The sequence below is a fragment of the Rhinatrema bivittatum genome, chromosome 10 (genome assembly GCF_901001135.1).
Source record: "Rhinatrema bivittatum chromosome 10, aRhiBiv1.1, whole genome shotgun sequence".
In the NCBI taxonomy this organism is placed as follows: Eukaryota; Metazoa; Chordata; class Amphibia; order Gymnophiona; family Rhinatrematidae; genus Rhinatrema; species Rhinatrema bivittatum.
Genome location: NC_042624.1, coordinates 10,531,410 through 10,603,498, shown reverse-complemented (window position 1 = coordinate 10,603,498; position 72,089 = coordinate 10,531,410).

The following is a 72,089-nucleotide window of genomic DNA, read 5'->3' as shown; positions in this document are numbered from 1 at the left end:
CATTCTGGTTAAGAGCGATCTTAGGATCAAATCAGTTATGTTCGGTTTAAATGCATATAGCTACGTATGTTTTGGCGCCAAATATCTTTGAGCATCGCTACTTGGACTAAAATTGACAGCTCTTTGCAGTTGCTAACAATAAGTGTGACTATGTTGAATGTTGCAGATAAGAATGGGTGACAAGTGTGATACGGGAATATTTTACAATTTTAGAAGAGTTTAGCTATTTTTATTACTTGTATACAAAGAAGTGCTAGTGTGCAGCTAGTTTAATTAAAACCCATAATGTTTGTGTGTGTTAGCACTGCATATGACTGTGTTAGACTGAGTGAGTGATAAGTGCGATGTATAATAGATTTTACAAATTGTAAGTATCTGATGCTACAAAGATGTGGTTTATTCAGGTTTATTTAGTTTTAATATGATCTTGACCATGAAACTGCATGTTATAGAAAATGGTACGTAATGTTTCTTTTTTAAAAAAATAACACTTTGGTTAAGAGCCGTCTAATGATTTGATATATATTAATAAAAATACAGCTATGGTTCGTTCTTATGCTTCACACCATTGGTATAACGTCATTAAATTATAAATATGCGCGAGTGTTGTACCATTTTTATGCATATAGTTATGTATATTTTGGCGCAAAATTTCTTTGAGCATCGCTACTTATATTGTAAGTGTGATTGTGTTGGATGTTGCAGATATGAATGGGTGATAAGTGCGATATGTGAATGTGTTATAATAGTACAGGTGTTCATCGTTAAGAAGCTATTTTAATTGCTTGTATATAAGGAAGTGCTAGTGTGCAGCTAGTTATATGAATACCCATGGCGTTTGTGTTTGTTAGCACTGCATATGATAGTGTTGTATTGAGTGGGTGATAAGTGCGATGTGTGATTGGTTTGAAAAATTGGAAGCATTTGACGCTGCATAGTTTTAGTTCATTTAGTATTTATTATTATGATGTATCAGTTTGTTTTTTAATTATTTTTTATGAACTGTGAAGACTATCCAAAATACATGCAGTTATTTAGTTAATTGTATGATTAGGCAATTAAGAGATTGGGATGTATTTAGTGATATTTCCAAATAGTTGTAATTTTTTTTCCTATGACATGATATAATTATTTTTTATTTCTATCTAGGAATTAATATAATACTGTACGTGATTCAGTGACAGTGTATATGTGACAGCAGCCCAGCAGGCATTGTTTAAATCCTGCCAATTGAAGTAAGAACAATTTAATGACATAATATATGCAGACTCCAATTTATTTTTTTATCATGAACTCCAATGTGAATCAGTCAGCCTCTCCAGTTCCAATTTCTTTGTATTTTCTGTCTACACAATTTTTGTTATTTTTGTCTACACTATTTGAATGTTGCAATACATTTAATGTTTTTGTATCATCCATGAGTTTGTACAATCATATATGTTTGTAAGTTTTTATTTTTAAATACATTGTTTGTTGATTACTTTTTTACATTTTTACATGTAGTGTATATTATGATTTGATGAGTGTATTTATACATGTTTAATATTATTTTATACATCTATACATATATTTATTTATGATTTGAGTTTGTACATCTATACATGTTTTAATGTTTTTAATTTTTTATTTACTAATTATGATATTTATTGGTATATTGTTTTGTTGTAGTTGCCCCTGAGGCAGCTCTACGAGCGAAACTCGGCCAGAGTCGGGCACATAATAAAGGGCTTCATGTGATCATCCGATTCCTATTGTTTTCACTCATTAGCACCATCCATACTTCTACTACTATTAATATTTGTGTAACTGATATCTCATTACCTTATTATCATAAGCAATCTTAATGCAATCATATTACAATTTTTTGGGATTTAAAGAGCACTAGGTGACTGCACAATGTGGTGCTATCTAACCCAAGCATTAATTCTTATATTTACTTATTTATTTCAAGTATTCTAGATTTCATTTATTCAAAATAAAAATCATTTATTCCAGATGGATCACGAGGAGTTGCATTCAGCATCAAAATGGACAAGACAATAGTACACACAGAGATTTGCAATAATATCCTTTCATTAGATAGACTGCAATATTACACTGTCAAAACTGTCATCACTGCTAACTCCCTCCGCCTGCATCTGGAAATCCATGCTAGGATATGCCTTCACAAGGCTGTACACAACTTTTCCTTGGGAAAACAGGTGACATGTCTCACTCAAGGAACTTCTTATAACATGCACCACAACGTCTGAGACCAGTGGCTCCAAAAATCATTCTGCTTTAACAGTGCAGCAGTATCAGCCAGATTTATGATAATGAAAAGTAAATGAAAATCTTCTGGTAGCACTGTGCAGCAATAAGAAGAAATCATAGCCTGGGTTTACCAAAAGGTTCTGGTGTATTATGAGACTCTATGTTTAATTTCCTTTCTTTTATACGCTGTACGATCATGTGCACAATAGGTGTCAGTGGCAGTCAGCACTGAGCAGGTTTTCATTCTCATTACCACCTGCATGTCTGACTCTGCCTATGACGTTTGAATTGGGGCCAATACATTATAGATGATCACAATAATTACCATTTTCTTTTCATAGCTGTAAGACAGTAACTCTAATTATTACTCTCTGGCCTTTGCAGGTACATCAAAGTGAGAATCCTTTAAGTACAATAATTATGCTTTTATGTCTATATTTCTGGAAAGGTTAACATAAAAAATATATGTTCTCATTTATAGCAGTTCTGTACAAAAGCGCTTTACAGACTGAGAAGCTAAGATATGAAGCTGCAAAATGTTTTTTGAAAAAGGAGTTTTTGCATGTGAAATAACACAAAATGCACAAACATGTAGGCATGGTACATGATTTTTTTTTGTGTGAAAATCCCTTTTGCAAAACTATTTCACAAAGCTGCACTTCACAGTAGTAACGTTTTATGCAAAGTCTCCTACCAGTGAAAGTTTGTTTTGATTGCCCAGTGATGAGCTGCTGTGAAGCAAAATCATGCAAAAGAGATCATTACTGGATAATTTTGTAAAAATGGGCATGCAAAAAAGGCTTTATAGGCCCATTAAAAAAAAAAAAAAATCCTACACTTCAATGAGGTATAGTTGTTTTTCAGGCTGGCCTGGGCAAACACCAAGCCATATGAACTGCCATGTAGAATTAAAGGACCCATGATTCCTGTCTCCTCCAATTAGTTCTCAATAACGGGTGGTCCTAGTAGAGTCCACACTGTGATCTTTGAGGCACTCATGAGGCATAAATGTCACAACTAAGGGGCTCAGTAAGCCCTGCTTCTCCAAGGCACACGTCCTCCAAAATGTAAAGAAATTAGCATTGGGGTCCCAGCACCATCAACCCCCACCATATACAATGAAGAAACCAAAATGTTTATCCATAAGGAATCCCCTACATTCCCCAAAAAGCATCAAAATTCTACTTTTGAGGCACCCACAAAGCGTACTTCATAGCAGTGGGAGTCTTCTGGATGCAGGACTGATCCCCAGTCCCTCCTGTTCCTCCTGTTTCAAAATGGCACCGACTGACCCCGCGAGCAGATTTGCCAAATGAAAAGGAGATCATGAGGGCAGGCAGGACCACTTGGAAAGTGACACCAGCAGGGTAGGAAGAAGCAGTAATGGCATCCAGAAGATTCCTGCGCCATTATAGGGAGAGCGAGGAGGGGGCGCCTCAAAGTGGAATGTTATTGCATTTTTAGGACATAGGGGCAGGGTTTTAGGGGTGGGAGTTCTTTATGGACAACACTTTTTGGATATAGTTTTAGGTGTTGAAGGGCTCAGGGATCTGGGGATGGGGGACTCCACTGGTACCACTAGGGATTCTTGCTACCACATAGACAGGAGCTGACTTTATAAAATCTGCACAGCCCCTTTAACTGTCTGATCCCTGAGGATCATGGGCTTTCTTCGTAGCTCTCTCCCTGAATGACCTTATGCATGCACCACTCCGGTTCACGTTTAAAAGAGGGACCAACCTACGGGACCGGCTGGTGCACACGGCGAGTCATCTGAGTGAAGTGCAACCATTTGTGAGAGGTGAGCATTCACCCTGTGGTCATTGCACTATGTGCCAGCACACGGCATTGTCCACAGAATTTATACATCCAAAAACTGGACGAGTGTTCAAATTGTTTTCTAAAACTGACTGCACCTCTAGAGGAGTAGTATATGTGGTTAAGTGCCCCTGCCCCCTGCTGTACGTGGGCAAAACTTCACGGATGATCAAGACAAGGATCATTGAGCACTGCTGCAACATTAGATCCTCCAGAATCGATGAGCCTTTGGTATCACACTGGCTCCAGGCTGGTCACTCCGTTGCTTCTCTCTCCTTCCTTGTCCTGGAGGCAGTCTCACTCCCTTGCCGGGGTGGAGACTTTGCCGGGATACTGGGTAGGAGAGAACAACGCTGGATTTTTACCTTGGACACGGTTTCACCCCATGGCCTAAACAGGGAAATAGAATGGTACTTGTTTTATTAATATGTTATTATTCTACACGTGTGGTACTGTGTTCTTATCGCTTTCAGCATCTCGCGAGAGAGACTCCTTCTCTTTCGCGCCTTTTTGCCCTTTAAATGGCTGTCACTGATACAGGGCGTTGCGCTCCTGATGTCAACCACAAAGGTATGAACTCTCTTTTGTATATTTCTTTACCCGCAGCCTTAATTGTTCCGTCCTTGATGTATATTATTTTATCGTAGATTATAAACCCGATGTGGTCCCTCCTGATGCAGCTTACCCGAAACACGGACCGTGTCGGGGGACTTTAAAAATTTCTGTTTGTTTACTCGAAATGGAGTTGCCGCACTTAACTGAACTTTGAATGCCTGAAGATATAATAAAAGTATATTTGAAATTTCGATGGAACTGTATATTCTTTCCTGCACCATGTTTACGTGAGTGCTTTCTTCGTATGTTCCCATAGCTAGGAACACAGAAAGTTCCTGGCCATGGCAATGCAGAAAAACATTTTCATGCAGTTTTGGTACAGAAGTTATTGAGCTTTGAGTTAAGAACATAAGAACATGCCATGCTGGGTCAGACCAAGGGTCCATCAAGTTCAGCATCCTGTTTCCAACAGTGGCCAATCCAGGCCATAAGAAACTGGCAAGCACCCCAAAACTAAGACTATTCCATGTTACCGTTGCTAGTAATAGCAGTGGCTAATTTCTAAGTCAACTTAATTAATAGCAGGTAATGGACTTCTCCTGCAAGAACTTATCCAATCCTTTTTTAAACACAGCAATACTAACTGCACTAACCACATCCTCTGGCAACAAATTCCAGAGTTTAAATGTGCGTTGAGTGAAAAAGAACTTTCTCCGATTAGTTTTAAATGTGCCGCATGCTAACTTCATGGAGTGCCCCCTAGTCTTTCTATTATCTGAAAGAGTAAATAACCGATTCACATCTACCTGTTCTAGATCTCTCATGATTTTAAAGACCTCTATCATATCCCCCCTCAGCCGTCTCTTCTCCATGTTGAAAAGTCCTAACCTTTTTAGTCTTTCCTCATAGAGGAGCTGTTCCATTCCCCTTATCATTTTGGTCACCCTTCTCTGTACCTTCTCCATCACAATTATATCTTTTTTGAGATGCAGCAAGCAGAATCATACAAGGTGCAGTCTGACCATGGAGCGATACAGAAGCATTATGACAGTTTTGGAGAAATAGCCTAGTGGTTAGAGCAGTGGACTATGAACCAGGAGACAACGGTTCAAGTCCTGCTGTTGCTCCTTGTGACCTTGGGCAAGTCACTTTACCCTCCATTGCCTCAGGTATAGCCTTCTGGGGATAGAGAAATACCTACAGTACCTGAATGTAAACCGGTGTGATATCTCAATTGAGATCGAATGTTGGTATATAAAAATAATAAATAAATTTTCCGTTTTATTCACATTCCCTTTCTATTAATTCCCAACATTCTGTTTGCTTTTTTGACTGCTGCAGCACACTGCACCGACGATTTCAATGTGTTATCCACTATGACGCTTAGATCTCTTTCTTGATTAGTAGCACCTAATATGGAACCTAACATTGTATAACTATAGCATGGGTTATTTTTCCCTATATGCATCACCTTGCACTTATCCACATTAAATTTCATCTGCCATTTTGATGCCCAATTTTCCAGTCTCACAAGGTCTTCCTGCAATTTATCACAATCTGTTTGTGATTTAACTACTCTGAACAATTTTGTAATCTGCAAATTTGATTACCTCACTCGTATTTCTTTCCAGATCATTTATAAATATATTGAAAAGTAAGTGTCCCAATACAGATCCCTGAGGTACTCCACTGCCCACTCCTTTCCACTGAGAAAATTGTCCATTTAATCCTACTCTCTGTTTCCTGTCTTTTAGCCAGTTTGTAATCTACGAAAGGGCATCGCCACCTATCCCATGACTTTTTACTTTTCCTAGAATCCTCTCATGAGGAACGTTGTCAAACGCCTTCTGAAAATTCAAGTACACTACATCTACCAGTTCACCTTTATCCACATGTTTATTAACTCCTTCAAAAAAGTGAAGCAGATTTGTGAGGCAAGACTTGCCTTGGGTAAAGCCATGCTGACTTTGTTCATTAAACCATGTCTTTCTACATGTTCTCTGAATTTGATGTTTAGAACACTTTCCACTATTTTTCCTGGCACTGAAGTCAGGCTAACCAGTCTATAGTTTCCCGGATCACCCCTGGAGCCCTTTTTAAATATTGGGGTTACATTAGCTATCCTCCAGTCTTCAGGTACAATGGATGATTTTAATGATAGGTTACAAATTTTTACTAATGAAACTAAAAAATAAAATTTCAGACCTTTCAGAACTCTGAGGTGTATACCATCTGGTCCAAGTGATTTACTACTCTTCAGTTTGTCAATTAGGTCTACCACATCTTCTAGGTTCACCGTGATTTGGTTCAGTCCATCTGAATCTTTACCCATGAAAATCTTCTCCAGTACGGGTACCTCTCCAACATCCTCTCCAGTAAACACCAAAGCAAAGAAATAATTTAATCTTTCCGCGATGGCCTTATCTTCTCTATCTTCTCTATCTTCTTTAGTATCTGTAGCAAAACTGGGCGCAAATGGACTTTTAGCCTGTGGAAAATACTATTGATAAGTGTATCAACTTATGAGGGATTCTTTTTATTATCTAGGATTTTCTTTCTGGTCTTTGGGGCTTCAAGCTCAGTTGGAGTCAGTGTTTGAATCTAGTGCCATGGGCCTACATTTTCAACTACATGGGGATTTTTCTTCTATTTAATATCCCTTCCCAAATTACCTTAGTGCAGTCATTGCAGAGATGGTTCACAGGCAGTAGATATCACTGTTGCATGAACATTATGACCCCTCTTCCCAAGAGCTGTGATAGCTTTTCTCTTAGAATCCCTAGCTATGGCTGACTTGGGGAACAGAATATGGAATCAAGCCCAGATACCTCAGCTTGAGCCACAGATCCCTTGGAGCAAAACAGTCCATTTATGAAACACCTGGAACAATTTTAAGTGGCTATCTCCATGAACTTTGAGGAACCAGACAGAATACGATGTATTAAAACTGGAGCCATGAACATGTAACAAGAATCGCGAACTGTGCAGAGGGTACCTCAGCATTCTGACAATATGCAGCAGTATGGATATGTTTGGGAAAACATTTAATGGGGTCATTTAATTCTCTTTTTTTGTGTCTCTTTTTGGTTTTATTCTTTTTCATTACTTATGTACATATATGAAATGCAAGTATTTTCTAACTTCATAAGACATTTACATGGGTAACAAACAATAAATTGCACTCCTGGAGCACTCACAAAACGTGTTTATGATGTTCTTGAGCCTTTCTTCTTAAGTTTGGGAAAACCCAGATTCCCCAAGAAATAAAATATTATGATTGAAGAAGGTGCATTATACAGTCCTTATTATCTTGGACCAAGACAAAGGTCACTAATAAGGTGACCCTATTGACTTTCACTCCAATAAACTTGTCAAGTTCAAACTGTCCAGAAATAAATTACCATCACCCTGTGCCTCCCACCATTCTTCCAAGTGGTAGGTAATACATTTTATTCAGTAGAGAGATAGCGTTCTCCGTAACCTCCCAAATTTCAATCAAATATTTCTTAAAATGTTCTACTGGTGTCACTATAACCATCTTTGGGAAAATTAATCAGTCACAAATTAAGATGTTTCACAAAGCATTTCAGGTTTTCCAACTTTATGAACTAAAATCTTATCCTGAATTCAAGTACTTTGAAGAGCTCTTACTTGTTCAGTTTGGCCTGAAATTTCCTTGATTCTCTGGGCCTGGCCAATTGTAGTGGAGTTTTGTGCCTGACACTATAGGCCAGAGGATATGGTGAAAGCTACTTGAATAACTGGGTTTAAAAAAAGGTTTGGGCAAGTTCCTGGAGGAAATGTCCATTAACCATTATTAAGGTAGAGTTGCAGAAATCCACTGCTTATTCTTGGGATATGCAGCTTTAGAATCTATCTACCCCTTGGGATCCTGACAGGTGACTTGGCTAGGCCACTGTTAGAAACAGGATACTGGGCTTGATGGACCCTTGGTCTGACCTAGTATGGCAAGTCTTATGATATATTAAGTAAAGTTGTACTTGTGAGCATAAAATCAATGCCCTGAATATAAAAAATGTACATACATAATGTAATTCAATTTAAATCCATATGCAGCAGACCTCTTGAGGAACGAGCTGGTATTTCATTCCCACCTCAGAGGGTTCTTGCTGGTGCCGCGATCGGGCCTGCTCACCTCGTGCTTCCCTCCATGAGCATGTCCAGGTGGGTGCCCACCTCAGCACCAGTGACTCAAGTTTTGCAGTTCAAAAACACTGACTTTGATGAAATGGGAAGTACCTGGAGGAAGAACTAGAAGGCTGGGAGAATGAGAAAGATGTGGAACAACAGTGGACCAAACTAAAAGTAGCAATTACCAAGGCAACTAATCTGTGTTAGAAAAGTAAATAAAAGCAAGAGAAAAATGAGATCTATCTAGTTCTCAAAGGAGGTGGCTGACAAATTAAAAGCTAAAAGAACAGTGTTCAAGATATATAAAGGACCCCAAAGGGAGTAGCATAAGGAAGAATAACTGGTGGAACTGAGGGAGACGAAGAAAGTAATCAAGACCGCAAAAAGTCAAGCGGAAGAAAGGATTGCCAAAGAGGTAAAGCAAGGTGACAAAACATTTTTCAGATACATCAGTGAAAGAAGAAAAGTTCAAAGTGGTAGAGTGAAATTGAAAGGTGAAAAGGATCAATGGGTGGAGACAGATGAAGAAATGGCAGAATTATTAAATGAATACTTCAGTTCTGTATTCACTAAAGAAGACCCCGGAGAAGGACCGACACTAGTTAACAAGAAACTGGAGGGGAGTGGAGTAGATGTAACTCTGTTTACAGAAGAGAATGTATGGGAAGAGCTAGGAAAACTGAAGGTGGACAAAGTGATGGGGCCTGATGAGGTTCATCCCAGGATACTGAGGGAGCTCAGAGATGTGCTGGCGGGTCTGCTGAGTGACCTGTTCAATAGATCCCTCGAAATGGGAGTGTTGCCGAGTGATTGGAGAAGAGCGACGGTGGTCCTGCTTCACAAGAGCTGGAGCAGACAAGAGGCTGGAAACTACAGACTGGTTAGCCTCACCTCGGTGGTGGGAAAGATATTGGAGTAACTGCTGAAGGAAAGAATTGTGAACTATCTACAAGCAGCAGAACTGATGGACCAGAGGCAGCATGGTTTCACCAAGGGAAGGTCCTGTCAGACAAATCTGATCGACTTTTTTGATTGGGTGACTAAGGAATTAGATCAAGGAAGAGCGCTCGATGTGATCATCTTGGATTTTAGCAAAACTTTTGATACGGTCCCGTACAGGAGGCTGGTGAATAAAATGAGAAGCATGGGAGTGAGTGCCAAGGTGGTGGCCTGGATTGCAAACTGGTTGACGGACAGAAAACAATGTGTGATGGTAAATGGAACTTACTCTGAAGAGAGAGCAGTTTTAAGTGGTGTACCGCAAGGATCGCTGTTGGGACCGGTCCTGTTCAATATCTTTGTGAGCGACATTGCAGACAGGATAGAAGGTAAGGTTTGTCTTTTTGTGGATGATACTAAGATCTGCAACAGAGTGGACACACCGGAAGGAGTGGAGAGAATGAGACGGGATTTAAGGAAGCTGGAAGAGTGGTCGAAGATATGGCAGCTGAGATTCAATGCCAAGAAGTGCAGAGTCATGCATATGGGGAGTGGAAATCCGAATGAACTGTATTCGATGGGGGGTGAAGGGCTGATGTGCACGGAGCAGGAGAGAGACCTTGGGGTGATAGTGTCTAACGATCTGAAGTCGGCAAAGCAATGTTACAAGGCGATAGCTAAAGCCAGAAGGATGCTGGGCTGCATAGAGAAAGGAATATCAAGCAAGAAAAGGGAAGGGATTATCCCCTTGTACAGGTCCTTGGTGAGGCCTCACCTGGAGTACTGTGCTCAGTTCTGGAGACTGTACCACTGAAGGGACAGAAACAGGATGGAAGCGGTCCAGAGAAGGGCGACCAAAAAGGTGGAGGGTCTTCATCAAATGACTTATGAGGAGAGATTGAAGAATCTAAATATGTACACCCTGGAGAAAAGGAGGAGCAGAGGTGATATGATTCAGACTTTCAGATACTTGAAAGGTTTTAATGATCTAAAGACAATGACAAATCTTTTCCATTGGAAAGAAAATCAGCAGAACCAGGGGTCACGATTTGAAACTCCAGGGAGGAAGACTCAGAACCAATGTCAGGAAGTATTTCTTTATGGAGAGGGTGGTGGATGCCTGGAATGCCCTTCCAGAGGAAGTGCTGAAGACCAAAACTGTGAAGGACTTCAAAGGGGCGTGGGATAAATACTGTGGATCCATAAAGTCTAAAGGATGTGAATGAAGAGAAGAGGCATGGGGGTAGTTTGCGGGAATTATGGCTACTACCTGGAGATTAATACCCTTATTCAATAAACATACTCACTTTCAATGCAACTCCAGCATTGCTCTATGCTTCAATGGCAAGAGGAAATGTGGAAAAAAAGGATTTGCAGTCACAAAAAAACCAGGGAGTTGCTTGCTTGTTGCAGCGGTTACTACCCCAAACCAAATAAGTCTGATATTTCACTTCATTGCATATCCAGCATAGCTCTCTGCTTCAACGGTGGAGGGAAAGACTGATACTTCACGCATATCCAGCATAGTTCTCTGCTTCAATGGCAGGGGGGAAAGAGGAAAAGAGAATTTATATTCAGGCAACAACCAACAAGGAATGAATTACATAGTCTGGGCAAACAAATAATTATGGGAATAGCTTGCTTGTTATGGCGGTTACTACCTTGAATCAATTAAGCCTGATACTTCACTGGGAATACATATCCAGCACAACACACTGCTTCAACAGCAGGGGGAATAAAGAAAAGAGGAATTATATTCAGTCAACAACTAACAAGGACTGAATGGCACAGGCTGGATAAACAAATAAGCGTGGGAGCAACTTGCTTATTGCAGCAGTTGCTACCCCTGACCAATTGAGCTGGATGCTCCTCTTGGATACAGCTCCAGCGCTGCTCTCTACATCGATGGTGGGGGTGGAGGGAAACTGAAACCAGGGGGTTGCTGATGGGGGCCAAGAGTAACAGATAAGTATGAGAAAAAAAAGTGTGAAAGCTTGCTGGGCAGACTGGATGGGCCGTTTGTTCTTCTTCTGCCGTCATTTCTATGTTTCTATAAGAATGGAAAACAGAAATCACCATTCCTCACTAACAATAAAAACATAAAATATAAAACATCATAATAGTAAAACTATACTAATAAGAATAAATATTTCAAAACAGGTGTCAAATACAATAACATCCAATAATTAACTCATACAAATTTTAAATTTACCAACTATCAATAAAAGATTTCAAAACAGCAGATACATCAAATAAATGCCAATAATTAAAACAAGGGTAAAAATTATCCTACGCTCTCCATACCTGGGAACCTTTTGGTTTTCATTCACCCTGAGATTGTCGTGGATTAGTTGGGGAGAGAGGGTGCATACTTTATCCACTCCTTCTCTCTCTATACACATACTCCCTAACACACGTGTTCCATGTAAACCGCCCCCCCCCGGCGATAGTTATCTCTGTTAAATGTGAACCGGAGTGATATGTATTGTATACAGGAACTTCCGGTATATAAAAACCAAAAATAAATAAATAAATTTGTTCTCTCTTACATGTTTACTCTCATGCAAACTCCCTCACATACATACATACATGCAAATGCGCTCTCACACAGGCTCTCCCTCCCTCCCTCTCAAACACAGGCTCTCTCACATTTACTAGCTCTCTCCCTCAGTTTTACACACACAGGCTCTCTCATCCTGTCTCTCTCACACACAAGTTCCAACTTACTCACTGTCAGTCATCCTCAATCACTGGTGCTCTCTCCCTCACTGTCACATATACACAAAAGCTGTACGCACTTGTGTTTTCTCTCTCTCTCTCACACACACACTCAAGCTCTCTCTCTCTCTCTCACCATACACACAATGTGTCTCACAACTCACTCTCACATACACACAAACAATAACAAGCTATCTCTCACTTATCTGCACTCTCTTCCTTTCTAACACCCACACAAGCACTTATCTATCTCTGTCATTCTCTCTCTCTCTCACACACACACACACACACACACGTATACAAGATCTTTCTCACTCACTGGTGCTCTCGCCCTCTCTCTCTCTCACTTATTGGTACTCTCATGCTGGAGACTCTGCTTCAGCTGTCATCCCATTGGTCTTTTCCTTATGCACCGTGGATAGCAGGAGAAGGCGTCAACAGTTCCACTGGACCTTTCTTTGTACACCGCGAGCAAGAGAGGAGGCATCGTCGGCCTTGCAGAGCCTTTCTTTGTTGTATGGTGGGTGGGAGGGGAGATATCAATAGCCCCAATGGGCCTTTTTTCATATGCCACAGGTGGAAGGAGAGGTATCAGTGGCTTTGTGCGGCCTTTAAGTGCTCAACTCAGGAGGGAGGAGAGGTGCCATTGGCCTTGCTCGGCCTTTGTGTGCTGTGGGTGGGAGGAGAGGAGCTAGTGATCTTGCCTGGCCTTTAATTGCATGCTGCAGAAGGGAGGAAAGCTGCTGGCAACCTTGGCAGCCTTGCTCGGCCTTTAATTGTGTGCCTCGGGCAGAGGGCAGAAGAAGGAGACTTGGGGCAAGGGCTGTTGCTGCAGGAGGGAAAGGTAATTTCTCATAGTGTAGTGCCACAGTAGGATGTGAAGTGAAACAATTCAGGCTTGTTAGCAGATGTGCTGCTGCGCTAGACTGGAGGGGTAAATTCCAGATAATTTCCAGATATTTTAACCCTCCATCTGGCTTCTGGACACTCCCTTGAAATTCTGTACTGTCTGGAGAAAATCCGGAGAGTTGGCAATCCTAGACAGGCTACCTTTGGTGGCCCCCAACACCCAATAGTTCAAATAAGTCTGTCTGTGTTCTCTTGCTTCTTCCTATTGGTCTTTAGCCCCTAGGAATGCCTGGGAGAGTTTACTTCCTGCAGAGAGTTCAGTTGGAAAAAGGGTCTTTGCAAACTAACAGCTTTCCTATATCTTTTATAGGGTCTTAGAAGCATTGCTCTTTTCACTTCTCTCTTTTTATCTGTTTCCCATCCACTGTAAGATCTTGCTGTATATTAGCAGTTATAGCTTCTTTGCAGCTCCAGTTGGGTGCCTATGACTGAGCTTTCGGAGAGTCCCATCACAACTGTACCAGGTTTGCTATCTGTGTGGCTACACGTGATACCATGCAATTCACAGTGGGGTAAATTCTTAATAGCTTGGTGTCCACCAAAGCCAAGAGATATGCCAAGCGTTTTTTCTTTTTTCATAATGGAAATAGAGGAGTGGGGTCTGGGCAGAGGGCAGACATTCCAGGATTTTACCATTAAAACAGTGCGTAACTATTTATGCACACAAGCGTGCACCGGGGTCCCTATCTGCATATCTTTACTTCTGCTATGGATGGTGCGTAACTAGTATAATAAAAAAAAAGAGGCTAATTAGTGACAATTGAAGGGTTTGGGCTAAAAGAGTAAAAGGAAGGAAGGTTAATTGGGGGGGGGGGGGGAGGGGGGTAGGACGTTCTAGCCTTTACCTGGGTAAACTGGGAACAGACTGGTGAAATTGGTAATTGTGTCAGCATGTGTATTAATAAAATTCCCTCTCTTACCCGGTAGAGCCAGCATTTGCATGCACCCATATAAAATTGTGCATACATGTACATGCACATTGCCAGTTTTCTAATATACTTGCATTTATGTGCATATGTTATAAAACAGACACGTCTCTGGATGCGAGCCAGCGTATGCACGTATATATGCACCCATGCGGCTGAATTTGTTTTTTTGTGCTTACCAATATTTTACCGCACTGCTCTTTAATATATGGATTCTGTTTTCTGAACTACTCATTAACTCCTCAGTGTAATTTATAAGACCATTTTTAATGAAATAAATTCAGTTTCTGCTGTATAAGCATTTAAAAAAAATTGCAAGTGGTTATTTAAATTGCACTTTCATTGAGTCATGTTAGACTGATTACAAACAGTGTAATACAATTTTAAAATTTGTAATTCTAATTAGAATTGGCTTTTTGTCAAATGCTGCAATTAGAAAACTTGTCACTATCAGTTCTATTATTCAACTTGATAACAAAATTATTTAAATGCAATGCAAACAAATGTTCTATTTTTAGCACAAATTACTGTGCATTAATATTGATGATAAAATGTTCAGCACGCTAATGAAATGGAATATACTTTTGTCAATGAATACAATTTTGGTAAAGTCTGACAAGCAGAGGTTCTGGGTGTGTTAAATGTTTCAAATCATCTCTGTACGAATGTCATTTAGGAAGAAAAAGATTTTCTCAATGGTCAGACCCATTTGACCTTGCTTAATTACTCTTAAGTATTCATCTAGGATTTGTATATTGCTTGCCAAACTGCAGGGATCTGGCCTGAAATGGAGGGCCATTTGCTATATTAAGCTTATGTGGACACTTTTTGGAGTGTAGTGAGTGACAAACCAGCTTAGAGACCAGCACTGCTCTACCCCTCTATTTTATAGATAATGCCTCACAAGGTAAAGGACATTCATGTGGGAAAACGTGTGTGTTTCTAACCGCTGCTTACAGTTTCTTGATCTAGTAACTTGAATATCTCCTTTACTAGCTTATGAAAAAGTTGCACATAAATGCAAAAGCAATGGTTAATTTAAGGTAAAATAACTTTTGCGCTGAAGAGCAGTTTAACGTCAGATTTTAGCATGCTTGATCTTTAATTTGTTTTAATAGAGAATAGTAAGCTTTTAATTTATGGAACAAATGTCTTCCTTTATAAGGAACCAGACAACGGGTCTAGCAAAACTAGCTAATAGCAGCCTCTTGATTTGGTCATATTGGGACATAAGAAAAAAAAGGTGCAGATTATATTTTCCTCAGGAAAGTGCTGCATATTCCCCAACTTTGCTGGCATACTCTAGTTTTGCAGCAACCGAAAGAAATGACAAGTTGAACGGCTTCAATAGTCATCAAGACAAATAGATTGGGTCAAGCCAAGGTCAGTGTGATCAGACAGTCATCAACAGATTTGTGTTTGCATTAATGAACAGACACAGACACAAAGGCACAGACTAAGCAGAATGCCCTCATTCTCACTGAGCTAGAAAGGAAAGGAGAAAGAGATGCCCAGTGAGTGAGCAGATTTGTCTTACAAGCATCAACAATTGGACACAAAGAAGAAAACTATCAACTTGGTTGCATTTCTGAAACCCAATAAACAGCTTTCAACAGTGGGGCTTGTCAGAATAATCAAATCAAAACTGCAATTTATTTATTTATTTATTTATTTATTTATTTATTTAAGGATTTATATACCGGAAGTTCCTGTATAATATACATATCACCCCGGTTTACAGGGAACAGTAACTATCGCTTCAATTAGCGGTTTACAATGAACATAATTAATCCAAGTAACAGAATAGTATATAATATTGCTAAACAGTTAATAAATAACATGCGAGTTAATAAGTAAATAACATGGTTATATGTTTGTCAACATGATTATATGTTTAAGTACAGTTCAATATTGATCTCTTCAGGAAGATAGGTGCTGGGGGAAGAACGGATAATATGAGAATGTCTTTCTTCCTGCTCTTAGCTCTAAGGGAATGCTTGTTTGAACAACCAAGTCTTAAGTTTCTTTTTAAATGTCGCGTGGCATGGTTCAAGGCGAAGGTCTGGAGGAAGCGAGTTCCAGAGTGAAGGGCCCGCTGTGGATAGAGCGCGTTTCCTCAGAGAGGATTTCGCCGGTTGTGTGATTAGTCTGTTCTGATATGCGCTTCTAGTCGGTTTCATGGATGTGTGTAGCTGAATTTGAAACATTAACTTGAGCGGAGCGATGTTATATAAGGCCTTATGTATCATCATTAAGGACTTGAATTGGATCCTGTATTTAATCGGAAGCCAGTGGAGATGATGAAGGATTGGGGTGATATGGTCTCTTTTTTTGGCATATTTTTTGGCATATTTTTGGCAAATTGCCTCCCCTGTCCTATCCTCAACCCAATCAATAATCAAAAAGGCCATTTACAGGGCTAAAACAGCCCTCATAATGACGTTTTCTTTACATAGTGCCATCCAGGTATTAAACTGTTTTAAGAGTCATAATTAAATTTGGCAAAATCACTGCAAAAAATATGCAAGTTTGCTGACATAAGACACATTTCCTGCATCTTCCAGAAGGGAAAAATTCCGTATCAAAAACGGAGCATGTAAAAAACATCTGTCAAAAAGCACTGCTAGACTTTTGCTTGATCCTTACCGGGTCATTCATCAAAATGTGTTATAGTGTTAATGCCCACTATAACGCAACAACACCATAACGTATGCGATAATAATGCTATCACATGGCACAAATGCAAATATTTGGAAGGGGGTGGGATCAGGGGAGAGTTTGGGTGGGAATTAGGAAAATGAGGGGCAATATCACATGGCTTTTTCCTGGTGTTAGGCTGTGAGATATGCCCAAAATGGCCGTAACACAATTTGTGATACATTTTTAGAATTGCATTTTGGCCATTTATGTGCACATATATAAGAGAGTGAGAGAGAGAGAGCACCTCCAGGGAGGCCCTCACAGTGTACAACTATTTATATCTCTAAAGGAAGGCCATCTAATAGGTTGAGGTGAGGTATTGGTGATGTTTTGGGTTTACGGGCCAGCTTCTCATGTAGAGTGAGACGTAGAAACAGCACAGTACACCTCGGTGAAGATTTGACATCATTTGGAGTGAGGAAAGTCTCACAAAGATGACATTTCTACTATGTTCTCTCACCCTAGCTGGATAGACTCTATAACAGGGTACCATCAAGCTCTCTCTCTCTCTCTCTCAGTGCAAGGTGCCAAAATAAGAATTATCATGGGGCACAATAAGTTTACTGCATCATGTGATAATATTGATGCAAAGTGATATGTTATCAATTCTAAAATTTCCCTAAACATATCCCTTTTTCTTATCGTGGGTATTATCCATGTGTTAATAACACATTTTGTTGAATCTAGGGGTTAAATTGAGTCTTCAGAGGCAAATTTCATATCTGCCCTCATATTTACAAAGTTTGTGGCTGCTTTTACTTACAGCAATGGACGGCTGGCATCATCTTGTGCTCCTACCATGTGACAGGAGCCAACCAATGGCAGCGGTAGCCCCTGTGACATAGTAAGGGCAAAGGCTATCAACGCCATTTTGAATACCGGCAGCCGACGGCCTGAATGCAGGAGATTGCTCCAGGACCACCAGGGACTTTTGGTGGTAGGAGCACAAGATGGTGCTAGCCATCCATTGCTCCTACCATGTGACAGGGGCCGACCAATGGCACCGGTAGCGCCTGTAACATAGTAAGGGCAAAGGCTATCGGCGCCATTTTGAATACCGGCAGCCGATGGCCCGAGTGCAGGAGATCGCTCCAGGACGCCCGCTGGACCACTTTTGGCAAGTCTTGGGGGAGGGGGAGTTAGGAGGGTGGGGGTTTATTCGTTAGTGATACGTTGCATTCATGGGGGTTCGCCATACGTTTCTTGACCCTCACGAATACAACGAATATGGCATATACTTTGTGGATTGCCAATACATTGCAAACGAATGCACACCCCTAATGCCAGACCCAGGTTCTAAGATTAAACTGTGTAGAGTCAGAGCTGTTGTAATAATAGGCCCTTTTCCCAAATAAATGTCCCAGCTCTTCAGTGTTCACACCAATCCAAACAGTTCTAAAAAAAAATCCCTCAGGTTACAAAATCCTTAATTCAATAAACCCATTTTATATCCAGTTCAAACACATTTAATAAAAATTCCAACAGCTAGTAGACCCAGAAAGGGAAACTTTACTCATTGCAGGCAACTCCTTATCTCATTGTTTCCTGAAACTTAATACAGATACACTGGGGGAAGGTGGTTGTATATCTACCGTATAACACATAGATTTGCATCAGGTCTCTGACTGAAAACTTATCTGCCAATGTCAGGAGCATCCCGGGATGTTACAGAGCAGAGTGGCATTAATTATCTGACTAAAGGCCTAATAATTTAAGACTTTTCATTCATTTTGCATTTATAGGAAAAGGCTTAGTAGAGGAGGCCCTAAATTAGACAGATAACACTGATTTTTAGACTTATATGGCTAACAAAGCCAGATAACTTTAAAACCTCTATATGATTTACAACAATGCGTGGGTAATTCCTATACGAGACAACTCTCTTTCTAGAATATTGGGGAATTTGTTTGCGCTGTTTTAGTGACAGTTTTAAGGAATATGTTATTTGAGGTTTGTCATCGCAAATATACTGAGTTTTATATTATGTTATTACACAACTTAAGCATAGGAAATGTGTGAAAAAAATATAGTTATTATTCCATTTGAAATCCTTCCCAGAAAAAACTACCCTCTGAGATTTGCAACTGCAGACACTTTTTCCTCAAAATAAAATGCATAGCTTTGAAAATGTAAAATTACAGGTGCTAGTGTCTTCTCTAACCTAACTTAACCCCCTCGTCCCCAGAATGCCTCCTCATAGGGTTGGTAACTTATAAACTGATGCACGGGCACACATTGGTGCGTGTTCACGGCCTACACTCAGGAACCCAGCCATTTATAAAATATGCATGAATGTCAGCACGTTATAAAATAGCCTGGCCGCATGCACATGTGCACCGAATTTTAAGTGGCCCATGCCTGTGCATGCAAATCCCATTTCTACCACATATAATGGGGTTTTTTAAAAGGGGTATACGATGATGTCATTGACAGTTTTCCCAGTTCATTCCCAGTTTTCCCAGTTGAGAGAGGGCTTCACTCCTCCCAGTTAGCCCCAACCCTTAAAACCCTGCAGATCTTCCTAGCTTTCTTACATTTTTAACTAACACATCATCCATAGCAGAAGTAAAGTTATGCAGCAGGGCACCGCAGCACATGATGGGGCGCGTAAGTATTTACGCACACGCCTCTGGTTCATGCCTCAAAATGCCCATTCCCCTTCTCTTTTTGGAATCTTTGGAGACACGCATGCTGCGGGAGAAACACGTATCTTGGGACAGCTTTTAAGATCCACTCGGCGCATGCTCCATCTGGACAGATTTGTGCATCTCTTAATTAATTTAAAATTCACCTGAAGGCATTGTGCAATAGAAGAGCTAAAGCTGGTGCCGTGCCATTTACAAAATCTGCCTTCTACCAAAATGGCATTGGCTTCTGTATTATTATGTTTCATTTCATTCTGTTGTAAGACAGTTTTTCAGAATAGCACCAGGCTGGGATCTGCTAATGTCATCATCTAGGACTGTACCAGTAGGGCAGGAGTGGCAGCAGATTGCTCTTCTCTTGTGAAGATGGTAGACAATGGGTTAAAAGGCTGATTGCTTGGAGGAAGAGGAAATATATATATATATTTTGTGATGCAGTACAACCTAGCCTGGGGCAGAAGCAGCCTAGATATAGAAAAACAGAGGCAGGCAGTACTAAAAATAGACACCAGAGGGTGATCAGGAAGGCGGGAAGAACTACAGTTCCCAGGTTCCCAGAGCTGTCACCTGACCCCTGGGTTAAGGGAGAGCAGGAACAGGTGGGGGAAGTAGGGACTGATGATTTTGACTCAGCAGAGTCTATGGAACTGGGGGAAGAGGGAGTGCCGGCTTGGTGACCTTGGCCACAAAAGCCTAGCTCCTCAGAATCAGAGGAAATGGAGGTAGGATCGGAAGGGGAAAGATCCACCAGCTCTGCTATGGAGATGGTAAAAGGATGATATTTTAAAAGGAATGTTTTGGAGGAAATGTGTGAAAGCAATGTTTGGTTTAAAAGCTTTCCAAAACCTGTTTAGCTAAAGTGTTGTGAAAGGAATATCTTATTATAAGGGCAGCACTCCTCAGTCACAAGCAGCTTGGCAGAGGAAGGCCCTAGCTGCGCACAACGAGGGAAGACAGGGGCGAGTTGTGTGCTTCCCTAACTGGGAGCGGTAGTGGCTGGCTAAGTATAGCCTAAGTGCTTGAGACTTGTGCTCTCGAGAACAGCCAGGTACTACTGCCTGGACTACAATGGGCAAGGATGTGGGAACTGCTTTAAGCCTTGCTCTGATTAAAAACTGTATGTTATATTGTTTGGGAGTGCAGGGGCTAGGCCTGGCACTCTGACTAAAGGAGCTGGTGAGTCCAGAGAAGCGGTGCAAAGGGCCAGACGGGTGGACAGAAAGGGGTGCCCGGCCAAAGAGGTACCCTAGAACCAGGATGAGCGGCTGAGGAGAGCTGTGAGGAGGGTGTAATTGTGACTATATATATTTATTTACTTTTTAGGTTGGTTTTTTTTTTTTTTTTTGGGGGGGGGCGATAGGATGCAGGCCCAACATTTTAAAAAAGTGTTGTTGTTTTTTTTTTTGTTTCTTTGCTTTTAAAAAAAAAATTGTTTAGGTTTATTTTTTTATATCAAATAAAATGAGCAACGGACAATGAAGCAAACCAGAACATTAAAAAAAGACACCAGAACAAATTCTGTGCATGCTCCTAGTAAATGGCTTTTGCTTTTTTTTTTTTTTTTTTTAGTTTGGAGGGATGAGTGAATTGATATTTCACCATTCAGAAGATGCATAAATGTAAATCTTTGGGCAAAAAGAAAGCTATTTCAAAAGTGAGCAAGCAAATTGACTTACAGGCTTTCTACACATTTCCCTCCATTTCAATCAAGTCCTTAAATATACTTATGTGTCTGTCAATGGACAACATGTTCCCCGGCCAATCTAACTTTTCGTTCAGTTTAGAGCCACTTCATTTTCTGTCCAAACAGAGACTCATATCGGAAAAATCAAGGGAAGAGAAGCAGTAAATGCTGACTGCTGCTCTGTGGGATCTTCCTGAGAGAAAAGCAAAGGAATGTGAGACCTTCTGATTTATGGGGGGAGGTGTAAAAACGTCAAATACAATTAAAATCTACATGTGCATCCTTTTAAAATTGGAAATTCAAATGTAAGGAAATAAGAACTTGTGCATACTTATCTGGCTAATGTCCATCTTACTCGGCTAAGTAGAGCCTTTACTACAGCTTAAACAGACAGATTTGAATTTATTAGGATAAGTAGTGACACTTATTGAGATATATTCTGATTTATCCTGCTAAGTAACAGCAAGCCTACATAGCTGGATAAGTGAGGAACAGGGTAGAAGAATGAGATCAGAACTCATGAGTGGTACAACAAAACAGCAAAGCACTGAAGCAGGAGAGAGGCAGGTGTTAAGGTTTGTGGGTATGTGGACCCTTGGCCTGAGGAATGAGTTGTTACCAGCTGTGAGGAGGATCCCCACAGCCCAAACCATCGGGAGGCGAGGTCAGGCACTGCAGGGAGCTCTGGATGAGACTGTGGAGAGGTCCAGAGGAGACAGGAGGAATTCCCCAGTAGACACGCAGACTGAGGATAATACCTGGACTGAGATCCCTGAGAGAGAAGACACCCAGCAGGCCGCAGAGTGGGAAGGCTTGAGACTGGCGTGCAGGAGGTATACCAGAGAGATACCCCCGAGAGGTGGAGATGTGGAGCGGGGAAGGTGCGACTGTAAGGACTTAAGCCAACCCACGGAATAGGGAAGCCTGAGTCAGGTCTCCAATGATGACGTAGGTAGAAAACATGAGGAGCGGGGATCACAGACAGTCTCTGTATGGTAGAGAAGCACAGCCCCAAAAAGCGTGGAAATGCTGGTAGTCTAGTAGCACGTAAGCACAACCCCAAGGAGCAGGGAGGCACGGACAGTTGCAGTGAAGCACAAGGACACTGCCCTGAGGAGCGGGACGGTGCTGAGAGTCTCTTGTATAGCACGAGGACGCAGCCCCGAGGAGTAGGGAAGCGCTCACAGTCCAATGCAACACGTAGGCACAACCCTGAGGAGCAGGGAAGCACTAAAGTAGAACTCCCGAGTGGTAAAAGTGTTCCAGGAGGCAGCCCCTGGAGGAGCAGTGAGCCTTGCAGAGGAGGACTTCAGGAAGCACAGGGCCAGCCCGAGGAACAGGGAGGCCAGAAGGCAAGGTCCCCATAGAGAGCGCCCACTGGCCCCTGAGGAGCGGGTACCAGTCAGAGTCCAAAGTCCAACAGACTCCAATAGCGTAGCCACAGGAACACGGAGCAGGAGTTAGTAGAGACGTACGGAACTTGTTGCCAAGTCGGCTAGCTGGGGATGAAGGTGGAGCTTAAGTACCTTGATCCGATGATATCAAACAGGGAGGCCCCTGAGATTCCCGCCGAAGAGTCTTCAAAGGAGGGCACGCGTGCGCACCTAGGAAAGCCTGAAGAAAACGTAGATGGCGGTGGCGTCTCTGCTGATATGAGGAGCCATGGGGAACGCGGCGGCAGAGATTGTCCTGTGCTGCAAGCAGACCTGGGGAGGACTGGAGAATGGTGCAGGATGTAAGTGTTGTCACAGCCATCTGTGACCAATGGGCATAACAGTAGTCCCCCCTCTTAAGGCCCGTCCCCGGGGGTTTGGGTTTGCAAGGATGTTTAGCGTGAAACTGCCAAAGGAGTTCCTTGTCCAGGATATTGGCCATGGGTTCCCAGCCGTTCTCCTCAGTCCCAAAGCCCTCCCATGAGAGGACATATTCCCATTTTCTTCCATGTTTTCTAATGTCTAGGACATCTTGGACCCGATAGGTGACATCTGCTTCTGAAGATAGCGGTAAGGGGTCTGGTGCTTTCTTAGAGAATCAGAGGCATGAATAGAGAATGTGAAAGGCATTGTGAATCTTGAGTGAGGAAGGCAGCTATAGTCGGTGGGTAATGGGACCCAGATGGTGGAGCACAGGAAACGGGCCAATGTACCTGGGAGCAAAGTGGGTAGAAGGCAGCTTAAGCCGAATAAATTTGGTACTGAGCCATACCTTATCCCCAGGCTGGAACTGAGGCACTGCGCAGTGATGGGCATCAAAGGCCTTCGTCGATCTCTGGGCAGCTTGCTTAAGTAGCCATTGGGTATTTTGCCACAGTTGATGCAATTCTTAGGCAGTAGCTTGCGCTGTTGGGGAAGCCACTGAGAGCAGGAGCAGGAGTGGAGGCAAAGGCTGGCGCCCATAGACCACCTGGAAGGGCGACAAACCAGTGGAAGTGGACAAGTGGGAATTTAATGCAAACTCCGCCCAAGGAAGGAGGCCAGCCCAGTCGTCCTGCCTCAAACTCACGTAGCCTCGCAAGAATTGCTTTAGAGTTCTATTGGTCCTCTCTGTTTGGCCATTGGCTTGAGGGTGGTAAGCTGGGGTGAAGTTTAAGGAAATATTAAACTTCTTGCAAAGAGATTTCCATAAGCGTGCAGTGAATTGAACCCCACTGTCTGAGAGGATATGCTTGGGAAGACCGTGGAGCTGGAACACATGCCGAAAGAACAATTTGGCCAGCTGGGGCACCATAGGAAGGCTGGGTAGAGCCACAAAGTGTGCCATCTTAGAGAAGCAATAGTGACCCATATAGTGTTATTCCCTTTTGGAGACGGGTAAATCCACAAAGTCTGTAGTGATATGGGTCCAGGAATCGCTTGGAATGGGAAGTGGCAGTAAGAGTCCCCATGGTCATCTTCCTGCTGGAGACTTATGATGGGCACATTTAGGGTAGGATTAAATGTAAGCTTGGGTATCTTTCTGAATTGTAGGCCACCAGTAGTACCGCTGCAGTGTGAAGAGAGTCCTGGTCTGCCCTGAATGTCCGGAGGTCAAAGAGCCATGAGCACATTGCAAAACCTTTCATCTTAGCGTGCGAGGGACGACAGTCTTCCCGGGTGGTACTGGGAAGGTGGCAGACAAAATGACATTAGCAGGGTCAGGAACATCCTCAGAGACGAACGACCTGGAGAGGGCATTGGCACGACCATTCTTATTGGTTGGGCGATAACGTAGTATGAAATTGAATCGAGTAAAGAAGAGGGACCAGCTGGCCTGGTGATGGTTTAAACGCTGAGCATGATGTAGATCCACGAGATTTTTATAACCCATGTATACAGTAATCTGGTGTTGAGCACCTTTGAGCCAGGGTCGCCATTCCTCAAAGGCATGCTTGATGGCCAAAAATTCTTTATCCCAGATGACGTAATTACGTTCCACCGGTGAGAAGCGTTGGGGGGGGGAAAAAAAAGAACAGGGGTGCAGAGTGTGAGTAGTGGAGTATTGACTCAGTACGGCTCCTACTCCAATGTCGGAGGCATCAACCTCAATCACAAATGGGTGGTAGGATCCGGATGGTGGAGACAAGTTTCTTTCAGGAAGGCGGACTTGAGGTCCTGAAAGGCGGTCATAGCTTCGGGTGACCACTGGGAGGGGTTCGCCTCTTTGCGAGTCATGTCCGTGAGGTCAGTGTGGAATAATGGTGGATAAAAGAGCGATAGTAATTGGCAAAGCCAAGGAATCTCTGGAAAACCTTGAGGCCTGTGGGTTGAGGCCAGTCACAGATGCTCTTTAATTTTAAGGATCCATTTGAAACCCCTGACTAGACACCATGTAGCCCAGGAAAGAAACAGTCTCTTGTTCGAAGGAGTACTTTTCAAGCTTGGCGAAAAGCTGATTATCTCACAGCTGCTGGAGGACACGAAAGAAGTTCTGGCGATGGCTAGGCAGGTCTTGAGAGAAGATGAGAATATCGTAGAGGTATACAACTACACACTGGTAAAGCATATCTCAGAAAACCTCATTCATCAGGTTTTGAAATACCACGGGCACATTGCAAAGCCCAAATGGCATTACAAGGTGTTCAAAGTGACCGTCACATGTGTTAAAGCTGATTTCATTAAATGTGTTTTTCCCAAAAAATGCAATCAGCACAAAATCGACCACGAGTTTTTTCACATACACTAGTTAGGAATTTGATAACAGTTACAGACTCAAAGAACCCAAATACTATTATTGACCCAGAAAAGATCAGACAATTTTTTATTGATAAAGTTCAATTGCATGTCTCCTTACTTCCGGTACAGCCTTTTGATATTAAAGATGGAGCTTGGGATCACATTTTGTGGGAATCTTTTGAAGAGACATATCCCAATGAAGCATGCACTGTTATTGGCAATTTAAAAAACATTTTTCGCCCATTAACCGAATGCTTTAATGCATCATTAAAATGTTTCAGGACAGATACAGCTTCTTACATTTGTCAATTGGTGGCTCTATCCTTGAATGAAGGATTTGAGCCTGAAGCCTTAAAACTGATTTCATTAAACTGGTCTTTAAAAAAAAAAAAAAAGCATGAATTAGCTGTTCACGATTTAAAAAGCTATTGTCTAATCTCCAATCTACCATTTATCTAAAAAAATTTAGAATAGTTTTAAAGCAACTTCAGGATTTTTTGGGAAAACATGGTCTTCTTGATCCCCAGCAATATGGGTTTAGATCTGGTTACAATACTTAAACTTTACTTTTATCTCTTTTTGATATTTTTAGGTGAGGGTTAATTCGGGCTCTGAATTTTTATTGTTTCTTTTAGATGTCTTGGCAGCTTTTGATACTATAGACCAAGGAATTTTGCTGTGACGTCTGAGAGAAGTAGGAATTAACAGCACTGTCCGCTTTAAAGTTGTACAAGGGGGTTATGTACATGACCAGGCCTTGTGCGTGCTGTGCACATTTTAGAAGGGGTACAGCCATGCACGTAACTCCTGTTACGCGCAGAAGTGGCGAGCCAAAGAAAAGGGGCAGTCCAGGGGGAAGGTAATAAGGGCATGTGAAAGTTGCCACTGCACCGTTGGAGCAGTAGAACAAAATAAGACAAAGAAAAGGTAAGGAAAAGGGTTTAGGGGGTGGAGAGGGGAAAGGTAAGGGAGGTTAGGGTAGGGGGTAAGGAAGTTCCCTCCCAGTCTGTTCCTTAATTGGACCAGACTGGGAGGGAACTGGGGAAGGCCGGAATGTGTTGCCATGTGGAATTTGCAAAAGTGTTCCCCCCCCCCCTTGTGCGCGCCACACGCAAATGTATGTGCGGATTATAAAATCTGGCACGCAAGGCCCCCAAATTTTATAACATGTGCGCGCCACCATGCACATGTTGTAAAATCGGTGTCCGTGTGTGAGCGCCAGAAAGTGTGGGCACATGGATGCGTGGTTGCAGCTTTTAAAATCTACCACTTATTTATTTATTTGACGTGTTTTGTATACCGTCATTCGGTTTTGCCATCAGAACGGTTTACAGAATCATGCAACAGGATGTAAAAGCATCATCACAGTGTCTTATCATGTAAGTTGGTTACATGTAGCAGTTATCACTTGCAAGGCTAATTGTGAATAAGCTGTTTTAGTGGACCCTTGGGCCGGCCTGCGGGAGACTGGAAAGAGATGGACTATAGTCTCTGCTTGAGGGCAGGCCTAGAGGCAGATACCAGGCAGGCGATGGATGGTGAGCTTCACCTAGGAAGCCGGTACTCCCCCGGGAGGAGCCCGTAGGAGCCCGGCTGCTTGGGACTTAGGAGATCACGGAGGCTGGAGCTGAAGCAGACGGGCAGGGGTCCGGAATCAGGCAGGAACTGAAGCAGGACAGGTTACTGGAACCAAGCTGGATCTGAAGCAGGACAGGTTACTGGAACCAGGCAGGAGCAAAGACAAGTCTTGGACACAGAAGCGTAGCAAGTCTTAGGCAGGAACGGAGCCGCTAATGCAATAGCACGCTCCGGGGCTCGGAGCAGCTGGGAACCGCAAGATGCCCCGTTGCAAGGCAAAGTTCTGGGCTCCGCGGCGGTCTTACATAGGCCACAGCGTCTGACGTAAGGGGTAAAGCGGAGCCTTCAGTGGCAGGAAAAGGCCTTCATAAGCGTGGCTCCTGCACGCGCCTAAAGAGAGGGCATCCAGGAAGGGTTTCTCGGCGGTGTCCCCCCCCCACCCCGTCCCCCCCGTGGGGACACCGCGAAACAGGCTGCAGGCTCTCTTAGACAGAACGGGACCAAGGAGGTGAGGGCCGGGTTGTGACTGGGACAGTAACATTAATTACATGTAATACTTATTACTTGTAAGGCTAATTACATACATATAATAAAGGTATTACATACTTGCTGTTGTATATTGGAATGGGTTAATAGGATGGGGAGAGGAGTGTGTATAGGTTGGTTGGGTGAGATTATATATTTGAAGCTGTAACAACGGGGGTTTAAAAATACAAAGTGTCTTTAGATGAAGTGATGTATATTATATGAGGTCGGTTGGGTAATCCATTGTTAAGAATTCTTTGCTAGATCCGGGGCTGTAGCATTTTTCTTTTTGTTGGGTTGCGTGTGTACTTGGTGGGCTGGTTGGTTGAGTGAATTTGAGTAGGCTCTGGTGAACAGCCAGGTTTTCAGCTCTCTTATTTTATTCAATCAATTTTACTCAAATTGTTTCCCAGAGTTCTTCACAATCAGCCTCTTTGTTTAATATTTTTCTTGTTTCAATTGACATATCTTTGTAGGGTTGGATGTTGAATATCGAATATTTGCAGATGTCATCCAATTTTTTTATTCCCATTAGAGGGTCTCATACTGATGCACTTAATAAAGTTAGCACACATCTATGGCTGACTAATAATAGATTAATCCTAAATATGTCAAAAACTGAGATCCTATATCTAGCAAGGGATCCATCAGATAGTATGCCCAAAATGTTGAATATTGATGGAGCAAATACTGCCATTTCTGAAGAGGTCAGAAATCAAGAGATCATTATGGCTACCAGGATTTCTCTCCACCCATAGATTAAGCAAGTGGTTCATAATGCCTATGTTAAATTCCAGATGCTAAGGAGATTACACCCATTTTTAAATGATATTGATCTAAAAATCATAATTCTATCCCTGGTCATGTCATCCATTGACTACTGCAATGATTTGTATTTAGGCTTACCACAACATACAATATGTGCTTTGCAGTATGTTCAAAATTCTGCAGTTAGAATTATTGATGGAGTACCACTTCATCGATTTATATCAACAACATACCCGTGTGATATCTTACAAATTGTATTTATTACAAATTCTAAAAACATAGATATTACTTATAGATACAGTACATCATGTTACATATCTCAACCATTCATTCTCACATTTATTGTGTGTTCCCAATGTTGTTAATTCAACATGCTCCCACTTTATTTATTTATTTTTAAAATTTTTCTATACCATCACAACGGTTTACAGAAGGGCACGATAAAGAGAAATATGGATGGTATAGATTACAAATTACTCGTGTGCCATCATAGTACGGTATTGTATGCTCCCGATGTTGTTAGTTCAACGTACTCCCCTGTTTGCATATAAAGCACGTTTATACGCTCATCTCACAATCTTTCACTTGTATCCCTGGTCTAAAAATCTATTAGTTAGATCTTGTGCTTTAATCTTATAATCACCTACTGTTGTACATAAGCGGTGTTTGAACCCATTTCAAAATATATAGATTACCTGTTATAACCGAGTGTACAACAGATTACCTCTTATGTGAAGGATTCAGTGGACTTTATTAAGCAGTTAGATCAGCTGAGTGATATTAAAGAAGTGTGGTAGTTGGTTACTGTCGATATATCTTCCTTATATATAAATATACCACAGGATTCAGCTATACAGATAGTACAGGATGTAATAGATGGAATGGAGGTATTGGAGAGAGAGAAGAATTTATTGGTTCAATTAGCAACTATAGTGTTGAGAAAGAGAGTTTTTTTTTTTCAATTTGATGGGGAAGTATTTTCATCAAATAAAGGGTATTCTGATGGGGTCTTCAATGGCCCCATCAGCTGCATGTTTGTATGTTGCTAATTTTGAAAAAAAAAGTATATATATCCATCTCAGTACTGGGACGAGATGGTCATATGGAGATGCTTTATAGATGACATTTTCTGTATATTTACTGGTACAAGGGAAAGGTTACATTAATTTGTGGAATGGATTAATCTAATGGATGACAATTTGAAATTTGAATTCCAGATGGATCAGCAAAAAATCTTTTTTGGATATGTTAGTATATAAAAGTTCTGATAAATTATATACTTCAATCTACAGGAAGGATATTGATAGGAATACCACTCTGGAGTTTTCCAGTTTCCATCCTAGCCGTTTAAAGGAAAATATCCCCATTGGTCAGTTCTTGCAGCTTCGCTGCTTATGTACCACAGTAGGTGATTATAAGATTAAAGCACAAGATCTAACTAATAGAATTTTAGACCGGGGATACAAGCGAAAGATTGTGAGACGAGCATATTAACGTGCTTTATATACAAACAGGAGAGTTCGTTGACCTAACAACATTGGGAACACACAATAAAGTAAAGGAATGTTCTTTCAATTAATCATTTTCAGCATTAGGGATTTTCTGGAATGAATACAAGGGAAGTCTAATAATTAATTAAATCATGTAAGAATAAAGAGAACATATTGAGTGATGTTTTAGTAATTTAAGTGCAATATTGATATAACAAATCTGTTGTATTTTAATTGATGTGCAATATTTGTTTATATGTATTGACATTGTTGGTATGAATGTGAGAATGAATGGTTGAGATGTAACATGATGTACTGTATGTATAAATAATATCTATGTTTTTAGAATTTGTAATAAATAAAATTTGTAAGATATCACATGGGTATGCTGTTGATATAATCTATGTAATGATAATACCTGTTTAATTTACCCTCACATGTATGTGAATCTTTGACCATTGTGGGTACCAATTCATCACCATTGTAAGTCATATCTGATCAAATATCATTGGTTGCCAACACTGTGGCAAGTGAAGGTTAAATTGATCATGTTCTTCTTTAAAGGGATCTAGGAAATTGCCCCACAGTTTTAATCCTGCCTTGAAATTAAACTGTCCAGCAAGATCTTTAAGATTGACCTCATCATTATTATTGGATATTCCTTCCTTTAAAATAGTCCACCTGGATGAATCCTTAGAGCACCTGTTTTATATACAGGGCCCAACATTATTTAATACATTGCCACAGCAGTTGAAAGGAGAAAATGTCTTTATGAAGTTTAGAAAGATGCTGAAAGTTTTCCTGTTTCAGCAAGCTTTGAAGCAGATATGGAAGTCTTCCCTGTACCAGAAAGCTTAATTTATAATTTTGTCATACAAAGAGCAGTAGTTATAGGTGTCTTAATCTACAGATGTTTTTAAAGCCTGTTTTATCTGTTGTTTTTATGTTATTATGGTTTAGTTTGATTTTAGTTTTATTGTAGTTTTTGCCTATCTTATTTTCTGCTTATATGTTCTCAATACTTTATTTTATTAACACTATTTGTAATGAATTGTCAATTTTCTTTTGTAAACCGCCTAGTGATGTTGGTAGGTGGTTTATATAAATACATGTGATAAAGGAGTCCATGTTCAGCATGCTTTGTTTGAGCCAAAACGATCCAAAAATTTAGTTTTGTTCATTATTGCATCCATTATAATCTTAGGTGTAAGCAAAAATGCATTTTTTTTCTTTTCAAGACAGACCAGTGTCAGGATGGGAAGGAACAAGAAAGGAATATGATCAATCAAGGTAAAGCATATTTTCAACTAGCCTATCCCAACATGACATCCTAATTTTTTAACTTGAAACTGAAAGAAAAACTTAATTTTGACCAGTCACTATGAAAGAAAGAGAAAGGGAGAGAGATTGGGAGCCTGCTTGTGTGTGTGCCTGAGAGAGAAAAGATTGGGAGACGCTTGTGTGAGAGAGAGATAAGGAGCCTGCTTGTGAGTGTGCCTGTATGTGAGAGAGAGAGAGAGAGAGAGATCGGGAGCCTGCTTATGTGAGAAGCTGTGTGTATGAGGCTGTGAGAGACAGAGATTAGAAGCCTGCTTGTTTGTGTGCCTGTGTGAGAGAGATTGGGAGCCTGCTTGAGTGAATGATGTGTGAGAGAAAGAGAGAGATTGGGAGCCTGCTTGTATATGTGCCTGTGAGAGAGCCTGTGTTTGTGTGTCTGTGTGAGCATGTGTGCCTATGAAAGCCTATGTGTCACAAACAGACTCTCACAGGCACACACACACACACACATAATGTGTCTATGAAGGAAGAGCCTGGGTATATGAGAGAGGAAATGTGTACAAGAGCATAAGCATGTATATGAGAGAGGGCGTATGTGAGAGAATGAATGTGCTTTTTTATGTCTGTGTATGTTTGTGTGTGTGAGAGAGAGAGAAGATAAAGTTTGTGTGACCCTCCCTCCCCCAATCCACGAAAATTCTCAGAATGACTGGAAATCAAAAGATACCAAGTATAGAGAGCAGGAGTTTTTAAAATCCTTTTTATTTTAATTATTGGGTGGTATTTGATGTTTCTGCTGTTTTGAAATATTTTATTGGTGTTTTGGGAAATTTATGACAAGTTTTTTGTTTTTTTTTAATTATTGGATGTTTATCAGCTGTTTTAACATTTATTCTTTTTATTCATATGATTTAAATGTTATAAATGTTTATTGCTTGATGTTTTGTGAGGAATGATAATGTTTGTTTTTTTCATTATTGCACTGCATAATACAGTTTGGCTTATGGTTTACAGTTCAGTTTTTGTTGGTGTAGTTCAATTTATACTTTATGGCCTTTCTATTTGTTTTGGTAAGGGTCTGCCTTGAGTTACCTTAATTCTTGCTGTGAAAATGATGATACTTATCCCTGGCTCTTACAGAATTTTGGTCATCCCATCTCCATTTCTATTTTAACAAAAGTTGGCTCTTTATTAATTTTACCTCCATGCAGAAAGTGGTTTTGAATGTTATTGCTGAAAATATTTTTTCATACACATTTTATTTTCCCTACTTTTAGTAGATATTAGGTGATTATTTTAAGCAAAGGATGTTCCCTTTTAGGATTGGGTTGCTGTGAGCATAAAATTGATAGGCTTTTGCCATCAGTGAAAGTAGTGCTCACAGGGTAATATAACCAACAACTTTTGCTCCCCCCAAAAAATGTTTGTACAGAGCAAGCCAATCTTTAAAGGGAACACTGGATGTTGGGGAAAAGGAGATTGGGATTGGACCTTGAGGAGGGTTGAGTATAAAGAGAAAAAGAGTGCTGTTTTAGTTGACTCTTGGGGAAGGAAGATAGTGTTGTTCAAGGAAGGCATTTGGCGTAAGGCCCCCAACACCACAACATTATCCAATTATAAACGTACCCTCCATCTCTACAAGAACTCCATTTTACAGACAAAAAGACTTCTATGCCAGCAGAATTCATGATATCCATTATGATGCCAGAGCTCTATTCTCATATGTATCCCAACTCACAAAACCCTCTACCCCCACCATCCCAGATGACCAGGTTCAAGCAAATGAGCTAGCACTCTTCTTTCAGGATAAAATTGCAAACACCATAGCACTTCTCCCTACCAACTCCATCCCCCCCCCCGCCCCAAACTCCAACACTTCATCTTACCCTGGAGCCACCCTTGACTCCTTCGAGCCCACAACCCCCCTGGAGATAGAGTCCACTCTCAAGAAGTTGAAACCTTCCAGCCACTAAATGGACCACATCCCAATAAACTTCTGCTTCTCATCCCGAACACGATCTCCAGATCACTGGCAAATATCATAAACTGCTCCCTAGCTCAAGGAATCTATCCGAATGAGCTAAAAATGGCGTCCCTCAAACCCCTTTTGAAGAAACCCAACCTGGACACAAAAGAACTCGCCAATTTCCGACCCATATCCAACCTCCCTTTTATCGCGAAACTCACAGAGAAAGTGGTCAACACACAACTCTCAGACTACCTGGAGGAACACAAAATCCTGTACCCCTCCCAGTACGGCTTCCGCAAATCATCCAGCACAGAAACCCTCCTCATCTCCCTATCAGACCACATTCTCTTGGGCCTAGACAAAGGACTCTCTTTCCTTCTAGTCCTCAGACATCTCTGTGGCATTCGACACCGTTAATCATGCCATCCTTCTAAATCGTCTCTCAGACATCGGATTATCAGGACACACCCTCAGATGGTTCAACTCCTTCCTCAACAACAGAAGCTTCAAGGTCAGAATCAATGACAAAGAATCCCCAAACTTCAAATCAACTCTAGGCGCCCCCCAAGGCTCTTCTGTATCACCTTCACTCTTCAATATCTACCTACTACCCCTCTGTCAGCTGCTCACGAACCTAAACTTAATTCACTACCTCTATGCAGATGACGTACAGATCCTGATCCTCATAAAAAAATCCCTCCCAAAAACTCTTACATACTGGGAAAATTGCTTCAAGTCCACACCTTTTCTCCAGCCTGAACCTGGTTCTCAATGCAGCCAAGACTGAAATCCTTCTAATCTCTCCCGACCACTCGGCCCGGACAGATCAGACTCCCCCCAACTCCTGGATCACATAAGTAAGAGATCTAGGAGTAATCCTAGATTTCTTTAGATTCGATAACCATCTGAATCTAAAGAAATCCATCAACACCACCACTAAGGACTGTTTCTATAAGCTTCAAGTTCTGAAAAGACTCAAACCCCTTCTTCATTTCCAGGACTTCAGAACAGTCCTACAGTCAACGCTGTTCTCCAAAACTGACTATAGCAATGCTCTCCTCCTGGGGCTACCCATCTCCGCCACCAAACCACTACAGATGCTCCAGAACGCAGCAGCCAGAGTCTTAACCAACACCAACCGGGGAGCCCACATCACTCCCATACTACGAAACTTACACTGGCCGCCAATAAAACTCAGAATCTTGCACAAGGCTCTCACCATAATCCACAAAACCATCCACAATCAACCACCATTAGACCTTCAGATCCCATTCAAATTCTACGCATCCGCAAGACCCATCAGAGATGCATACAAAGGAACTCTACAAGTCCCTCCAACTAAATATACGTGCCTAACATCCAAAGATCGTGCTTTCTCCACAGTGGGCCCACTCATTTGGAACAAGCTACCAAATGACCTAAGACTGGAACCCTGCCTTCTAACCTTCCGAAAAAAACTTAAGACCTGGCTTTTCCTCCAAGCCTTCCCCTAATCTCTAAAATGCCAACATACCTCCCAACCAGGATCCACCCCACTAACTAGTCACTCGGACCATTCTTAGTATACATATATATTTACCCTCTAGTTTTTTGCTGTACTTCTACTTCCTGGCTACTCTAGCCCCCAAGTTCGATACCCTTGTTATATGTAACTGTTATTGCCTTCTTGTTATATGGTTATTTAGTCCCTACATTCCATTTAAACCAATTTTGATATGAATCTTTTCATGAAGGTCGGTATATAAAAATGTTAAATTTAGTTAAAAGTACATTTCCTGGCATTTTCAAAGTAACATGACCAGTGACCAGCAAGTATGAATATAAGTGACACTGTAAAATGTGGTTCAGTGTGCCACAAGGATCAATCAAATTTGAAAGTGTTCCCTGATATAAAAAGGGTTGAGAAGTTCTGCCTAGTGTATTTGTACTATTGTTGTTGGTGCTCCTTTGCTCCTCGCACATTATCTTGTGGTGTGCCTGTCACTGTTAGCATCAATTTTGTCCCCTAGCGGTGCTTTAGGCTGTTTGTACTACTCTTTTGGGTGCCACTGGCCTCATTTTAGTACCTTGTGGTGGTCATATGATTGTTAGTGCTGCTCTTTCCCTCTCACAGTGCCTTGGAGGTTCAGGCAGTAGAGGGGAGCCTCGAGCTCTTCACACTACTGTTGATGCTGCTGTTCCCCTCTCATGGCGTCTTGGGATCTTTGTGCTGTTGTTGGAATTGCTTTGCCTCTCTCGTGGTGCCTTGGGATATTCGTGCCACTCTTGCACTCTTTGCCCCTCTTTAATGCTCTAGGGTGTTCTTGCCATTGTTAGTACCACTTTGCCCTCCCTTTGGTACCTTGGAGCATTGCCTCTGCTCCTCTCACAGCTCCTTGGGTTGCTCATACCAATCTTGGGCTGTTCCTTTTGCTGCAGATGCCTGCCTGAGAATTTCATTAAAGTTGGATAGAAAACCCCAATATCAGAGCCGAAAATAGGATGCACTACTTCCCCATTTGACTGCAAGGTAAAACAAGTGAACAAATGAGCATTATAGACAAATGTAACTTTTAAACCTGAACTGAGCAAAGCACTGAGCCAAACAAATCGAATGATTGAACGAAACCTAAATATTTTTCCATGCACATTCCTAGTTTAACCCTAAGCATAGTGGACCATACCAGCTACACATTCAACACCGCTTCACATTTTAGTCTGTGTGACATGGTCTCAGGTAGAGCTGGGTGAGCACAAAAAATACATTCTCAATATTAGACTGTTTCATGTTTATTTTGCAGAAATTCAGTCCAGGGAATGAGTGTGTTGAAGTCATACAAATTCATTTAGAAGCATATTTGCAGGCATCCCCTGACTCCCTTAGAAGGCAACAGGCATAACCTGGTACCTGTGCAGTCACCCTCCCCATTTACTTCAGATTCCTCTCAGTCTGATGTTTATGAAAAAAAAAACTATATATGAAATGCAGTTATATAGAAACAGAGAATATGACAGCAGATCCATCTGTCTACCCCACTTCCCTCCTGTAGCAATATATCATAGGCCTCAGCTGATCTCTGACTTTTTTCCTTTACTTCTTCAGAACTTGTTTACTTTCATAAAACTTATTTTACAGTTTTTTTAAGTTAAGGGAGTGCTTTACATTTGCCACTGAAATGTACTTTATAGATCTCATCCCATACAAACTGGCATTACCTGGAACATACCTGCATGCCATTATGGTACTATTTCCTGCTATTAATAGGGGCACTCTTTGTCTATCTGTGTAGAGTATGCATTAGTTCAAATCAATAAGGATATGAGTCAGGTGACATTTAGGTGACATTATGATACAGTTATAGATTAATGGGAAAAAGTCAATGCACAGATCTTTCAAAGTGTAATGTACTTGCAGAGAAGCATTCTTTATAATAGGACTTCCTATTACTAATTCTGTGCACATCAGCGGTAGGTGACCTATTCTTTGGTGACCATGGACTCCCCATTCTTCCATGCCTACTGCAATGGCTCCAAGCTGTATACAGCTTCTTGAAAAATGGTATATGACTGCAGAAAGAGCACAGAGAATGACAGAATGTAACCTTTTTTTAAGATTTGCACAATGCATTAATAGTATGTACATACTGTTCTGGCAAGCATCGCATTTCCCTATATTGCACAAACCGATTTATCTATGTCTGATTCTATCAGCTTGAAGTCAGGGACTCTTATCCCAGTCCTCAACAATATGCATGAGGTTTTGATGCAGAATAGGCAATGCATGCCAAAATTTGCAGCTCGGATATATTTACTGTTCATATCCCCAAAAGCAGATCAGTTGGTGACTTCTGAGGACTGATGTTAGTCACCCCTGATATTGGCCTTTAGGCAGACTTAAATGCTGGTTTGGAGCTGGCAGAACAATTCTGGTCCTTCTTCCCTCTTTGAGTTTATTGTAGTTTAATGAAAAGCCTCTGACTACTTAATTTTGCAAGTTTCCCACATTAGCATTCCATTTACATTTTGTGCAATATTCTGCTTCATTATTTTACAGATATTAGTGATAATTTATCATGTGCTTGATAATTATATATCATGAAGTTTCTTTTGCAGTGATAGAAAGGGTTTTTAAATTATGCTTATTTGCAATAACTCTACTGACTACAATAACAAACTCCTTATCTGAGTTTATGAACTGGCAGAAGTACATCCATATCTGACAATTATTTTCTTTGTACAGATTTGCAAAGAATTGTTCACGCCAGCCATTTGGGATTTGTGAAAAGCTGATGATTTTTAAAAGTAACTTTCTATTAAAAGCCATGGCATACTCATCATTGTTGCACTTCATTTAGCAAAAAAGGTTTGGGGACCCCATGAATTTTATTCCAAAGGGGTGTGCTAAAGAGTCCAGAGCGAGCAGTTTTGGAGGAGAATGAATCAGGGCAAGAGATGTGGCAGAAAAAAAAAAGCTGGCTTTCTTAGTGGTTTCATTTTTGCTTGCAACACTGTTAACCTGATATCAGCAGAAAACAGAGGTCCTTTTCCAGCAGAAAAAAACTTCCTCTGAGAGAGAATTAAAAGAGATTGCAACGGGGAATCTAATAGACACTAACGAGTGAATTTTAAATGGGCCACGTACGTAAAAAATAGGGGATACGCACGTGGCCGGGCCTTGTGCACGCCACACGCATTTTCAAAGCGGCCCAGTCACACGCGGGAAACCCTCTTTACTGCCGGGCCCAGGGGTGGTCCTGGGGGCGGGGAGGAGCAGGGCTGGAAGCGGCAGGTACAGCGGCCATTAGCTGCTGAGCCAGGGAAGCGCGCGCTGGCAGGCTGCTGGCACGTGCAAGTCACTACTGCTCCGGAAAAGGAGCAAAAGGTAGAATAACAAATCGGGGGTTATATAGGATAGGGCTAGGGAGTGGGAAAGAGAGGGGGAAGGGAAGGGGGGGGTAGGTAAGTGGGTTGGCCCCCCTTTTTAAAAAATAGGCCCCCCTGCATGTGTCACCCACACATGCACGTGGCCCACCAATTTTATAACATGCACACGCCTGCGCGCACATGTTATAAAATCGGTGCGCCCATGTGTGTGCACCGAGAAGCGCAGGCAACTTTTAAAATCTACCCCTAAGGGATTATAAATCACCTTAGGCAATCTAACCAAATAGACAAGAATAATGCATAAATCAAGCAAATGTATTATGTTCAGCCTTGCTTAAGGGTCATTCCATATCAAGTGGACAGGGGTCCATGCTTGACCTCCTCCAAATTGAACAAACTTTTCCACTGATGTTCTCTAGGGTCTCAAACAAAACCGTATTAAACTTTTCACCTGGATCTCCATTGTTTGGAGAGCTAGAGGCAGTTGAATGGAAGTCACCTCTGAATACCATGCTCCGCACAACCTAAAATGGCCATTTTTGTCCAGGTGCTGCAGCTCGACAGCACCTCTCAGAGGCCTGAAATGTTGTGGATTAGTACAATCCCTGGTAGTAAGTCCCAGTGCAAAGTTTGGAACATAACGTGAGCTTGCCTCCCTTATTATGGGCTAGCAAAGTATGTGAAAAATGTTACAAAAGAAATATAAGGCCTATTTTGACTCCTCATTGCTCCTGACCTATATGATTCAGGCCCTGACTGGGCCAGGTGTCATGGCCTATGGCATATACGTATAAGATTTGTACTAAGAGGCTTTACAGGCAACTGGAAGCAAAGATATACTTAAAGACACAATGTCACTTTTTTATGCAAAGTTTTGCCAATTTTCAGGTGCAAATCTCTGTGTAGCTTTTAAATCTTTTGTTGTTTATGTCATTCGAAAGAGCGTCTATTTTTCTACAAAAATTCACTCTGTTTCATTTTGGACCCGATCTTGTTTTGGTCAGAATTAAGGCCTCAACAATATGCACCATTTGTATGCAAGGGCGTGCTATTTTAAAAAGAGGCATTTTTGCACCCTGCTGTATAACACGCAAGCGAGCTAGAGATGTGAAATTTTACGGTGCAGCAAAGCTTGCTGTGCTTACTACGCTTGTAGATTATGACACATCTTGCTTTGACATACTTTTAGAGATGACCTCTCAAAATGGCCATTTTATTGTGCTGTGTTATTTACTGCATGTAAGCCTGAATATACAAAAGTATCACCTTCACAATGAAATATGGTAATGGCATGTCAGCACTGTGTTGTGGCAGAGATTTTGACAACATGCCTTGGCCTGTGTCACCATTGGGGTATCAAATGTTTCTATGTCCCAAAGGAGGATATTGAAGCAATCAGAACTGTTCAAGATGAGAGGTTTAGCAAAGATCATACAGTTGCTGGCACAAGGGAAAATCATCAGTTCAAGCCCATTGATGCAACTAAAATTTGCATTAGCAAAACTTTGAATGACGTCACCTCATTCATGAATATTTTCCTGCCCTTCAAGTGTCCAGCTTCCAGCCTGGTCAGTATTTAGCTTGCATCTATGATAATTCCTGGTGGATTGGCCATATATGCGAAGTCTCAGTTGAGAAACGTGATGTCTTGCTCAATTTCTTACACCCCCATGGTCCTGCCAGGTCATTTTACTGCCCACCCCAGAAAGTTGTTGGATTCCAGAAGAGCACATAATTGCTACCCTTGATGTTGCGGTCCCGGTCGCTAAGTTAGCGACCGGGTCCTTACCTTGTCTCCGGGCTCCCCGTTCGCACCGCGAACCGCGCGCTGAAAGGCCTTCCTGGCCGCATGGCAGCGGCGTCTCCCTCGTGGAGACGCCGTCAGGGCCTGAACGCGGCTCCTCCCCCCGCCGGGGAACGCGCGCGCGCGAAGGGCCGGCACTTGTAGGTCCAGCACCCGGAAGTGCTGAACCGCCCCTTCTCTGACGTCAGACGCCGGCAGACTATTTAAGTCGGCGTCTGTGTCCTCAGCCTTGCCTTGCAACGAGGTCACTCTCTGAGTGTTAGTTGCGTTCCTGGTGATCCTGCTCCAGTTCCTGCTGATCCTGCTCCAGTTCCTGCTGACCCTCGCTCCAGTTCCGGTCTTTCCTGTTCCTTCTCCTCGCTTCCTGCCTGCTTCCGCCTCCGCTGACCCGACTTCGGACTTCACCTTGACTCCTCTTGTCTTCAGCCAGCCACGACCTTCGGACTACACCTCGTCTCCTCTTGTCTTCAGCCAGCCACGACCTTCGGACTTCATCTCGACTCCTCTCGTTTACTGCCAGCACTGACCTCAGCGCTTCTCCTAAGACCCAGCGACCCGGACCTCTACAGGCCCCTCCTGGGGAGGTCTCGGGTTTCCAGGGCGAAGACTTCTCTTCAACACCCGCTGTGCTCCGCCTCCCGGCCTTCCTCCACTCTCGGAGCCCTCGCTCCACTCGGCCGGCCCAAGGGTCCACTGACAATTTCTATCCACAACAGTTTGCAAGGCCATGGACCCGGCGGACGCAGCCGGCTTGCAAGCCATTCCCGGAATGGCCCAGAGAATTCAGCAGCAGCAGCACTGCCTAGAAATGCTAGCTGCTACAGTCGATCGCCTCGCAACTCGTTTGGACGCTAGTCCTCCTGAGGTGGTTCAACCTCCACCCCCGGTACCAGCACCGCAGCCGCCAGCACAGACTCAGCTTCCTGCGCCTACTCGTTATACCGGGGACGCCAAGACCTGTAGAGCCTTCTTGAACCAGTGCTTTATCCGATTCTCCTTGCTTCCGGGGCAGTTTCCTTCAGATGCTGTCAAAGTGGCCTATATCCTCTCCCTACTTGATGGGAAGGCCATGCTGTGGGCATCACCCATGTGGGAGCATCAGGATCCTATGTTGCAGGACTTGCCTCGGTTTGTGGCTCATTTCAAACAAACCTTTGATGAGCCTGCTCGCCTGACTACTGCCACCACCGAAATCCTACAGTTGAAACAAGGGACTCGAACCCTGGCAGATTACGCCATTGAATTCCGCACTCTAGCTATGGAACTCAGCTGGCAAGATGATTGTCTGCGAGGCATTTTCCTTGAGGGCCTCGCAGGCCGCATTAAGGATGAGCTGATGGCTCGGGACATTCCCAGCTCTCTGAATGAGGTTATAGACCTTGCTGGGAAAATCGACCGTCGCCTCCAGCAACGAGCCAAGGAGGGCCGAGTACTTCGTCGTCCTGTCTCTTTGGCGCCTAACTTCTCTAGACCCTTGACTGCCACTTCCAGGACGCAGTCTTCTCTCAGCAACCCCTCTTCGGAGGAACCTATGCAGATCGGGCGCACGCATCTATCCGAGGAAGAAAGGAGACGACGCCGTACTCAAGGGTTGTGCCTATACTGCGGGGCCAAGGGTCATCTCTTGGCTCAGTGCCCAGAGAGGCCGGAAAACGCCCGAGCCTAGATGGATGGGAGGAGCTTCCCCTAGGCTGTGTCAACCCTGCTCCTCAATGCACGGTTCCTGTTACGTTGGAGTACCCTGGTGGCTCCTTCCAAACCCTCGCTTTTGTAGATTCTGGAGCCGGGGGGAACTTCATTCTAAAAGATTTGGCTTACCAACTTGGACTCTCTACGGTTCCTAAAGAACCGCCTCTGCGAGTCACCTCCATCCAAGGAACTCCTCTTCCTGGTGACATTACTGAGCTCACGAGACCTCTGACTCTACGTACTGGACTTCTTCACACCGAGGAAATCTCTTTTCTGCTGCTCGAAAGGACTGTGCATCCAGTGGTCTTAGGACTACCATGGTTACAGCTGCATGCTCCTATGATACATTGGGACTCTCTCCAGATTGCTCAATGGAGCTCTTATTGCTTCCAAAACTGCCTTGAATTTCCCCTGAAATCCTCGATTCCTCTTTGCCAGGCAGCCATCAAACTCCCTTCACCGTATCAGGATTACTCCGATGTGTTCTCTAAGCAAAAAGCGGAGGTCCTTCCATGTCACCGGCCATTTGATTGTGCCATTGAACTTCTCCCGGGCACCACTCCCCCGCGCGGCCGTGTCTACCCGCTGTCACTACCGGAGACCCGAGCTATGTCCGACTATATTACGGAAAACCTCGCTAAAGGCTTCATTCGCCCTTCACACTCTCCTGCTGGGGCAGGGTTCTTCTTTGTAGCTAAGAAGGACGGCACCCTTAGACCCTGCATCGACTACAGAGGGTTGAACACCATCACCAAAAAGGACCGTTACCCGCTCCCCTTGATACCTGAGTTACTTGACAGACTACAAGGAGCGAAGGTTTTTTCTAAACTTGACCTTCGTGGAGCTTACAATCTTGTGCGTATACGCCCGGGAGATGAGTGGAAGACGGCGTTTAACACCCGTGACGGACATTATGAGTATTTGGTAATGCCGTTTGGGTTGTGCAACGCCCCAGCCATCTTCCAAAATCTCATGAACGAGGTATTCCGGGAAATGCTCCACTCTTTCGTCATTGTTTACCTGGACGATGTTCTGATTTATTCCCAAGACCCAATCACCCATCGACAACATGTCAGACTCGTTCTACAGGCCTTAAGAGAAAATCATCTATACGCTAAACTAGAGAAGTGCCAGTTCGACTGTGAATCGCTTCCCTTCTTGGGATACATTGTCTCCTCCTCGGGGTTCCAAATGGATCCCGAGAAGGTCTCGGCTATCACTAATTGGCCCCGTCCCTCGGGCTTGAAGGCTCTCCAGCGATTCCTCGGATTCGCTAATTTCTACAGGCACTTCATTCCTCACTACTCTCTCAAAGTCGCCCCACTCACCGCTCTCACTCGTAAGGGGGCCAACGCTCAAGACTGGCCTGAAGACGCATGCGTAGCTTTTGAAGATTTGAAGCAAGCTTTTTTAAAGGCTTCCTGCTTGCACCATCCAAACCCACTGCATCCATTCATTGTGGAAGTTGATGCTTCCAGCTTAGCCGTCGGGGCTGTCCTTAGTCAACACGATGCTTCTGGCAAACTGATGCCATGCTCCTATTTCTCTAAAAAATTCTCCCCAGCCGAATACAACTACGGTATCGGAGATAAAGAACTTCTAGCAATTAAACTCGCATTCGAAGAATGGAGGCAGTGGCTTGAAGGAGCCAATCACACCATCACAGTGTATACAGACCACAAGAACTTGGAGTTTTTAGCCCATGCTCAACGCCTGAACCCGCGTCAAGCCAGGTGGTCCCTTTTCTTCAGTCGCTTCGACTTCATTCTCAAATATCGACCCGCAGAGAAAAACATCCGAGCCGACGCTCTGTCCCGTAATGCTCAACCTGAGGAGGAGGAGGAACTACAACATATTCTGGATCCCGCACGTGTCCATCTCGCCCTTACTACACTAGATTCAACCACGAGAACCGTCGTACCCAAGAAACTTCGAAGGAAGGTCCTGTCTTGGGGGCATGACTCCTTGTCCGGAGGGCATGCAGGTAGGGAGCGAACCCTGGATCTCATAAATCGCTTCTACTGGTGGCCCGGCCTTCGAAGGGATGTCTCTCTCTACGTTAGCTCCTGTCCTACGTGTGCCATGCAGAAACCTCTGGTTGGTTCCCCGAGAGGACTCTTACAACCATTGCCCGTACCTACGGAACCGTGGACTCACATCGCCACGGACTTTGTAGTAGATCTACCCTCGTCTCAAGGCAAGACGGTAATTTGGGTTACCGTGGACCGTTTTTCTAAGATGGTCCATTTCGTGCCACTACCCAAACTACCCTCCGCAACCGAGCTAGCCCTGTTATTTACTCATCACATATTCCGTATCCACGGCTTGCCTCAAGACATAGTCTCGGACAGAGGCCCACAATTTACAGCCAGGTATTGGAGGGCTCTTTGCAAAAAGTTTGAAATACAACTCAGTTTCTCTACCGCCTTCCACCCGCAAAGTAACGGCCAAACAGAACGGATGAACCGTTCTCTAAAACTGTTCCTACGAGCTTTCACCAACCACAAACAAGATAATTGGGTGGAACTGTTACCGTGGGCAGAGTTCGCCTACAACAATCAAGTACACGCAGCAACAGGAAGATCACCCTTCCAAATCGTATATGGAAAGCAACTCAAACCACCTTTGCCCGTGCCTGTGCCGGTCTCCTCACCTGCGGCGCAGCTTACTGCCCAGCAGTTGGGTACACTCTGGATATCTACCCAACGGAGGCTTCATAGGTCTGCACTCATCTCTAAATGCTACAGTGATCGCCATCGGACACCCGCACCTATCTTCCTACCTGGAGACAGAGTGTGGCTCAGTACCAAGCACATCCATTTAAGACAACCATCGAAGAAGCTAGCACCTAAGTTCTGTGGTCCTTTTCGGGTAGCGGAGAGAGTGGGGCTGGTGTCCTATCGTCTGCGTCTGCCTACCACGTTACGCATTCATAACGTTTTCCACGTCTCTCTCCTGAAACCAGTAGTCCTTTCCAGGTTCCACCAGAGCCCGCCTGATCCTACCTCTGCTCCCACAGCCGAGGACCCTACCTTCCAAGTACGAGAAGTCTTGGATTCTCGTTTCGCCAACAGACGTTGGGAGTACTTGCTAGCTTGGGAGGGATGCGGGGATGAAGACAATACTTGGGAACCTGCTCGCAACATTTTGGACAAATCTCTGTTACAACTATTCCACGCCGATCATCCTGGCAAGCCTGGGCCTTTGAAGAGGGGGCGTAAAGGAGGGGGTACTGTTGCGGTCCCGGTCGCTAAGTTAGCGACCGGGTCCTTACCTTGTCTCCGGGCTCCCCGTTCGCACCGCGAACCGCGCGCTGAAAGGCCTTCCTGGCCGCATGGCAGCGGCGTCTCCCTCGTGGAGACGCCGTCAGGGCCTGAACGCGGCTCCTCCCCCCGCCGGGGAACGCGCGCGCGCGCGAAGGGCCGGCACTTGTAGGTCCAGCACCCAGAAGTGCTGAACCGCCCCTTCTCTGACGTCAGACGCCGGCAGACTATTTAAGTCGGCGTCTGTGTCCTCAGCCTTGCCTTGCAACGAGGTCACTCTCTGAGTGTTAGTTGCGTTCCTGGTGATCCTGCTCCAGTTCCTGCTGATCCTGCTCCAGTTCCTGCTGATCCTGCTCCAGTTCCTGCTGACCCTCGCTCCAGTTCCGGTCTTTCCTGTTCCTTCTCCTCGCTTCCTGCCTGCTTCCGCCTCCGCTGACCCGACTTCGGACTTCACCTTGACTCCTCTTGTCTTCAGCCAGCCACGACCTTCGGACTACACCTCGTCTCCTCTTGTCTTCAGCCAGCCACGACCTTCGGACTTCATCTCGACTCCTCTCGTTTACTGCCAGCACTGACCTCAGCGCTTCTCCTAAGACCCAGCGACCCGGACCTCTACAGGCCCCTCCTGGGGAGGTCTCGGGTTTCCAGGGCGAAGACTTCTCTTCAACACCCGCTGTGCTCCGCCTCCCGGCCTTCCTCCACTCTCGGAGCCCTCGCTCCACTCGGCCGGCCCAAGGGTCCACTGACAATTTCTATCCACAACACTTGATGCACAAATAACAATGTGATCAGGCAAGCAGTACATTTATTCACAAGCCACTTTGTCACGCATTGATGGCACATTCAGAAGCAGGTGCAAGGCACGGCAGGAAAAAAGTCAGGTGAATTTTTGTGAAATCTGCAGTTTAAGCAATTCTCATATGTGGTATTTTTTAAAGCCATGGACTGATTTTATAACACGTAGGCGTCACTGCGCACATGTTATAAAATCTGATACAGCGCTCACATGCGCACCCAATTTTGTATCAGAGCGTGCATGTGCGCACAGGTGACCACTCACGCGCGGGGGGGATTTTGAAATACATATGCGGCAACACAATCGGGCCTTTGCCCAGTTCTCTAACCCCTTTTTTTATCTTTCCTTCCTTTCCCCTCTGTTCCCCAACCCCTAAACCCACCCTAACTCAGCACATTTTTTTGTTTTGGAACTTACTTCATCTGAAGAGATGAAGTAAGTTCTGCACGCAGGCCGGCTGCCGGCGTGAGCTTCACCAGGACAGCACCGGTTTCAAAACCCTGGCTCTTCCATACATACTGGGACATAGCAGGCCATACCGGGCAGTTTTTAAAATGTGTTCGGTGCGCGCTCGGCCCGGCCACAAATGTATCTCCCGAGATTTCCGTGCGCCGGGTTTTAAAAATGTACTTGTATGTGTCAAAAGCTTAAAGTGTGGTAAGCACATCACATCTCTAGCTCATTTGCATGTTTCACAGTTGGGCGCCAATGATGGCTCTTTTTAGCATAGTTCATTCACGCATACAAATGATGTTTATCTTTGGGACTGTAATTCTGACCAAAGCAAGGCCGAATCCAAGACAAAGCAGGGTGACTTTTATAGCAAAAAAGGAGCACTTTCAAATGACATTAGAAAGAAAAAACTAAAAACCTACTCAGAGATATTTACACCAAAAAATTGTGAAACTTTGCATAAAAAGGTGATATGTGTCTTAATGTAACTGTATCTTTGCTTCCAGTTGGCTTCAAAGACTCCAAGTAAACATCCTAGATGTACGTCATGGGCCATGACTACTGATCCAGTTAAGGCCTGAATCAAAGTATACGTTAGGAACAAGGAGGAGTCAAAATAGGCCTTACATTTCTTTTGTAAAATTGTTCATGTACTTTTCTGGCCCATAAAAAGGAACTTAGCAGCAGAGGCAGTAATAATCCACAAAATGTGAGGCCCCTAACAGGGGTTGTTCGTCTGCAGTGCCCAGTGGCCATTTTGTGTTACAAGGAGCACAGTACTCTGAGTGACCTTCATGGAGCTGCCTCTAGCACTTGATCCAGCCAAAAAATGTTGCATTGTTTTGTTTGAGGCCCTAGTGAACAATTGAACATCCACACAAAATTGTATTCAAATTGAAGGAGGTTGAGCATGGATGATTTTCGAAATTTGTCCACTTGACATGGAATGCCCCTTAAGTTGTCCTAACTACTGACATCAGACAGCGGTATGGGTGCATGAAACCGGAAAATATTTGGAGGCTCAGCGGGAGGGATCTGGGTTCCATTCCCAGTTCAGGTTTTCTGCTCCCCAGGTTTGCAACACTTACTGGCTGGATACAGGGCCCACGACTGAAGGAGTCCCAAAAGAAACTCAGCACTTGGCCCCAGACCAGGGACTGCTGCTTCTGCAATGATTATAGTAAATTGAAAGTGGATACAAAATTAGGTGAAAACGTCCCCGGCTAGTTATGAATGAAGGCTCATGGTGCCAGAAGGCACCTCCGGTTCTATGCATTTCAAAAATTACACATCATATAACAATGTGAGGAAATTAAGGGTGATACATCAACAGAGAATAAAGAATTAATACATTTCCAACATAATCTTATAGGAACATTATAATACCCTATTTATGCCCACCCTAAAAAAATAAAGGAATGCATGGGGAGACAGTAGCCTCATACATGGAGTGAAAAAATAGGAAAAAAAGAAAATACTAAGAGAGCCTACTCATTGCCTAATGTACTGATCAGGTCACATTTGGGTGAGCATCCAAAAAGAATTTTAACTGTGAAGGTTGAAAGAAAATGTAATCATTACCCTGATATTTTATATAACATTTACATGGATACCAAATAGTAGATTTGGAACATATATCTTTAATGCCTCTGACCTCAAACTTAGAAATTTCCTTCGCCTATCTTGAGTGACTTTAGTGATATCGGGGTATACCCACACCTTTTGACCATAGAATAATTCTGCGCTGTTTCTAAAATACATTCAAAATATATTGTTCTGGTTCTGACTGGAAGTCCAAAGGAGTTGGAAGAAACTGCTGGGTCAAAAAAAATATCTTATGAAGCAAAGGCATTGTGCTACAACAAAAGTATTCTGGATTAATTCAGAATATTATTGCTAAAGCAAAAATGATTTCCCCAGATCTTTTGACTTTTGTGTCTACTGGCCCTATTTGCAGAAGCATTTTGACAAACTAATAGAATGGAAGAAAAGTATTTGAAAATAGAGTTTCGTGGTTTTACATTCCTGGTGTTCTAGAACAGGCCACTATATATTTATTTATTTATTTTATTTATTTAGGGTTTTTATATACCGACTTTCTTGATATATATATATATCAAATCAAGTCGGTTTCCAAATAACACAACTATCGCCGGGGGGCGTTACATTAAACAATAAACATAATATTGAACAGAGTAACCTTAAACAATAAGTAAGGTCGTTACATTAAACCATAAACATAGTATTGAACAGAGAACGTGTAGGGTTACTTTGAACAATCAATAAGGTCCTGATGGTCCTGAGGCTATTAGGTTGGTGGTGGACTTTAAATTGCGCTATTTTGTTCTTTGACCTGTGTCGAAGTGTTCCTGCGATTCTGGAAAGGCTTGCCGGAAGAGCCATGTTTTAAGGTTTTATATAGGGGAGGAGAAATAGCCTAGTGGTTAGAGCAGTGGACTTTGAACCACAAGACCAGGGTTCGAGTCTGGCTGTCACTCCTTGTGACCTTGGGCAAGTCACTTTACCCTCCATTGCCTCAGGTACAAAAACTTAGATTGTAAGCCCTCTGGGGATAGGGAAATACCTACAGTACCTGAATGTAAACCAGTGTGATATCTCAATTGAGATCAAATGTTGGTATATAAAAATAATAATAAATAAATGAAAGCAAAGCCTCACTGATGGAATTATTTTGTTCTGGTTTATAGCAGATAATTTTCAAAGAGGGTATAAAATTATCCAAGTAAGTAGCATGAATGCATATATATCCTAGTTTATAAACCTCGAGAATCCGAAAGTACTTGCAATGTCTTACACAAATATTAGCGGGAAGAAAAGGGGCAGTTTATGGGTATCTTGAGGTAGGGTTCAGGAATATGCGCACAAGCTGCAGTTTTGTAAGCAGTAAGGGGCAGATTTTCAAAGAGTTATGCGCGCAGGGCCTATGTTCAAAAGGGCAGCCTTGGGACAGGGGCATGGTCAGAGGCCTCTGCAAGGCCGTTGAGCTGGGGGATCGCACGCTGGCAGTTGGCCGGCGCGCACAAGCTGCGCCAGCCTCTGGCAGGCGTAACTTGTGAGATAAAGGTACAGGTGTTTTTTTTCGGGCTTGGGGGCGGGACAGGTAGGGGAATGGAAGGGAAGGTGGGTGGGGAACGGGGAAAGCCAGCTGGTCTCCCCGAGGGCTCGGCGTGCGCAAAGTGCACTAGTGTGCACCCCCTTGCGCGCGCCGACCCCTGATTTTATAACATGCGCGCAGCTGCGCGCGCATGTTATAAAATTGTGTGTACATTTGTGCAGGCCAGGTTGTGCGCACAAATGTACGCCACGGGCGTTCCTTTTTAAATCTGCCTCTACATGCGCATATATTACCAGACCTCTCTCTACCTTTTTACTCCTGCTACTTGACTTGTGCATTTGAAACCATACTTGCCTTTTTTCTATAGTTTTTGGGTGAAAAGTTGGAGCAAACCGGTTGGAGCTCAGGATGAAATGCTGGAGAGTTTAGATAAACTTATGAAAGCCAGGCTGGACTGGTAGAGGTAGCAGCAAACTGATGATTCCATGTACACATGCAAGCAAGTATTTTCAGAAGTGCAGGTGGGGTAAATTTTTAAAGCTGCACACGCGTGTCCATGTGCATGCAGTTCCCAGCGCATGCACATGGATGCACCGATTTTATAACATGCATGTGCCTGTTATAAAATAGAATACCCAAGTGCACGTGTGCCCGATTTTGTATCAGCCCACACGTGTGCGCGGGTACCCACTCGCGCACGGGGGGGGGGGAATTTTTTAACCATGCACAGAAACGGGTTTGGGCCGTTGCCCCGTTCCCTATCCCCCTTCCTAGCCTTCCTTCCTTTTTCCGTCTCCTCCCTGACCCCTATACCCACCGATCTATCCTATTCTTTCTTTTTGTTTCCGAACTTAGCCGCTCCACAGAGCAGGAGTAAGTTCTGTGTCGTCCCGGCCCACCCATTTTCAAAATCCTGGCTCTTCCATGCACGTGGTCAGGCTGTTTTGAAAATGCGCTCAGACCGGCCACGTGCACATCTCCTGGGATTTCTATGCACTAGCGTATTAAAATTACCCTGTTAGAGTAGAGGTTGTAAATAGCATTGTTACAGTTAAAAGGGTAAAAAATGCATTCTCCTGCACTGCAAATTTATATGTGTAGTCAAACAAGCGCACCTACTTTCAGACCAGAAATATGTGGCATTTCATAAGCTATGCAATGCCTACCACACAATTTATAAAATACTACAATAAACCTACAGCAGACAGATTTGAAAGCTGGGCTCACAATGTAAGTCAGAATGATCCAATTGTAGGAAAATAGAGGGCAGTAATTGCTAAGGAGTCAGGAAATGCTGGATAGAATCAGATGCAACATATATAGTTGACTTTACAGATTATCAGAAATCATAAGAATATCTACGGAAAATGTAAAAATAAATGTTGGGATTTTATAGTAATAGAAATGATCGAGTCAAAAATAAGCACAAAAAACAGGTTAGAAGTAGTATTTGGTTTGTGCTGGCCACCAGTAACAATTGAAAAATTGATTATCTCACTTACTTATAAGGGAACAGCCACTGAAAGTCACTTAAAAATGTCTTTGGGTTTGTCAGTACAAGGATATTCTGTGGCAAAAGGGTCATATATGTTTATTTGTCTTATTCTTTTTTCACCCATCTAACTTCTGCTTGGAACAATTATTTTGAGACCAAGTGCTTTTTAATATATTTATAAATGAACTGGAAAGGGGTACGATGAGTGAGGTAATCAAATTTGCGGATGGCACTAAATTATGCAGAGTACTTGAATCATAAGCAGATTGTTATGAATTGCAGAGGATCTTGTGAGACTGGAAGATTGGGCATCCAAATGGCAGATGAAATTTAATGTGACATGCAAAGTGATGCATATAGGGAAAAATAACCCTTGCTGTATTTACATGATGTTAGGTTCTATCTTAGGAGTTACCACCCAGGAAAGAAATCTAGGCATCATAGTGGATAATACATTGAAATCGTCAGCCCAGTGTGCTGCGGCAATCAAAAAATGAAACATAATATTAGGAATTATTAGGACACGAATGGAAAATAAAATGGAGAATGTCATAATGCCTCTGTATCACTCCATGGTGAGACCACACCTTGAGTATTGTGTGCAGTTCTGGATACCGCATCTCAAAAAGTATATAGCTGCACTAAAGAATGTGCAGAGAAGGGAAACCAAAATGATAAGGGGCATGGAATGGCTGCCCTATGAGTAAAGGCTAAAGAAGTTAGGGCTGTTCAGTTTGGAGAAGAGATGACTGAGGGGGGATATGATAGAAGTCTACAAAATCATGAAAGGACTTGAACAAGTTAATGTAAATTGGTTGCTTACTCTCTCAGATAATAGAAGGACCAGGTTGCACTCCATGAAGTTAGCAAGTAATTCCTTTAAAAGAAATCGAAGACAATTATTTTTCACACAGTGCATAATTAAGCTCTGGAATTCATCGCCAGAAGATGTGGTTACAGCAGTTAGTATAACTGGGTTTAAAAAAGATTTGGATAATTTTCTAGAGGAAAAATCCATAAACTGATATAACGGTAATTTAATAAACAATGGTAACTTGTGATTTATCTAATGTTTAGGTACTTGCCAGCTACTTGTGACTTGGATTGGCCACTGTTGGAAACAGGATACTAGTTTAGTTTTGTTTAGTTTATTAGCATTTCTATACAGTTACATCAGACATGGTTTACAATTAAAATTTGAAAATACAATATTTATAAAATAGGAACAGCTAAAAACTACATAAAGAGAGAGGATAAATAAATTAGCTGTTACAGTAAAAGTCAAAACTATTAAAATCATAATAATCACAGGTAAAACTTACATACTATAAAATAATAAGACTAGAAATAAAGTAAATTCCTAAGAGTTAAGCACTTGATATTAATTGATGTTCTGTAGCTGCTATTGAAGTTTCATGCTCTGTACAGAAGTCTCATACTCAGCAAAGGCACATTAGGCATACTGGGCTTAATGGACCCTTGGCCTTACTCAGTATGGCATATCTTATGTTCTTATGGCATATCTTATGACAATGCATGGCAGAATATCATTTTATTGTCAGGAGACAGCAGCTCAATGCACAATTTAGCTCTGGAATTTGTTGCCAGAGGATGTGGTTAGTGCAGTTAGTGTAGCTGGGTTCAAATAAGGTTTGGATATGTTCTTGGAGGAGAAGTCCATTAACAGCTATTAATCAAGTTTACTTCGGGAATAGCCACTGCTATTAATTGCATCAGTAGCATGGGATCTTCTTGGTGTTTGGGTAATTGCCAGGTTCTTGTGGCCTGGTTTGGCCTCTGTTGTAAACAGGATGCTGGGCTTGATGGACCCTTGGTCTGACCCAGTATGGTAATTTCCTATGTTCTCCCAGAAGAAATACTCTGAGCTTTCTTTCATATTGCAATGACTGCTTTCACCAAGGGCAGCTTTAGGAACAAGCCTGGACATCATAAGTGTCAATGCAGAGTTTCTTTATTTTGTGTATATCATTCTAATTTGTCTTATCAATGGAGAAAACTGAATAGGAGCAATGTGTAAACTATATATCAGAGAAGAATATGTCAGGTGGAATTTAGGTATAATAAATCAAAGATTTCAAATATAGAACAAAGTTCATTACTGAAATGATAAACTGCTCCAGTTTGAGATCATAAATAAATGATATTTAATTTTTGCTTTTAAATATGAAAGCAAGTTTCCATAGGCTGTATTATTGCAAATCATGCAGATACTTTTACATAAGAACTGCCATACAGGGTCAGACAAGAGGTCATCAAGTCCAGAAGAAACACAAGGTTCTAGTGCAACTGAGGAAGGCAAAGAAAGAAATCAAGAAAGCAAAATGGCATGCAGAACAAAGGATTGTCAGAGGTAAAGCAAGGTGACAAAGCATTTTTCAGATATATCAAAGAAAGGAGAAAGGTCCAAAGTGGTATATTGAAATTGAAAGGTGACAAAGATCAATGTATGAAGAGAGACGAAGAGATGGCAGAAATATTAAACAAATATTTCAATTCAGTGTTCACTAAATAAGACCCTGGAGAAGGACTGTCACTAGTTGACAAGACTGTGGATGGGGTGGAGTAAACAAAACTCTGTTTACAGAAGAGAATATATGGGAAGAGCTAGGAAAAATGAAAATGGACAAGGCCATGGGGCCTGATGAGGTTCATCCCGGGATACTGAGGGAGCTCAGAGATGTCCTGGAGGATCCAATGGACTTTTTCAATAGATCCTGGAAATGAGTGGTGCTGCAAGATTGGAGTAGAACAGTGTTTGTCCCACTTCACAAGAATGGGAACAGAGAGGAGGCTAGAAACTATAGGCCAGTTATCCTAATCTTTGTGGTGGAAAAATTAATGGAGACTCTGCTGAAGGAAAGGATAATGAACTATCTACAATCCAGTGGGTTGCTTGACCTGAGGAAGCATGGATTTCACCAGGGGAGGGTCCTGTCAGATAAATCTAGTTCATTTTATTTTATTGAGTAGAGAGTTGGATTAGGGAAGAGCACTCGATATGATTTTCCTGAATTTTAGTAAAGTTCTTTTATACTGTCCCACATTAAAGACTCGTGAACAAAATAAAAAGCTTGGGAGTAGGTGCCAAGGTAGTAGCATGGATTATAAACTGGCTGACTGATGGGAGACAGCATTTAATGGTAAATGGAATCTACTCTGAAGAAGGAAAAGTGTTAAGTGGAGTATCACAGTTATCAGTTGTGGGACTGGTTCTGTATAATATATTTGTGAGTGACCTGGCGGAAGGGCTAGAAAGTAAAGTTTGTTTATTTGTGGATGATACAAAGATGTGCAACAGAGTGGACATGCCTGAAGAGGTAGAGAGAATGAAAAGTGATTTAAGAAAGCTTGAAGAGTGGTTAAAGATTTGGCAGCTAGGATACATTGCCAAGAAGTGCAAAGTCATGCATCCAGGGTACAGCAATTCAAAAGAGCTGTAGGTGATGTGTGGTGAAAGATTAATATGCACGGAGATGGAGCTTGATGTGATAGCGTCTGATGTTCTGAAGGCAGTGAAGCAATGTAACAAGGCGATAGCTAAAGCCAGAAGAATACCAGAGGAATAACCAGTAAGAAAAAAGAAGTGATAATGCCCTTGTACAGGTCCTTGGTGAGGGCTCACCTGCATTCAGTACTGGTGCCCGTATCTCAAAAAGGATAAAGACAAGATAGTGGCGGCCCAAAGAAGAGTGACCAAAATGGTGAGGGGAGACTGAAGGATCTGAATATGTATACCCTGGAAGAGAGGAGTTCCTGGAAAGATATGATACAAACCTTCAGATATCTGAAAGGTTTTAATGATGCACAATCATCAAACCTTTTCCCATTGGAAAGAAATCAATAGCCAGAGCCCAGCCCCCACCAGTGGTAAAAGAACATAATTGCAATATATATATATATATATATATGTGTGTGGGGGGGCTACTACTTTATCATTTGGGCCGACTCATATTTGCTCTTGTTCCTAATCTTGCATAGTGGCCCTTTCTCTTGCCCACAGAACTAGAGATCATGAAATGAAGCTCCAGGGAGGACAACTCAGAGCCAATGTCAGGAAATATTTCTGCATGGAGAGGGTGGTGAATGCCTGGAATGCCCTGCTAGAAGAGGTGGTGAAGTCGAAAACAGTGAAGGAATTCAAAGGGGCGTGGGATAAACACTGTGAATCCCTAAAGACTAAAGAATGGAAATAAAGAAAAGAGTGCATGAGGGTAACTGGGGGAAACTTGCAGCTGTGTCACTTGCTACCCTTAACAAATAAGTCTGATACTGTTAATATAACTCCATCATTGCTCTCTGCTTCGATGGTAGTAGGAAAAGAGGAATTGGATTCAGACAGAACCAATGAGGGCTCCGACTTTTACAGTTTGGGGAACAAATAAAAATGGGGGTAAATTGCTGATGCAGCACTTTTTAGCCTTAGGGGCAGATTTTAAAACCTATGCGTGTGCACTGCCCGGCGCACACAAATGTACGCCCGGTTTTTTAACATGCACGCGGGGAGTGGGCGGGGCAGTATGGGGGTGGGGTGGGGGGAAGGTTAGGTAGGGGAAGGTGGGGAGGAGGCGGAAGCAATGGGGAAAGCCATTGGGGCTCCCCTAGGGCTCGGCATGCGCCAGGTACCGACCCTGGCTGCGCGTGCATGTTATAAAATCGGGCGTAGATTTGTGTGTGCCATGTTGCGCGCACAAATCTACGCCTGTGCGTAGCTACTAGAATCTGGCCCAATATATGGACAGAGTGAGTTTTCGGGAGGTGGGTTGGGTTAGGGGGATGCTGTTACAAACACATTCAGAGGTATCCATTGTAAAATTCACATCATTAAGCATCTTTTGACCTTATAAGTGATGAAAAGGAGTTGATTTGTACAGTGCAGCTAGCAGAGACTGCAGTGTACAAATCAACTCTTTTTAAAATTTGTATCACTTATAAGGTAAAAAAATCTTTAATGATGTGAATTTTACAATGGATACCTCTGAATGTGTCTGTAACAAAAACTCCCCCTGAATGAAAGCACCCCTTACAATGGTCCATATATAGAGTATCAGACTCAGCCCTATAAACAGTCTCTGTCTTTCCCTCCCTCCCTAATAGAGAGCTGCAGCAAAGTGCCACATGTAAGATATGTGCATACAGCTGTAGACTAGACATGTGTGAGTGAAGAGTATTTTATAACTTACATATGTAGGTTATAAAATAGCTCGTATTTTTGTGCACGGTGAGATACATGGGTTTATGGGTTCACAGGCAGCCCTTTTAAAATCTACCTTTAAGCCTGATACTTTTGATGCAATGCTATTGCTCTCTGCTTCCACGGTAAGGATTAAGGGAAATTCGATTCAAACAGCATCCAAGGGCCCTGACTTTTATGGTCTGGTAAACTGATAAGCATGGGGTTAACCTGCTTAGTGCAGCAGATACTGGCATAAACCTGCTGGGCAGTCTGGGTGGATCATTTGATCCTTTCCTCCTGTCATCTCTCTGTTTCATTTCTAAGAAGAAAAACGTGTTCAGGGCAAAACAAATTATCCTTGGAAAGAGCAGTTGGTAACCAACATTAAACACTAAACTCACATCTTAAACACTATATAGATTGCGCAACACACATGTGATTGAAGTAAGAGGTTTTCCTATCATTATCAGGCATGAAGGTAATGAAAATAAAGCTGATATTTAATTAATAGGAATGAGATGTAGGGAGCACTTTGCAAAACTGTGCAGGCAAGTGCAAAGTCTTCAGGAACATCTACTCACAGTTTTTATACCGGCTCTCAAAAGGAAAGTATGAACTTACTTTCCCTTTGAAAATTGCCCAAGAAAAAATTGCCCACAGATATTTGAACCTGCTTTTCCTGTGGGTACATTTTCCAGACAAAACACATGTAGTCACCTAACAGCATGTCTCAATGTACCTTCAAGTAGACTACATCTTTAAAATAAGAGCAAGGAACAAGGTCTATAATTAGAAGCAGTGTTGAATATGTCTCTAAAGTTAGTTGGATAACTTTGCTATCTGGACTGTAACTGAATAATGACCTCACTGTGATTAATTAAGCCATGGGGAGTTTAAATTAGTGAAAAAGGATATAGCTCATGTTTTGCAATAACATAAATTTCAGTTGAAACCCAATTTTTTTAAAAAGGAAAATGTGTTATACAAATAACGGAAAGTGGAATATAAATCAAATCAATCAATAAATAAATAAACTTTTGGTGACTAGTAATTTCAAAAGCCAGATGCAGTTTGAATCACTGCTTTGGGCATCCTAGGCAGCATACAATGAGTTATCCAACTAAATGATACATTTTGAATAGTTTGGGCACTTATCTAGCTACCTTTAGCTGGATTTAAGTCATTTTAGCTAATTTAACTCATAAATATAACTCATCTGGCTAAACTATAGCCCGAAAACAAAAGGCATTCTGGACACATTCCAAGGTGGAGTTAAGTTATCCAGATAAGTTAGTAGCTAACTCTGATATTTATAGTGAGCTGGATAACTTACCTGGCTAATTCTGGTCATGCCATAGAGTAGACACAAAGTTAACCAGATAAACCTCTCCTGCTAACTTTATAGTCAGGTATATTCAAATGGTTCAGCTTTGCCTTTGAATATCCCACTAGCTTTGCTGGCCAGACAGCAGCTGAAAATGGACCCCACAAAGTTTGAGATTTTACAAACTAATATGCAAAAAAAATAAATAAATCTGAGATTCAATTTTTGGAATTTTATTTAGCTATGCGTGATTACATAAGAGTACTGTCAGTAGCAGTTTAATTTTGGTAAGAACTAGCATTTTTACTCCTTTGTTTTTGGGAGACCTGTGGTGTTCATTATTTTTTAAATAGCTTTATTGATTTAATTGTTAAATTCATTTGGGAACTCCCCATTTTGTTCTTTTGATTACAATGGAAATATCGATGATGCCTGATTATTTTCCCAGGGAATGGGGGAAAGAAAACACATTGAGTCAGGCCTGTAAGCATCATAATTAGTTAAATAAAAATAATTATTATGAGAAAAAAAATGAGACTGTATATAAAGACAAAAAGTCACTGATGAATAAAAGGCGATATGACATGCAATAAAGACAAAAATATCAAATACATAAAATAAATAGAGAAACCAACATTGTGCACTTAAAAATGAAGGTTACTTTGCAAAAGCCTTGCCACCTGGTTTGCCGTGCTCTGGTCCGTATTGACAGGTGGCGTTTCTTGGAATTGTTTTTTGCATAAAGGTGTGAACAGAGAGGACAAGTGCTCCTTCTCATTTAAATGCATAGAACAGTCACAGCCATGACCAAAAACAGAGTGAAAGATTTGTTGATGGTAGGAAACAGCTGAATTATTCAGCTAAATGGAATCAGTGCTAAAAAAAAAAAGTCAACCAGCAAGGAAAACACAAACTCCTGAGATGCAAAAACCATTCAAAAGCTCCCAGATGGGGGTTGCAAGGGTAAGCACATTTTATATTAGACAAGAAATCTCCAAACTAAACATTTAGAGAGAGCGCTGAGGCTCAGAGTATACGATTGGAAGCGCTTATCACTGGATGATTATTCTTATATATATATATATATATTTTTTTTTTTTTAGGGCCAATTCCATTTAAGTGAACGAGTCAGCTGTTTTCTAACATCAACAGATATCTCAGTATATTTTAGTCACAGCAGTATCTGTTTCTGCTCATTCAAATGGGAAGGAACATTTTTCCTCTCTGCAAAAATCTGACTATGTTGGAAAACTCCGCCTCTTGAGAGGCGTCCAAACACAAAGCTGAGGTGTTTGCAGAACATTCTCAGTTTCATGTGAATATTGCTGGCTTATTTTCTCTATTTTCTTTCTATGTATTTGATGTCTTGCTCTGCTTTTGCATACCATATAACCTGTTTACTATCAATGAGCTTTTCTTATCTTTATATACTGTACTTTTGTGACCTTTTTAGGCTTCTACTTACATTCCTTGTGACCTTGGCAAATTATTGTATCTAGCATTTCCTACAGTATCCACTTAGATGTAAGGTCTCTGGGGAAGGGATTTATTGTGGCTGGATACCTATCTCCATTGTACTATGCAAAACTAGCATACGGTACTATGCAAAACTAGCATACGGTACTTCTTAGCATCTATTAGTGAGTTGCCAGCTTGGAGGCTGGCAACTCACTAATAGATGCTAAGAAGTACCGTACATAGCAAACTTGTTTAGCATGCCTGACAAATAATGCTCTATTTTCTGGAAGCCATAATGTGCGTGCTAAGTCACCTGCTAATGCTTTAGCATATGAACAGGAAGCCAACCTAATGAGCATAATGAGATGCTAATGAATGTATAATGAGCTTGCACAAACGATCATTCTATTCCATAAATGACAGGCTAACTGGCAAATGCACCTTACTGCCAAACATTTATTGCACTCCAGACCACACATTAAGCACTGATTGCATTTGTCATAAAAGCTTCCTACTGAGTGGCTAAAAATTGAGACATTTTGGCTGCTGCAGCAGGAAATACTGCAGCAGGTAAGGAAATAAAATACATAATTAGACAGGAGAGTGGCAGAAGAGGCAGAGAAGAGAAGGAGAAAGAGGAGATGAGAAGAGAGAAAGAAGGAAAGGAGAATTAGGAGATGAATATAGGGGGAGAGAAAAAGAGCAAGGAAAAGAGGAAGAGAGCGAGACTGCAGGAGAAAGGGGCAAACAATGTTACCCAATGTCCATGTAAACAGCAGTCCTGGCTACAGACTCTGCATTGGAAGAATGGCCTAGTGGGTAGAGCAATGGACTGCAAACCAGGAAACCCCCGCGGCAAATCCCTCTTCTGCTTACATTCCTTGTGACCTTGGCAAATTACTTTATCTCCCATTTCCTACAGTATCCACTTAGATGTAAGGACTCGGGGGATGGGATTTATTGTGGCTGGATACCTATCTCCATTGTACAATGCAAAACTAGCAGTGAAGTGCACAGTTTTACTATTTGTAACTCCTCAGCTTACCTTAGGGCGGAAGATAAGAGCGAGGGCTGGATCTTGGATGAAAGGAGATGGAGGTGAGTGCTGGTTTGGGAGGAGGGAGGGCATGGATAGCAGGTGACATGGACCCTGGAGTACACCAGATCCTAAGCACCAGAGACGAAAGGGAAGAGGGACTGCGAGAAGAAAGACAGGGGAGATAATCTCAGCTCCCTTGTATCTCTCCAAGGTTCGTGTGCCTCTGTCTCTCTTATCCATCACCTCTGACAGAAGGTGCTATATGTAAAGGCCCCTTCCTGTAGCGCCCAGACACGCACAAAATACGTATATAACCCCCAGGCTGGCTGTCCCACAGCAGATCCCAGGGTGCTCTTTTATATCTAAAGGCTTCTCTGCTGTTCAAACCTCCTTTACTGACATCAGGACCTCTGAGTCCAAACCTCCCAGTCGGGGGTGTGCGCAGAGATTTTCTCCAAAGCCCTGAACAGTAATAATCATAGCTGATTGTGGTTTCCAACTAAATTTTATTGACAAATAATTGAAAATTAATGTAAATTGTCTTTTACATGCCCTTGTTCCATGCAGGCCTTTTAGACTCTTGGTCTTTCCAGTAGATCTATGACTTCATAATTTAAGGTGAGATTTGTTGATGCTTTTAAACCGCTGAGCTAATTTTAATGCTCCCTCCACAAATTGTGTGGATAGTTTCTTAAATCCAATTTAAAGGTAACACTTAAAGTCCATGGTCTCATACCTTTATCCTGATCTACTGAAATCACTTCTTACCCATTCTCTCACAGACCTTGATGGTATTTGCATCAAAGGTGAAGTTTATGCTTCAACTTTGATGCAACTCCAACATTACTCTCTCCATCAACAGCAGGGGGTGGCGCCAACCACGCCTACCTCTACCCCAGTGCAGGAGATCGCTCCAGGACCCCCGCTGGACCACCAGGCACTTTTGGCAAGTCTTGGGGGGGTCAGGAGGGTGGGGGGTTGTAGTTAATTAAATTTAAAGGGTTGGGATGGGGGCTTTTTTTAACTTTAATAGGAAACGAATACCATACGTAACTAATGGACGAAAACGGATGTAACTGATTTCGTAAGCTTTAATGAGTCAGGCCTATAAGCATCATAATTAGTTAAATAAAAATAATTATAATTATGAGAAAAAACAAATGAGACTGCATATAAAGACAAAAGGTCACTGATGAATAAAACGGATGTAACTGATTTGGGTCCCAACAAATATGAATACCTAATCGAACGTATCCGTCCCTGCTGCACATCCCTACTGTTTGGTTTGGAGAGGGATGACTGAGGGGGGATATGATAGAAGTCTACAAAATCATGAAAGGACTTGAACAAGTTAATGTAAATTGGTTATTTACTCTCTCAGATAAAAGAAGGACAAGGGAACACTCCATGAAGTTAGCAAGTAGCTCATTTAAAACAAGTCAAAATTATTTCACTGTGCATAGTTAAGCTCTGGAATTCATTGCCAGAGGATGTGGTTGCAGCAGTTAGTGTAACTGGGTTTATAAAAGGTTTGGATAAGTTCCAGAGGAAAAATCCATAAACTGCTGTTACAGTAATTAATAAACAATAGTAGTTTGTGATTTATCTAATGTTTGGGTACTTGCCAGGTACTTGCGACTTGGATTGGCCACTGTTGGAAACAGGATACTGAGTTTGATGGACCCTTGGTCTGACTCAATATAGCATATCTTATGTTGTTATGTTTGTTCCCCCTTCATGTTAACTTAGGAAGCAATTTTTAATTGTTGTATACCTTTATGCTTTTGTATTCATTACCTTATGACTTTTTTTCTCATTTCTGTTTTATGAATGTTTATATTCTTCTTTTTTTTTATTGTAAACCACTTAGATCTCACAAAATATTTGTATAGGCAGTATATAAATGATTTTAAATAAAATAATTAAATGTCACTTTTGGTGTCAGTTTGCCACTTAAGATGCTATCAAGGATTCATGGCACTATTGCTGGTAAGTAGTAACCTCTTTTAGACCTTGGGATATCTCTCCCATACTTGATCTCTTCTTGGTTTGCTATACTGGAACTAATTTTTGGGTTCTTGCTGGCACTGGCCAATTTTGGACACATTTACATTGACTTCATTTTCTCTGACATGATTGTTTTATGTCACTGTGGATATGAAAATTACAAGAAAGATTTAATATTTTGCAGTGGTATAGTAATGCCCAAACTGTGCCAGTATCAGGCTCCTATGTGGAGAACAAAGAGAAACTGCCTCAGTGAGTATCACACTGTCTTCCTTGGCACAGACAGGCTTCACAACATTGCCTGTTATGCTGCACTCTCTGCCCTGTTCTAACTGTTCACTTATGCCCACTGCCCACACTGTGCCCGCTGACAGGAGGAGAATAAATGACTAATCTCAAGTGTGCCTAAGGCTTCAATCATCACCAAAAAGGAAAAACAGAAGAGCAATCGCAAGTGAAGCAACAGAAATCTGAAATGAGTCAAGATGTTATGATGTAGCACTGCCTCACACTTTTGCTTTCCTCTTTTCTATGATGGACTGTTGTTGATGGGTTGGCACAGTGAGCCTATAAAATATGCCACAGCAAAAAGCTTTGCCAAAAACTCAGAAAGCTAAGAGCTATGCTTTCACACAGATATTGTCTTGAGAAGCACTGCAAAGCAACTCTCTAACACACTCAGTCTTCAAAATCAGCATCACTGTACCTGGTCGACATCGATAGGTCTGACTGACAAAATGCTTCTGTTAGCACTGTGGACCCCTGAGCCGGCATGAGAGCTGGAACCACCAATGAGGGATGGCCCCCAGTGGACCTCGTAGCCAGGAGGTGGTGCAGGACCAGGAGACCGGACTGGGGCTTCACCTGTACCAACCCATGTTCCCCTCAGGTTGAGCCCTTGGGTACCAGGGCTGGCAGGGGTCTCCTGGCATAGAGAAGTCCATGAGAGGAAGCAGTGTCTGGGAATCTAGGTCAAGGCTGGCGGAGGTCAGAAGAAACGAGGACAGTCCAGGAGTCGGGGCAGGCAGCGAACTAGCAGCATGAGTAACCAGGCTGGAGGTCGGGGCAGGCAGCGGACAAGCAGGAACCAGGAACAAGCCAAGAGTCAAGACAGGCAGTGGACAGCAGAATCAGGAAACCAAGCCAGAGTCTATGAATGCCTGCGTAGGGAAGGATCCTCCCGAGTAAACGAGTGACACAGAAACAGTGCATTGGGGAGCAGGCTTCACACAGCCTAGGGTGAGCTCCCCATGATGCCTAGGCTCGGGAGTTTCCCGGCTGCTCCATGCACTGAGCCAGCAGGTGACCTTTGCAGCCACAATAGAGGCCAAGGCCAAGCGAATGATGCTGTCTCTCCTCAGGAATAAGAGGGCTACAACCCAGTTGCATTGGCTCCTCTACATGTGAAGAGGTGTGTTCCAAAGGTGGGGGTGGAGCTAGTGGCCACGAGAAGGAAGATGCCAACAGTATAGGCCTGCGCCCAGGCTTCCACTCTTGTACGCGCTGCTGTAGACGGCGGTCAATTCGCCCAGTCAAGTTGATCAGAGACTCGAGGTCCTCAGAGAGCTCCTGAGCTCTCTGAGGACCTTGAGGGCTCTCTGAGGACCTTGAGGGCCAGGCCCTCAAGAAAAATACTTCGAAAGCTATCCTCCCGCCAGCCCAGCTCTGAAGCCAGTATACAAAATTCCACTGCGTCTACCAAGGGGTGAGACCCCTAGTGAAGGTGGAGGAGCTCAGTGGCAGCTGTGGATTGTTGAGCCAGGTCATCGAAGACCTTTTTAAAAGTGTGGACAAACCACAGGAGGTCCCCAAGCAAGGAGTTTCCACGCTCCCAAAGGGGGGAGGCCCAAGTCAGGGCCTTACTGTCGAGTAAGGATAGAATATAGGTCGTCTTAACCTGGTCAGATATGAACTGCGCTGGTTGGAGAGAAAAGCACATAAAGCAGTGACTGAGGAAACCACGGCACAGCTTTGGATCCCCAGAGTAGCAGGGAGGTGCCAGGAAGTGCAGGGAGGTGGAAGGCATCCGTGCCAGAGCTGGAGGTGGTGATGGAGCCCCGGGCAGGGGGGCAGAGTCCAGGCGATTGGCCAGGTGCTTGACAACGGCTGCTAAGAGGTCCAAACGCTGCTGCTTCTGAAGATGTTGAGCCAAGCCAGGGATGGCCTGGAGTCCAGAAAGGTCCACAGTGTCCTTGGCCTTAGCAAACATTTAGCACTGTGGACCCTTGAGCTGGCACAAGAGCTGGAACCACCACTGAATGATGGCCCCCAGTGAACCTCGTAGACAGGAGGCAGAGCAGGACCAGGAGACCTGACTGGGGCTTCACCTACACCAACCCACATTCCCCTCAGGTTGAGCCCTTGGGTACCGGGGCCGGCAGGACTTAGGCGAGGGTCTCCTGGCATAGAGAATTCCATGAGAGGAATCAGTGTCTGAGAGTCCGGGTCGAGGCTGGCGGAGATCAAAAGAAATGAAGACTGTCTAGGAGTTGGGGCAGGCAGCGAACTAGCAGCACGGATAACCAGGCCAAAGGTTGGGGCAGGCAGCGGACAAGCAGGAATAAGCCAAGAGTCAGGACAGGCAGTGGACAGCAGAATCAGGAAACCAAGCCGAAGTCAAAGTAGTCAATCTGAGGAGCAAGGAGCAAGGAACCAGGAGAAGAAGGAAGCGGAACCATGGGCACAGGAACAGGCAGGAACTCAGGATCAGGAACAGAAACAGGCAGGAACTCTGGAACACAGGAACGCAGCAACAAAGCACTCCAAGGAGCAAGACCCATTGCCAAGGCAAGGAACAGTGCATGGAGAGATGACATCATCTTCAGGGGCCGGGCCGAGGTTTCCCGCTGCGGCTCCTTTAAGAAGTGGCAAGAGCCGCGTGCCTAGAGAGGCGGGCACAGGAAGGAAGCCGGCAGCATCTGAGGCCGTGTGGGAGGAATTCCACGGCAGGGCCTAGGAGCGTCCTTCCCCCGTGCCGCCAGGGAAGAGGGCTGAAGCCGATGCCTGCAGAAGAGGTAAGGGAGCCCGGCTGCGGCAAACCGCAGCTGGGATTTCCAACAGTTTCGCTGTGATATGTCATTCCTCTCACCTCCTTTAATTCATTTCAAGTCCCCCCAAAAGAAACAAATTGGCCATTAATTGCTTTGTTTTCTATTTTGTTTTAAACTAATGCACATCCCTAATTAACAGCTTATAACACATAAGTCAAACCATAGTCAACATTATACTTAATTCCCCTTATCCTTTATGTACAGGATGGGACAAGACTATATTCTAAAGGCTTATGTTTTCTGAATAACTCACACTTCTTTTATCTATATTCAGTGTACAAATTATATTATAGCATTCAGTTTTCATCATTTTTTTTCAAACATCTACATATGCCAACAAATACACGGGTCAGCAGTTTTTAACTTTAACTGCCTGCTAGTTTTTCTTGCCTTATAAAGTCTCTTTTGTATGGAATAATATTTTTTCATTCATACACATTCACTCCCATGTGTTTCCTAACTAATTTCTTCTTCTTTTTTTTTTTTTTTTTAACTACAGCTGGGCCTCAGACTCTAGCAGTGCAGCTCCTTGTTTCTAATTGCAGCTTCAGGCTCTCAATGCTCTAAACTGCCGGTAAACACTGTCAGTAAAGTCATCATTTTGATGATGAAACTTAAAATAGTTCCCATCCTGTCTAGTTTTCTTAATAAATAACCCAGGCCGTTCTGATTGTTGGCAATTTCCTGAGGGTCTGCAGGAGCGGCCCGTTTACATTCCTTTGCTACTTTGGAACTTTTCTTGTCAACCCGCAGTCCGCGGCAACTTCCTGGTTTCCGGGTTCAGGACGGTGACTTCAGGAGGAGGAGCTGGGTAGGATTTAAAATCGTGCCTACGCCGGCGCGACAGCTAAGCCGCGGGCGCGGCCAAGGGGCACGCGGCTTGTCCCGGCTTAGCCCGGTTTTGAACGGATTTGAACGGAGATTAACGACCAGAGCGGCCCTAGAGAACATTTCAGCTAAGTATATCTTTTTCTTGTTGAGTCTGTTTCAGTCCTGTTTGGGTTCTATTTCGCCATGCCTCCTACAAAAAGGAAGGCGAAGCTAAGATAAAATTTGTCTTCATCCACTCCTAACAAACTATTACAGCCCAAAATTGTGGACTGTTTCCAGACTGCTACTACACTAACCCCAGAGAGGGCTGCTAATGGATCAGACCAGGAGCCGGGACTGAACCATTTGGCCATAGAGGCATCCTTAACTCCTGGGGCCCCAGAGAAACCAGACCCACCCTTCACGAAGCCGGATGAAAATCAATCCTTATTACTGGACTCTGTTATTGTATCGGGTGAAACTGTAAATGTGTCTAAGATATTTGACATAGTACAGAGCCAAGAAAACTTAAGAGCTAATTCTCCTGAGTTAGCAGAAGGGAACTTGGGCACCTTTGAACAGAATAGAGGGAGGGGGAAAGTATTGGGTACTAAGGATATTTCTGTTATTGCTACTCAAAAGTTTACTATTGAAAAACTAGGCATTATGATCAATATGCAAAAATCCATTAACAATCTTATGGTAACAGTTCAGGATGCTATGAAAAAAGATAAAATACGCAAGGAAAAATTGGAAAAACTGGAGAAAAATGTAGATACATTTGATAAAAAATTGGGAGATATCCATAAAGTCCAAGTTAATTTAATTAAATCAGTCGAATATGAAGGGAAAATTGAAATGCTGGAGAATCAAAACAGGAGATTGAATCTTAGGTTTTTTAATTTCCCTAAAACTCATCTTGTAACGTCAACAGATTTAATTAAGTTATTTAAAAAATATTCTCAAATATTCAGAAAATTCTTTTCCTGTTATATTAAAAAGTTATTACTTACAACAGCCATTAGAGGGGAAAAAAGGAGGAAGGTAAAGTGGGTTTAAATTTGACTGATTTTTTTGGAGAGATCAATTGAGTCAAAAATTGACACAAGGGCAACCTTGCTGGTGCAATTTTCTTCCCCTATAGAGAGAGATGCAGTACTAAGATCACATTTTAAATATCAAAAGAGTGACTTTTATGGTTATCTCATAAGAATATTCCCAGATGTTGTTCGTACAACTCAGTTGCGTAGGAAGAAATTCATAGAGATGCGGAATGAAGTGTTGCAGAAAGGTGCACAATTCAGCTTAAAGTACCCGTGTAAATGTTTCATAAAACATAGGGAAAACAGATATGTCTTTAATTTTCCTGAACAACTTCGGTTGTACCTAGATACACACTCCTGATCTCTAATGGTCTGTAAAAGGGGGGGGGGGAATGTTTATATTGTGTGGGAAGACAACATTCTTTCTTTTTCTTTGTATACATTCCTGATTTGCTCCGATTCTGTATTGGCTGTAATTGTTCTCTAGTTTTTCTTTAAATTTCCTCTATAGGATGAATTCATCCTATTTACATTCTCTGTTTGTAACAATGAAATGCAATTAAAAATAAAATTTTAAAAAATAAATAAATAAAGAACCCAGCTTCTACTTATAGACACTCTGCTGCAATTCACTCTGACATAAAGATATTTTAAAGAACCTCTTAAAATTTCCTAAATAAAAATAAGTAGTTAAAGAGTACTGTGCATTAAGCAGGTAAGGTACAGTTTTCCAAACTCCAGGTAGGTATCTGGTTTCCATGGTAACAGCTTCAGAATCTTCACATTTTCTAATCCTCTGTGTTGATGGATCTCATTTTCCTCTAACCCAGTACCATCAATTTGAATTTAGTATGAAAAATCCAGTTAAATAAAATATAAAGATCATAAAAAAAAACCTCAAATACATAATCAAACGGGCCAGTCACTCTAATCTCTGTCATCTCTCTTAGGGGTCCCACACTCCATCATACCTGTAAAATCCTGACATTGGCATCTTCAAAACAATTTATATTCATATTTCAAAAAATAAATTAGTACTCAAGCTACTGTTCCAACTATGGATTTCACAGATGTTTTTACTCATTTGTATGCACCAGGGACCCCCCCCTCCCTGCAAAATGGAGTACAAATGTATACTTCACCTTTTTACAAATATTTGTGGCATAATAGTTTTTATGTTTTTGTGTGATTACAGCCAACAGTTCCATGTTTTAGAATAATTGATTGCACCCCTGATGAAGCATTTGTTTGTGAAACATCAGCCATGTTGGGCTTTTTCATAAAGAATTAACAGTGACTGTTACTAATTGTCAGATATTTTATTTCCAAGTAAAACCTTTTCCAAAAAATCAGTTTATATAAGGTGAATGATTGAATTGTCTGGGTGATCTGCTTCTATTATGCGGATGTACCATCAGGCTTCCTGACACCTTTCTTTTAGGATCTCCTTGATTGTCTTTTAAAATGGCTGCCTTCACTTTATAATTACTGTGTGATTGCTCCCCTCTTGTCTGATTTTGTGAATATTTTTGGGGGTAACTATTAACTCTTGGTTTGCTTATGTTCCAAAATGAAATAGGAAATAGAAAACGAGACAAAGTTTCCTTTCTCCTCAATTCCCAGGCCTATCACCCTCTACCTTAATTCCAGTGCCACATCCATCCCATCCCTCAACCCTGTGATGTAGAGAAGATGTGGAAGACATTCCTGATATGGAATCACTTCAAAGTGAGGAAAGACCTGAATTTTGCTCAGTGAAGGAATCACATGGTGCATCTCACAATGCTGGCATGCAGCATCACCTGGAGAAGCAGCACTTGTTAGCGTTGGAATCCTGGGAGGGTGGCTTGGTGACTCTTTTTAAAACACCATACAGAAAGGGGTTGGAAAGGGAAAGACCTTTCCCCAATCTGATCCCATGGCCACTTTCAGCAGTCAGGTGGCAGGCCAGAAGCCCCCTGCCATGTATATCCAATGTGCAAGCCAGCATAGATGAAATGGAGTGCTCCAGGACAAGAGCCAGGCAGCATCAAAAGCAATGAGGAAATGATTGCCCTTAATGAGAAACTCCTGGAAGTAGTGAAGAATGCGAATTTTAAGTGTCAGCTGGACATATTAGCCCAGGTTTACAAATCCCATTTCAGGACCTCATTTAGTAGGAAAATCATCCCCAGCCTTTACACGCAGTGCTATATTCAAGTGCAGCTGGCTAAGGCAGAGAGGAGAAACGCGCATTTCACCAGTGATATCTGAGCTCCACAAATGCTATACATGCTTAGCTCTCCTAATCGGCACCCTGGTGGGACCTGGCTGAGACAGAGACAGGCAGCAGCTCTTAAGGGGAAGGAGCATCAGGGTGCAGGTGGACTTTACTGCATGCCCAGTTTATATGTGGCTCCCATACTTTGGCCAATATACTATCAGCCATAAGAGAGATGCTGAAGGGTTGGAAGCAAGACCAGAAAGCCAGGAATCTAAACACAGCTTTCCCTGTGACAGACAATTGTTCAGATATGGTAAAGGTAAGACACAATGGTGGGGGTTTTCTTGTTGTTTTGCATACTCGCTGCACCTGGCAGTGAAGGATGTCCTGGGGCTGGGGTGCAAGAACCATGGGAATGTATTCCTGTAGGAGTTGGAAAACAATAGGGCATACCCATAGAAGTATGAAGGTAGGACAGCTTCTCCATGGAAGGCAGGATAATTTTGGGATGTCTCACAAGCATCTGATTCAAGATTTTGGTACCCAGTGGAATTCCCCCTATCTGATGGTACAGAGGTTTGTAGAGCAGCAGACACTCCTTCATGATATGGTTCTGGAAATAAAGATAGGTGTGCAATGCCTCCTAGGAATCATGAGTCAGCTGGTACAAATCCTGAAGCCATTCAAGGATGCCGCAAAGGACCTGAGTTCCAGAAGCACCAACCTGGGTGGGGCCATCCCTATAGCAAACATTATGAAGGAAAATATTGAGAGCTTCCATCAGCAAAAAGGAATGGGAACAGAGGTATTGTGGTTTCTGAAGTCCCTGCAGCATCAGGTGCGAGATTAAAACTTCTTGCACAAAAACCACACATATATGCTTGCTAAATTTGTGATCCACAGGTGAAAGGGAGTCTCGCCCTCCACTCCCAGAATCTGCCATTCATGAAGGAGTGCTAGAGGCAGAGGAAAAGGGAGGATGTAGCACAGGAAACAATGATCACCTGAGAGAGTTGTACAAGCAGAAACAGCACTGTCAGCCACCGCTTACTATCCCACTTCAATATGCCAAAGCCGCATAGCTAAAGAAGCTATAAAAAAAAAACCCCAGCAGAGGTGAGGAGAGAAGGAGTTTGGCAGCATGCAGCGGAGGCCATTCCGGGGGGTGAGGAAAGATTCCCGGCCCCGACGGGGCTTCTGCTGGTGTTTCCTTGTCCTGACATCATCGGGGACGGACCGGTGAGGGGCTTTTAAAACCATGCCCCTCCCGTGGCACGTAGCCACCGCCGGCGCATCGTCAAAGGGGCGCGCAGCTTTGTTTTGACTCTCCTGCAACTTGGAATTTAGCAAAGGCTCCTCCAGCTCTGGTATGTTTCAAGTTGTATTGCCCATCCTTTCTCTCCAAGCCTCCATTGTTTAGGGAGATTTAGTTAATTGGGGTTGTATCAATGTATTAGCGTGCAGCCGGACGGTTGTTAATAGTAATCTTCTTTGGAGTAGTATTGCCTCGTTCGGCTAGGAAACATAGAGCCAAGGAGCAGGAGGGCCTGTGCGGCTCCCACCTCCTCTCCACTTCAGTTAACTGGCCCCATGGACCTGCATGTAATACGGGACATGCAGGGATCAGGAGTTGGCTTGCAGAGGGGAGACCGGCAGAAAGTTGAAACCGGACAACCTCATGAGCTATTAACAACCCTGTCCCCGATCGATCGGAGACCTCCTGTAAATCCGGCTGAAGATTACCATTTATCGTTGCTGGAGACATCAACATTTTAGAGCGGAATCCCATGAGGCTGGTTTGAGGCCCTCGAGAGAGGGAGATCCCAGAGAAGAGCTCTGTATCGCTTTGGAGTCAGACGGAAAAGGAGGTCCCAAGGACAGCACAGATACGCCACTGTTTGGGAGGGATGTAAAAACTTTGGATTTTGCGGTTTTTCCAAGGGTGAAAGAATTAATGAAACCTGAAACTGTCACATTAAATGAGTTAAGGGAAGCGATTCAAAGAGTTAATGAAAATCTTTCCCAGCAGTTTAACAACTTTGCTATTTATACTAAGGGGGTGGATAAGAGAATTGGAAAAATGCAGGTAGAAGTCTCAGGGAATACAAACAAAATATTATGTTTAGATGAAAAAGTTAAAAAATCTTTGGAAGTGCAGGGGACATTAATTAAGAAAAATCAATATCTGACAAATCATATGAAGCAATTTGAGAATCAAGTTAGGGGGAAAAATTTGAGATTTATAAATTTTCCGAGGGACCCACTTGATGTGTGGACAAGGTATCTGGTTCAAATATTAAAGTTACCTGAGAGAACCTTTTCACCTCTTTCGAGGATTTATTATATCCCACCATATAAGAAAAGAACAGATATTAATAAGGAGGGATTTCAGGTTTTAATTCCCACTGCACCAGAACCTGAAATGGATTTAACGAATATAGTAGAATCCTCACAGAAGGAGCAGATATGTCCTGCGACCTTGATAGTAGTTTTCCTATTAGAATCTGACAGGGAGTGGATTTTGCGAAAGGTACTTTGTGTGCGTGATGAGCTTTTTAAGGATTTAAAAATGTCAGCATTTCCGGACCTTGCTAGGTCGACACAAATTAGGAGGAAACAATTTTTACAATTGAGACCTCGAGTTTTAAACCTGAGTGCAATATTTATACTGAAGTACAACTGTAAATGTGTGATTAAGTATAGAGACATCACATACATATTTATGGTGCCTGAGCAATTAGAGAATTTCCTTAAAGATAAACACCCTGATAAAAAGGTGTTATCCCTTCTATTAGAGGGGGGAAGTGCAATAGGTCCTTGGGGAAACGATCACAAGGTTAGCTTATGTCCTATTCATTGATTTATACACTGTATTTTCTTTCTTTGAAAGTAATTATTATTTGCCTTGGGTTGTATATATCTTCCTGAACATTGAGGACTCTAGCAAATGATAGATATTTGTAAGTTTGTATTTCGAATTTACATATTTTCCTGTTTTTTCTTATTGTGAAAAAGTGATGCTTTCTGTTTCAAGTGTGTTCTTGAACTGTATTATAAAAAATCATGATAAAAAAAAAATAGACCCCCAGCAAAGGAGACCTCAGCACAAACAGTTGTGACATGCTATCTCACAGATTCCATTGAGGACATGGGCATAAGATGTGCTGGCATATTGGGTAGGGATGTGAATCGTTTTTCAACGATTAAAATTATCGTCCGATAATGTTTATATCGTCTTAAATCGTTATAGAACACGATACAATAGAAATTCTAACGATTTATCGTTAAAAAATCGTTAAATCGTGTTAGTGCGCACTAACTCGAGTTAGTGCGCACTAACACCCCGTTAGTGCGCACTAACTCGATTTAGTGCGCACTAACTGAAAATGATACAAATAAACACTTTCCAGGTCACTGACGGTCAGTTAGGAATGAATATGTGTTCCTATTGGCTGGCTGCCCTC